This window comes from Beta vulgaris, chromosome 6 (genome assembly GCF_026745355.1).
Source record: "Beta vulgaris subsp. vulgaris cultivar EL10 chromosome 6, EL10.2, whole genome shotgun sequence".
NCBI classification, from domain to species: Eukaryota; Viridiplantae; Streptophyta; class Magnoliopsida; order Caryophyllales; family Amaranthaceae; genus Beta; species Beta vulgaris.
The window spans coordinates 70,340,248-70,412,236 of NC_079207.1; the positions used below are offsets into that span (position 1 = coordinate 70,340,248).

General features: G+C 35.2%; 3 protein-coding genes across 5 annotated transcripts; 1 reads left to right on the top strand and 2 right to left on the bottom strand.

Annotated features, from left to right (window-relative positions):
- Window positions 1–234: 234 nt before the first annotated feature.
- LOC104898075 (probable calcium-binding protein CML46) lies at window positions 235–561 on the bottom strand. The gene has a single exon (XM_010685083.1). The coding sequence runs from the start codon at window positions 559–561 to the stop codon at window positions 235–237; it is 327 nt and encodes a 108-aa protein (XP_010683385.1).
- A 7,537-nt stretch (window positions 562–8,098) lies between these two features.
- LOC104897894 (ABC transporter C family member 2) lies at window positions 8,099–43,027 on the top strand. Of its 3 annotated transcripts, none has more exons than XM_010684860.4 (28): window positions 8,103–8,235; window positions 8,571–8,938; window positions 9,598–9,776; window positions 10,220–10,259; window positions 16,163–16,319; window positions 17,838–17,952; window positions 18,308–18,388; window positions 19,281–19,305; window positions 20,351–20,407; window positions 22,087–22,152; window positions 22,822–22,896; window positions 22,986–23,093; window positions 24,491–24,625; window positions 25,647–25,753; window positions 25,832–25,925; window positions 27,093–27,260; window positions 27,741–27,881; window positions 28,386–28,589; window positions 28,788–28,886; window positions 29,020–29,172; window positions 30,620–31,005; window positions 32,894–33,074; window positions 33,221–33,544; window positions 34,359–35,115; window positions 37,340–37,461; window positions 37,977–38,222; window positions 41,265–41,688; window positions 42,826–43,027. In XM_010684860.4, the coding sequence occupies exons 2-28, from the start codon at window positions 8,606–8,608 to the stop codon at window positions 42,906–42,908; spliced, it is 4,860 nt and encodes a 1,619-aa protein (XP_010683162.1). In that variant the 5' UTR covers window positions 8,103–8,235; window positions 8,571–8,605; the 3' UTR covers window positions 42,909–43,027. The 3 variants fall into 3 exon arrangements, with proteins under 3 accessions (XP_048503599.1, XP_010683162.1, XP_048503598.1); XM_048647641.2 differs by having other exon boundaries at window positions 8,153–8,242; XM_048647642.2 differs by lacking the exons at window positions 41,265–41,688; window positions 42,826–43,027 and adding an exon at window positions 41,016–41,258 and having other exon boundaries at window positions 8,099–8,235.
- Window positions 43,028–48,711: 5,684 nt separating this feature from the next.
- LOC104897896 (cyclic dof factor 1) lies at window positions 48,712–51,313 on the bottom strand. The gene is made up of 2 exons (XM_010684861.4): window positions 50,808–51,313; window positions 48,712–50,164 (listed from the first exon to the last, which is right to left on the bottom strand). The coding sequence occupies exons 1-2, from the start codon at window positions 50,994–50,996 to the stop codon at window positions 49,037–49,039; spliced, it is 1,317 nt and encodes a 438-aa protein (XP_010683163.1). The 5' UTR covers window positions 50,997–51,313; the 3' UTR covers window positions 48,712–49,036.
- Between the last annotated feature and the right edge of the window lie 20,676 nt (window positions 51,314–71,989).

Sequence of the window (71,989 nt, forward strand, 5' to 3'; positions counted from 1 at the left end):
ATAGGTATTAGTATTACACTTTACATATAATTAACTAACAACTAATTAAACATGGATAACCATAAGACATAAGTACCTGATTTCATAATCTTGGAAATTAGAATTAGAAAAGGACAATATAAACCAAAAAATTCAAAAGAAAAAAGACAAAGGAAAGAGTATTCTATATGTAAGATTTTTCTGCAATAATGATTATTTGAGGAGTACTGTACCGTACAAGCCAGTACGTGTTACTTAACGTAGACTAATCTGCATAAACTCAAGAAAGTCTATAAAATCAAGTAATCCATCCTTATTTCTATCAAAACAATTGATCATCTTCTTACACCTTTCAACATCTAATCCTTCCTTGAGAAATCTTAAACTACAAAGAACTCTTCCTAGTTCCAAACCATCAATAAACCCATCTTTATTTTCATCAAACACATTAAAAGTCTCCCATATTTCCTCTAAACTTGGCTCTTCCTCCACAAACAAACTATGAAACTTATCCTCCTCAACAATTTTCTCCTCATTTTCCTCGAATCCTTTGTCGCGGAATCCTAGCCTTTTCATCACCATATTAACCTCATTAGCACTAATAATGATGGGTTTAAGTTCATCATAAACACAACATGATATTGATGGCTTAACATCGTCGCTAGTAGTGGCATTGTTATACCTTTTTGAGTGTAATAGCTTACTAAAGTAGGAAAAAAGTAATGTTAAGATTGATATGAGGTTTTTTATGTAGTAGCTGGATAAATGCATGGTTTTCTCACTAATTAGAATGAAAGATGTAAAGTTTTCCACCATTTGAAATGATCAATCTTAGATAATAATATACTTAGCAACTATGTGTTTGAATGTTTCTTTGGTATATAATGTTATGATTATGAGCATATATATGTGCATTTATATATATAGTTGCAGGTTGCTAACTTGATAGTATGAACTATGAAGTCATTCTGTTTACGTCAATTGAGTTAATGCCTTCGAAGATATGCAACAGTTTCCATGAAGTTACGAGGATGTTACGAGGAAAGTAATTAGATAGTCGACCAAAGGAAAGAAATAGGTCAAGACATAAGTCAAAAGCTTTATGATTCTTTTTTTTATTACCGCAATTTATTTTGTCTTTACTTCCGACTTGTTTTTCGTTTTGGCACTACTAACCGACTTCTTGCTTTCCACATTTATCATCTAATGGGTACTTCATCGGTTTCGTGATAGATACATATGCGATTTTTTTCAGTCTTAGGTTTATTATATTTTTTACGGGGCGTTTGGTATGAGGGATTGGGAGTTTGGGGATTAGAGGATGGGATTGGGATTGGGAATGGGAGTTAGAAGGTGGGAATTTATTAAATATATTCCAATCCCTTGTTTGGTATGTTAGTGGGATTAAGTAGGGAATATATTGCTAAATTACAAATTTACCCATTTTAATGAAGGATAGCAAAAGAAGAGCAAGCAATATTAGTGAAGTATATTTTAATGAAAGGTAAATTTGTCTCTTAACATAACCAAAAATAATCCCCCTCCCTAATACCTGCCCCTCCCCATGTCTTATTTTGGTGGGATAAGAGGGGTTTTAATCCCATTCCCCTTCACATGAGAATTTAGATATCCCCTCAAACAAACATGAGATATCTACCCATAGGGATATAATATCCCATTCCCACCCCCTAATCCCCCTAAACAAACACCCCGTTAAAGTAAGCTAGAGGAGGTTTACTTTAGGGGAGGTAAGGGAGATTCCTCAAATGAGTTTTATGAAATTTATCTTTAAATCATATGGATACGAGGTGAGAACTCTGAGAAGTGATGTCACTACTCTATCATCTCATAAATCTTATTTTTTTTAAGGTAGAAGCTAACGGACTCCCCGAAGGCGCTAGATAAGAAATATATTGTTCTATTTAATTACTCATATTTATATAAATAATATAATAATGTATAATTCCAATGCAATGCATTTGAATTAAATGTTTTCTCCTTTTCTTTTGAAAAACATTAAATGCTTTGCATTGGAATTATACATTATTCTATTATTTTGTATAAATATGAGTAATTAAGTACAACAATATATTTCTTATCTAGCACCCCGGGACGTCCGTTAGCAAGATCCTTTTTTTTTATATAGTTTTATTAGTTGACCCGTATTATTAGGCACATTTGTGCGTGGTAATTGTGGAGACACTAATTTGAAGCTTAATATCTATAATCATCAATAAGAAGATTACAAAAAGTTGATATTTTGAAAATATATATTGACATTAATCTAATAAATTTTCACATGACTACATTTTTCCTTAAGTACAAATTAGAAAAGGTAGTCAAAGTCATGTATGTGAATCGTGTCAAAATCAAATGAGTCATCTAATAAAATGATGGATGTATACATCCTTTACATTTTTCTTACTTGAATATTTGGACTTTCAAACTTGCTAATATATACTTTTGACTATTAATATCTCTAATGATATATTTGCAAAAATTATAAAAAGTTGAAAACATTGTCATGTCCCATTGACAGGCAAGAGACAACCTAGCGAATTTAAGCATCTTAGTAGCCAGAGGAAAAGAAAGTAAAACTGATTCCCGTAGTAGCGACGAGCGAAACGGGTAATTTCTTTTGCAACTATTGGAGCTTTCTTTGTCCTTTTTCCTTCCCCCATAGGAATTTATTGCAGATTATATCCGTATCTTTAAGATAGCAATAACGAGGAAGGTTGTTTGCATGAATTATGAGGATATATATTGTGGAGAGGCTGGAATTAACTAGACATAAGCGATCAACTATTAAGAGGAATTTGGTTTTCTAGTTAGCCAACTTTCCTACTTTTTCAACGACAAATTTGTATATCTTTTTTGTAAGGTCTTTTGTGAGACATAGGCATATGTCTAGATAGAGGCCTAGGTTTTTCAATCATTTGGAGATTTAGGGTGCCTTGGAACAGTTCTTGGAAATGAGTGGAAGTAGAGGTGATCATTTTGACCCGGCCCGGCTCGTTTTTGGGCAGAATTTTTCGTCCCGCGGGTCGGGTCTAGCTCGCCCGTATTTTTTTAGCTTTGAGCAAGCCAAAAACGACTTTTTAGTCTATTTTTTGGCACGGCCCGTTTTGGCTCGCAAATTGAAAGCCCGCTAATTTAGGCCCGAAATAGCGGGCTTTGGACACAAAAATTCGGCCCGACCATTGGGCAAATATTTTTGGCCTCGGCCCGCCCGACCCATGATCACCTCGCTCTAAATGGAAGTGTTGCTAGAAAAGGTTAGCCTACTTTTGTTTTTGTTTATTTTTAGGCCTGGAATTTCACAGAATTATTTTAAGGTTTCCTGGACCTTAAAAGCGGTGGACTTATCTACTCTCTCAAGTAGAATGAGATCATCCGCAAACATAAGGTGGGAGATAGCGAGATAGGCACTTTTTTCCTTCTTATCCAGGAAGTTGTCTCCGTCATTGCATCCTTTGTTAAAGAGATGGGTTAGGCTTTCCAAAGTAAATAATGAAGATGTAGGGGGACATAGAGTCTCCTTGTCTTAGGCTTCGAAAATATAAGAAAGGTTCGATCAAAATTGAAGAAGAGGCTCTAGAGATGCAATCCATGACGAGATTGACAGAGTGGAGGTCCACTCCCCTGAATTCTAGGCATTCTTTGATGAAACTACATTCCAATCTGTCATAGGCTTTATTTTTCAAAGTCAACTTTTAAGAAAAATCACTCGTCTTCTTTTTCCTTTTTCTTGTGCATTAAGTAGAGTACTTTCAGATGCAAGAACCAGCTTCACATCAGGGTCTCTTCACTTAGTGAAGTTGTTTTGGTTGGGAGACATCCAATCATTCATGAAGGGTTGCAAACAGTTGACAATAATCTTGGTTACAAGCTTGTAGGAGGTGTTACAAAAGCATAATTGGTCTGAGATGTTTAATTGTTTCAGGATTTTTCTATTTAGGATTAGGTAGATGAGCGCTTGACACCACAAAACGGGATGCATCCCTTAATGAAACATTTTTTTTTATTTGACCCTAAGATTTTTGGAAGAAAATAGGATGCAATCCATCTAGGCCAGGACCCTTAATAGGCTTCATGTTGAAAAAAAGCGACACTTATTTCCTCAGGGCTGGGCGGTGACCAAAGAAATGATTGGGGTTGCCCTTGGGGGGGGGGGGGAAGCCACATATATTCCGTGGTGTATAGATTTTGGAAGGACTGAATAGTATGATTAATGATTTCAATTGGCTCGGCAAGAATCTCCCCAACCCCATTTCTCAGACTAATGATCTATCTAATTTGCAGGTTTGCTAATGATGATCGACTTGTGAAAAAAGGATGTGTTACTCTTCCCTTGGGTAAGGTGTTTAATGCGACATTTGGTACGCCATTGAAATGTCATGTTTAGATATAGTTTATAGGTGCATTTAGGTTTTATTTTAGAACATTTTAGATTCATGTTTAGGTTATTCATATTACATTATTTTCTTAAGTTATGCTATTCTACTCGTATTTGATATGTTTTCGTATTTTTTATGCATTTCAGAAATTGTAATTAGCCAAGCTTGAGGATTAGGATAATTTTTAAGGAAGCTATAATGATAAGGATCATTGTAGATATCTTATAGTACGAGTTTGAGCGAAAACAAAGTGGAAAATCATTAGAAGAAAATGTGAAAACGAGTCACGTCTACTCTCTTGACCATAGAGTTTAATATATTTTTGATAATTGAATAATTCCAATATATTTAAAAATTAGACTTAAAGGGCTTTCAGACGATATGTGCCATTCTCCGAGTAGACTTCTAGTCAAGGAGTTATGTCTTCTGGAAGTTTGGACTGTTTCCATTGAAATCTATTATCATACGCGTGGATCACTAAATCTGCCTATCTAATTATCATTTCAACTTTCCTTACCTTGTAACCTACTTTCCTATTCATATTAGTACACTTAGAATGATTTATATTTATTAGGAATCACTTGTTAAAAAGACTAGAACAAACAATTGCTCTAACTTATAAGGAAAAGGCAATAAATTGATCAAAAATTGAAATTCAGATTGAACAGACATTCAAAATCAAATGAGTAGCGACAGAGATAGAGTAGCAGCGCCACCGGGTCGAGGTGAGATAAAGTAGCGAGAGAGAAGGTGTGTGAGAGTGGAGTTGCGGCTGGGACGCGAGAGAGTGGCACGCAGTGGTGCGCCGGTGGTTGTGGATTTACGGCGGCAGGCCTAGGTGAAGGGTGGTGCTTGCGGTAGTTCGAAGGGGGCAAGCCTGGTTTACGCGGTGGTGTTGGTGTTTTGGTATCGACATAAAGCAGAGGAGAGAGAGGGATAGTGGAACTTTGGGGCTTCCTTTGCCGGTGCAATCCGGCGAGATTTTGAGGGAGTGGCAGGGGAGGAAGGATGGAGGAGGGGGTGGCAGGGATGAAGGAGGGAGCTGCAATTGGGAGAAGGTAGTAAGGAGAGAGAAAGGGGAGGGAGAAGATAGTAAAACAGGTTAAAAAAAAAAGAAAAATTAAAGATCAACCGGTAAAATGGGTCACCAGTCAATTGGGACCATTTTTGTAAAACATACACAAAGTTGGGACTACTCAAAAATAATCTTTAGTTGGGACAGAGAATGGCGGAACGCCCATAGTTGGGATTGTTCCTGTCAATTTTTCTTTTAAAAAAATAAAAAATATACCAATATTCATATAGTTTTATTCTCTACAAATAGACCTTCATTTTGATATAATCACATCACATTTTTGTTTTTCCCTTCTCTAACTATTATTTAGATTTGTGGAAAAATCAACACAAACACTATTTGTTTATACAATCACTATATGTTGTGTACACAAAATATATTGTATATGCAAATAATATTTGTTATACGCACAAAAAACTATATGTTTATCATGAAATTCACATATTTTAATTCTCTACAGACTACAATAAACATTCATTTTGATATAATTTTATCATATTTTTATTTTACCTTTCTCTAACTATATATTATTTAGATATGTACAAAAAAATAATACAAACTCTCTCTGATTATACACAAAGACTATATTAAAAATTAATGAGAAAAAAATCCTATGGACTGCCCTCGCACAAGGCTCCCCACCCAAAGGTCCATTACAAGCCAGACACCCTCAACCCCCTCCCCCATTAAATCCCAAGCAAATGCTTGGGGTAGGAATTAAACCCTAAACCTTTTTAGGGAAGTTGGGAAAACTCACCACTTGAGCCAATTGCAATTCCTATATACACAAACACTCACAACATATGATGTTTGTGTATAAACAAATAGTATTTGTGTATATACAATAGTGGTTTTATTATTTTTTCTACATATCTAAATAATAGTTAGAGAAGGGTAAAATAAAAATGATGAAATTATATCAAAATAGATGTCTATTTGTGGAGAATAAAAATATATAAATATTGAAATATTATTTTGTTTTTATTTTAAAACATATTTTAGTTTCAAAATGGCAAAATTAATATGTTTTAGACAAACAATATCATGATTCATAACATGTGTGCTACTTAGGTACTTCCACATGATTGTTAGACATTAGCATATGTGTAACAGTTAGACGTTTATCACCCCTCCCTAATAACTAGGTACGGTGTTAGTAATATTAGTCAAGTGAAACCGGCCTCCTAGGCTCATATGACGATTACTTACTAAAAAAAAATCGATTTTTCACCAGGTACCCCTGTACTTTATCAAAATTTATGGGATACTCCTAATTTAAAAAAAAACGCACCAGGTACCCTTATTATTTCCATAAAATGCATGAAATGCCCTTAATGACTAACAGTGTCAAGTTTTCCATTAGTCATTAATCCTAATTTTTTATTTTAAACCTTAGTCCTAACACCCACCCTAACTTTAACCCTAAATTCTAACCCTAACCTTAGCCACCAGTGCACCACTCCTCCCCCACCATCCCACCACCCCACCACCCCACCACCCCCCATCAGCCCCAGCCCTTACCACCTGCAAGCCCCCTTCCCCTACCTTGTGCAACCCCCTTCCCCACCCTATCGATTTTGCGTCTAACTCCCTACCCCATCGATTTTCCGTCGAATTCTCGCCCCCCGTCAATTTCCATCAAAGTCCCCCCACCACCGTCGAATCCCATTGAATTCCCCCACCTTCGTCAAATCCCGTTGAATTCATCCCTACCCTCGTCGAATCCCGTTGAATTCCCCCCACCCTATTTTCTTCCAAAACAAACACACACACTCACATGAATGGGCTACTGTGTTGCTGCGACAACAGGCTACAGGTGGTGATGTGGTGGTTCACGAAGAGGAGATCAACTAAGGGTGAGGAGGAAGCAGAGAGATGTGCTGATGTGGTGGCTACGGGAGTTGGTGGGCTACAGGAGGTGCGGGGAGGGGCTGCGGCAGGTGCGGGAAGGGGGTGGCAACGGGGGTGGGGGGAGAGTGGGTTGCGGGGGTGGAGGAAGGGGTGGTTGGGTGATTAGGGTTAGGATTTAGGGGGGTTAGGGGATTAGGGTTTTGGGGTTAGGATTAGATGGGTTAATTCGGGTTCAAAAGGTTAATTAAGGTTAATGACTAACGGAAACATGATAACGTTAGTCATTAAGGGTATTTCGTGTATTTTGTGAAAATAGTAAGGATACTTGGTGCATTTTTTAAAATTCAGTAGTACCTCTTGAATTTTAAAAAACTACATGTATGTGAAAAAAACCAAAAAAAAAAAAAACTTTTACATGGATTGAAACTACGCATGATCCAAGCTGCTTAGAAACGTTTTCCTCACCAAAAGAAAAGCAATGCTCCTATCAACTATCAGTCTATCAAGTACTAGTAAAAAAACGTTTCCTCAGTACTCCAAGTCAAGTTGCATTGCAAACGTATAATCTTTCAGCTTTTAATATCTACATTGACGTTCCGAAACACATTTCAATGCACAGTTTAAAAACGCGAAACGTTTTCTGCAGTGATCAAATCCACGTTCCGGAATATCAGTGGACTTGACTATCTACACAGTTGCAATAGTGACTCGTAAGTGCATATTTTAATCTTCATCGTGGAAGGTAATGACACAGGAATCTCTCAATTGGTATTAAAGTAAAATTCTCTCTCATCCCTCTTTATACTTTTTTTCATCATCTTATTTCATCTAATAATATAATTACAAGTTCCTTTGGATTTTATTGTATTTAGTGATACCCATTAAACTTTTGTGTTCTTGAAGCTGGAAGCAGTTCATCTCTCAATCCTACTTGTAAGTTGTACGTCTTTCTTCTTTTCAATTTGCTATACGGTACGAACATTTTTTTTTAACTATTTGACCATATAAAAAATCCGAAACAAAAAAAATACTAGAGACGTCATAGTAATTTATATGAACTGTCTAATTATTTGCGGCATATATTGTTAGTTATCTTTTTTAATTTCTTCTTACTTTTACTTTATAGACAGAGTACACGTCCACCCACCCGTTTTAGTACTCTCTACTTTTTCGCTTTTCTAATAACTTGTGCAAATAATGTTTATAACTACGAGAAATTACCCATTAATATTATTCATTGAACATCCAAATGGTTGTATTTTATGCAGATAGAGTACTTGAATAGAAGTACTTATTATTAGTGATGGATTTGAAGCCATGGGAATGGTATTGTCAGCCGGTCGAAAACGGTGTGTGGGCTACGGCCGTGCAGAATGCACTGGGTAAATTTACACCTTGTGCAATGGACAGTGTTGTGATATGCATATCACATTTGGTAATTTTGGGGATATGTTTATATCGAATTTGGATAACTTACAAGAATATTAAAGTTGAAAAGTATTGTTTAAGATCAAAGTATTACAATTACTTTCTTGCGTTGTTGGCTGGTTATTCTGCTGCTGAGCCCTTGTTCAAGTTAATCATGGGCGTTTCTGTGTTCAATTTGGATGGCCAGGCTGGTCTTGCGCCATATGAGGTGTGCTCCTCATCTTCTCAATGTTTAATTACACTTAATTATTCTTTCAACTTAGAGTATATGCTTGGAATATTATTAATAATTGAAGTAATAATCTTGATTTCTGAGTTGTTTATGATGGATATGTGCTCTTATAGTCTTATATATAAACTGAGATTTTTGAATCAATTCTGTGGATATGTTTCTTGTAACTAATTTTGTAGTTTATATTTGCATTTGTTGATGTTAGATGCAAAATGTTCTTAATTTGGAAATTGAAGTGGATTAAGTGAATGATGTTTGATAATAGAATATCGAACATTAATGTATTGTCTTAAAAAGGTAAAAGTGATTGTTATTACATCGAAATTGACACAAAATTAAAATTTATAATTGCACAGTTAGGAATTAACAATTAAATGATTGACTTATATTTTGTCGCAATTTGTAATATGCTTGCATAGTTTTATTATTGTCGTACACAAAAATAATATTTAATATTTAACATGATTAGCATTCCACAATTATGTGTTAGATATGTAATCAAATTTCATCGACATTATTTCGTTTTGTAGCTATGGCGCTTGTAATAAGTTACTACTTTATAACGAAAGAGTACATTATATGAGTTCTACACTCCCATTTTGGAGAATTAGTTATGCAAAATGTTTGTGCTCCAGGTGATTTCGTTGATCATTGAGGCTATTGCTTGGTTTTCCGTGCTCATCATGATTGGCGTAGAAACAAAAATATATGTTCTTGAATTACGATGGTTTGTCAAATTCAGTGTCATTTATGCTTTGGTTGGAGATGTTGTCATGCTCAATCTTGTGCTCTCTGTGAAGGAGCACTATAACAGGTTTGTTCTCACTTCTTACACATATATACGTACGTAGTATATATATATATATATATATATATATATATATATATAATTATATATATCATGCCTCGTTTTATTGTTTACTTGCCATGTTTACATTTTGTGACATTTTTGTTCTGTAATCCTAATTTTTTTTGTATGATTTCTTATATGTGATATGCCATATGATTAGTAGATGGTACGATATGAGTTACCAATCAGTACTACTTATTATAAATGAGGCCCTTGACTCATTGTCTAGCAATCACATTTTATAGGGCATTATTGTCCTATATGAATAAAGTCTTTAATTAAATTTGAAAGATTAGTTGATCTAAGTAGAAAAGTGTGGTTTGCCTAAAAAAAGAGAAGAAAAGTATGGTGCATGCAATGGTTTCATCATGTCTGATTTAATATATCAATTTGGTTTATCGTTGCAGATCTATCTTATACCTCTACATAAGTGAGGTTCTTATTCAGGTCAGTATTATGTCGCTTTTATTTTGTTCTCCAAAGTCCATTACTATGCTTATCACCATATGTATCCGACCAACTGTTGCAACTAATACTATCTCTGTTTATTTTTAATCTACACATTTTCCTTGCTTTTTGGTGATTTTTTTTTTTTTTTTTTTTTTTTTTTTTGACAAAGGGTGAAAACGTGGAACAAAACACACACACGAGATTAGCTCTTTCTTGCCATGGTAGCAAGGTTGTGAGCTAATTTGACCTCCTCTCGGCTAACCTTAATACATGAAACAAAAAGGAAACTATTGGCCTTACTCCTAATATCCCGGATGATACTATCTATGATTTGATTAGTACTATGGTTAGATTTTAGAGCCATAACTACTTCTTGATTATCCGTCTTGATTATGAGACCCGCACTTCGCCATTCCATATCCGAAATAGCCTTCAGAACTGCGAACGCTTCCGTTTGCAATGCAGAGTTCGCAAAAATCTTGGTTACAGCTTGTTCTCGAGGATCATTGTTGATATTTATCCAAGCAATGGCTGCTTGCCAAGTGTTTGGTTTGACCTTACTCTTCCAAGCACCATCGACCACTAGAGTCTGAATAGAAAAAGCACCTCTTTTCCCCATAGACCATTCCATCTGAGAAGGAGCACCTGGACCCTTACTATCCTCCCCTATGTAGGAGCTCTCTATCTTGCGAATCCCCTCCTTGCTGGCTCGCATCGAATGGTCAGCTATGATTTTCATTATTCTTGCCGGGTTAGGAGACATGCCTTTGAAAACCACTTCATTCCTATGACACCAGATTCCCCATAGTGTGGCTACATAACCCTTCTCCAAACCTGACCCTTCCTCAACCTTCCTTTTCTTAAAAAGATTCAAAAAGTTCTTAATCCATTCTTTCAGAGGGAGGAAGGCACCATTCGTAGCAACAATTCCTAAAGAGGCACTCCAAATCCGCTGAGTAATATGACAATCTCGAAACAAATGTTCGAGGGATTCTTTTTCCTTGTTGCACAAGCAACAAATCTCGTTGATCCCCTTAATTTTCCGTTTGATGAGATTGTCAGATGTTGGCAAAGAATTGCTGAAAATTTTCCATAAAAAGTGTTTCCACTTTGGAAAAAGGCTTGATTTCCAGAACTGAATCCAGAAAGTCGAATTAGGGGTAGGAGGATTATTTTCCCTAATGAGGAACCAGTAACCAGACTTAACTGAAAATTCACCTGACTTCGTGTAGCTCCATCCAATCCCGTCCTCCAGCACTTGCTGAGGAATATGCGTACCCAAGATCTCTCTTGCATCTGAAGCTGAGAAAAGAGACCAAATTGTAGCAGGTTTCCACTTCCTGCTGCTATCCATCAGGTCCGAAACTTTCAAAATTTGCTCTCTCGTTGCATGCTCAGCCGAAAAGATGGGTTTAAGCTGACAAACTGGGTGCCACCTATCCACATCAATATTAATAGAATTCCCACTCCCCAGCCTCTTAAACAGCCCTTTTTTAAAAGCAGAGCTAGCCTTAAACAAGCTGCGGAAAGCAAAGGAGCCATTTCTCGGAGATTCATTATCCATGACCAACTGAATTGGGTCTTTTTTGTATCTAGCCACGTATAACTTATGGATAAGATAGTCGGTCCTCATATGAATTCTCCAAGCTTGATTGAAAAGCATAGCCTTGTTTGTGTGTTCAATATTCCTGAAACTCAGTCCCCCTTCCGACTTATGTGTTTCTAAAAGCTCTCTCTTTCGCCAGTAGATTGGAGCCTTATCCATTGAAGAAGCCCACCAATACTTAAGCAACAAGGAGGTGATCGATCTCGAAATTTTCTTGGGCAACAAGTAAATAGAAATTATGCTTGAAGCTAAGGAACACAGGATAGTGTTGATTAGAATGAGCTTACCTGGTTGCGAAAGTTTAGAGAATTTCCATGAAAGAATCTTATTTGCCGTCTTAGAGATTAAGCTTTTAAAAACTTCCGACGACCGACCGTCCACTTCCATAGGGCAACCAAGATAGACCCCTACCTTATCCTTATCCAACACCCCCAAAGGCTTCCTCATGATTTTCCTAAATTTTCGCGGAGTATTAGGGATGAAGACAACATGGGACTTGTCGAAGTTTATCATTTCTCCCGATTTCTCGCAAAACAAGGAGAGGACATTTTTGATTGTCCAGCAGTTTTTGTGATTGGCTTTGAAGAAGAACAGCGCATCATCCGCGAAGAAAAGATGAGAGATTTTAGGTGCCCCTCTTGCTATTTGCAACCCTTCCAACTCATTTAACTCTTGAAGCTTGGAAAGATTTCTCGAGAGAACCTCCATACACAGAATAAATACATAGGAGGAAAGAGGGTCCCCCTGACGAAGGCCTACAGTAGGGTAGAAGACATTGGAAGGCTCCCCGTTAACTAGCACTGAGTAGGAAACTGTAGAAATGCACTGCATTATCCAGTTCACCCACTTACCAGGGAAATTCATCTTCTTTAACATGGCTTCCACAAAATCCCATTTAATCCGATCATATGCTTTACTAAGTCTACCTTGAGGATTCCTGCAAAGCAATTCCCTTTCTTCCTCTTCCTAACCCAGTTTATAACCTCATGAGAAGCAAAACAATTATCAGACATTTGTCTACCTGGCACAAAGGCATTTTGAAACTCGTCCACAATGTCTCCTAGAACTAGCTTAATTCGGTTCGCAAGAACTTTTGCAATGATCTTGTATGAAGTGTTACACAAGCTAATTGGTCTAAAATCCTTCGTTTCTTGCGGTCTATCCTTTTTTGGGATAAGAGTGATGAAAGTCCTATTTTGCTCTTTAAGCATATAGCCTGAGGTGAGGAAGGAGTTGACACTTTTAATCACATCTGGACCTATTAAACTCCAATTTTGTTGAAAGAATGCCGGTGGAGTACCATCCGGCCCTGGCGACTTGAATGGCTTTGAACTAAAGCAGGCTTCTTTTATTTCCTTCCCTGAGAATGGTTTGCCGAGAATCTCCAGGTGCTGATGAGATAGAGTAGCAACTGGGTCAAAAAAGGGGTCCTCATGAGTAATACCAGCTCTTCCCACTTTGCCACTCTGATAAATTTCTTTGAAGCTCTCCAAAAAGATTTTTTTAATTTGTGGCTGGTCACTAATCCAAATCCCTACTTCATTCTTGATAGCTTTGATTTCGTTTCTAGAGGATCGTCCTTTAACACTTCGATAGAAAAAAGCCGACGTTTTATCTCCTAAGTCATCCCATCTTGACTTAGCCCTTTGTCTCCAATAGTCGGTCTTAATTTCAATATCGTTAAGGATTTTCTTTCGCATTTCCTGGTCCCCTTGCGCTTGAGAGGGAGAAAGAATAGCTTGTTGATGATCAGAGAGGCTACGATGAATATCACGCCAATCAATTTTCTTAGTGTTCTTAAAATTTAAGCACCACTCTCGAATCATTCTAAGACTCTTTTGCAGCTTCCTTTGTAGTACAAAAGCGGGAGAACCCTCCTGAACATCATCCCACTCTTTTTTAATCAAGTCTCGAACTTCTTGAAAATTCAAACACCAAGAATCCAACCGATAGGGTCTTTTTTTCTTCCCTAAGCTTGTCCCCCGAAGCTGAAGAACTATTGGACTATGATCGGAGAGCAGAATTGGGAGATTCCAGACTTCTGCTTCCGGAAATCTGTCTCTCCAATCCAAGTTACACAAAGCTTTATCAATTCTCTCGTAAATGGCTTCATCGTTTGATCTATTATTTGTCCAAGTATAATTGACTCCTTGATATGGCACATCCAGTAGAAAATTGTCCATTTTCCATTCTGTAAACTGGGAGGCTCCTTTTAAAGTTTGAGAACCCCCCAACTTTTGGTCATTAGACTCCACTTGGTTAAAATCCCCTATCAACATCCATTTGCCTTTGTTATTATCCATTATGATAGAGAGATTTTCCCATATTTCAGCTCGATCAGCAAGGTAAGGCGAGCCATAAACAAACGCTACATAGAATTCATTACTAGGGGAATCCGAAATACAACAACATACATAGTTTTTGGAGAGGGAAATTACTACAACAACAACATTTTTTGACCAACATAAAAACAAGCCCCCCTTTTTCCCCTCCGGATCATAGCCCGTACAATTTGTAAAGCCTAACTGACTGAAAATAGGCTCTACACAAGACACTAGACTTTTTGTTTCTGAAAGAAAAATAACATCTAACTTATGAGAATTAACAACACTGGAAATAAACCCTACATTCTGAGGACAAAGGTTTTTGAGTCCTCTACAGTTCCAACTTAGAAGACTCATATCTTCACTCCAGGCTGTTGGTCAGCCGCACCAAATGCTCTTTTCTTCCTCCTTGCTGATGGACCCGAGCTTTCAGCCTCCTGAGATTTACTTCCAGAACTAGACTCAACATCCCCATCACTTAAGCCAAACTTGAGAATTTCTTTGCCCTTAGTATGCTTCTGGTACTTCATCCTCTTCGGATTTGCTGACCCCCCAGCCAGACTCTCTTCCTTTGGAGGGAGGTTGAGATCAAAGATCTTCTCGACATTGGATTTTTGCGCTTTCTTCTCATAAAGCCTCAAGTATTGTGAAAGCAGACCTGCAGGCCTCCATTCCCTTTTCTTCCTTCTTTTTATATAAGAGACATCGGGGGAGAGATTAGCATTTTAATATAAACACTTTTGCATTTTCAATTTTTGATAACCTATATCCCGCATATTTTCTCCTCCTTTTCCACTCATGTGTTCCACTTATCCATCTTAACTTCAACCAAAACACGAGCATATTGTAGCTTCTCTCGATTTCTAGTGGCTTCATGCTCTTGATTGGATCACCAATCTGAGCTACAATCTTATGCAAATATTTCTCTCCCTAGTGTTTAAGATGTAGCCTCAATTGTACCCATATTGACACTGTTTTGAGATCATCTTTTTCGAAATCCATATCAGCGTGCCATGGTTTCAGAATCAAAGGTTTTCTATCAAAGAAATAATGTCCAGTTAAAACACATTATCCCTTGAATTCATGGCCTTTAACCTGACTAGAAACATGTCTTTCTTCACTAATTGTAATTCTTCCAAACTCGACGCAGATAACCTTCTATAACCTGAATCGAAGGGTTTGATCCAACTACATATAACATATCACAGACGAATTCCAGTAATCAATTTCAACCTGTATATCCTACGCATCAATGTGAATAGATTCAACAGTTCCATTATGTGCAATCAACATAGTATCATCAATTTCATTCACATTTTGATCTACAACATTTAATCCACCATCATTCTCACAACTCACATTCTACATCTATCACTTCTTCGAATTGTTGCAATATAGGAATAGGAGAATTAATTCTAACTGAAGCATTACCTCAAATACTTGATGTGTATGCACGATTATTTTCTGCACTGTTGTGAATGGATTGAAGCCATTCGTTCAATGTGTTTCTGATTGTAGCTTGATTCTTGGGATCTTCGATTGAGGTTTCAAGCGATAGATGTTGCCCAATTCCTAATCCAAAATCCAACGCCTCAACTCCTAAGATCTCCTTCATTGATTTTGTATGCAAAGCTTGAGTACCCGACATAGGACCTCTAGGTTTCTCCTTCACCTTACCATGATTGCTCCCTTGAGAATTTCCATTTGACTTTGCCATGGCGATGGTGCATGAAGAGATTCATGCACCGAGAGAAAAAGTTTCTCAAAAGAGTTCAATAAAATCCCACATGATTATATCTTTATAAGAGATAGCAAAGTTATGTATATATGTGCAATCATAAATAATATCAAAGCCAAAATGAGTCATCAAATAATAAACGAAGTATATTAGACTTCTCGACACGATACAATCTAGTTTTATCGATCTAAATGTTAATGTATTTGAGATGTTGGTCTTTTTCTTGGTTTAGGGCTTGTTCGGAGTACTTCTATTTGTCTATATTCCTAGTGTAGATCCTTATCCAGGTTACACCCCCGTACAACATGAACTTATTGAAGACATTGAGTATGAGGAACTTGTCGGTGGAGAGCAAGTCAGTCCGGAAAGACATGTTAACATATTTTCTAGTACGTATTTTTTATTTTCCCATTTCTCTATTTATTGTTTAAATAAATTCTAGTTCAATGTTTTAGATTCGCAAATTTCAATCAAGAAACTTTGGATTTAGATCCTTCATCTACTCCATCCGTCCCAATTTAGTTGCTACATTTTGACCGTAGGCACTATTCATGTCATAACTTGACTATCTTTTAATCCATATACATAAAAAAAAACATAGTCATTGTGAATCTTGTTTGATTCATCCCAATTTATATTTTCTAAATATATAATTTTTATAATTTTTTTCTAAATGTAACTCAAGATATTGGTGTTTAAAGTTGCATCTCGTAAACTGTGATAAAGCAAATGTAACAACTAAATTGAGACAGAAGGAGTATTCCATTGTATATATCTTAACTAGGCGTGGTGACACGTGTGGCCATGTTACACACGGATTAGATACTTACATTTATATAAAATACTTTTTTGAAAAAGTACCATAATTATTGATTTTATAATTAAAATAATTGTAAAACGCAACTGAATTATACAATAATCAATCGATCTTATTAATTATGAAAATATTGCATATGACTAAAAATATCAATTATTTTCTATCTGATTTGAATTTCTTTTTACTACAATTACATATAAAAATAATATATAAATGATGATATATATGGTTAGTCATATTACATATTCACCCTTATTATCTCCCTCTCTCCAAGGAGTCTGACCTGCAAACCTGACTGGTTATACATGTGCGAGGTGTCAGTTCAATAGAATCCTTCATCTTACCAACTAAAAAAATCACATATTCACCATAAAATGCACTATATTTTGTATCCTTAAAAATATAGATATATTTTGTATGTAAAAGAAGCGTCAAGTGTATTAATTATAACGGGTGACTATTCGATTTATATATGCATATACTGGACTTGTCACCCGTATCATACCTAGATCAAAATGTTGCATCCTTTGAAAAGAAAGATTAAGTGAAATATTTAAAATTTAGGATATATAAAAATTAAAGATATTCATCTATACAAATATATTAAAAGGCGTGTGAAAAAAAAAAATTGTGCTAAGTGGCGCTCTTTCTAGGGAATTTTAGTTCATGTAATTCATGTACAATAAAAAAAATTAAGAAATTGCATAGTATAGGGTTTGATCTCAAGACCTCAAGTACATATACTAAAGTTTTAACCACTAGACTAAGTTATATTTAGTGTTATTAGCATAAAATATTATGTTAATAAATTAATTTTTTTCTTACTCGGGGCATAGCCCGGGCCTAATAACTAGTTAAATAATACAATGGTTGATTCCACATACAAATTATGGAAGAATTATAAACATATAAATTTGATAATATCTATTATATAAGTGAAGGGGGAATGAAGATAGTGCCCCCTTACAAAAAATCTGATATACTCTTAATAAATTTAATACAATTGTCATCATTCATTACCATCAAGGAGACAATGCTAAAAGTGTTACTTATATAACTGATTGCTTTCTCATTTTACTTTTTATGATAGAACTTGTCTTTTCGTGGATGAACCCCCTAATGAACCTGGGTTATAAAAGGCCGTTAACAGAGAAAGATGTATGGAAGCTAGACACATGGGATCAAACTGAAACATTGATAAGCAAGTATGTCTATATTGTCTTGCAATTCTTCCTACATTTTTATTCAATAGTCCTGATTAAATATAAGAAGTAATATCTCTTTAGAAGTATAAAATTTAGTTGTTTGGTTAATTATGAATGGTAAAACTTAGCTTCTTATGAAAAGTTTCATGTACCTAGATGGAATATGTAAACAACTTGTTCCATTTTGTGAATAGTAAAACTTTTAGGAAGTGTATTATCCTCTTGTTTTTCTACCATGTAATTAAACAACTACAAATTATTTTTATAAGAACTTTTTTTTACTTATATTTTTTTATATCAATAAACAAGCACTTAATATTGCCAATTTCACTAAAATATGTGATTGATATTCCAGGTTTCAGAGTTGTTGGGTTGAAGAATCTCGTAGACCAAAACCATGGCTTTTAAGGGCATTAAATAATTGTCTTGGAGGAAGGTATATGTGTTTTGTTACATTTTACTGTTGAAGTGAAAAATTACACGATTCACTTTCGAAAATGAACATTGTATTGTTGAAGTAGAACATTATAAGAATTCAATTACAAAACGAACATTTTACTAGTGAAGTAGAACATTACAAGAATTTACTTACGAAAATGAACATTTTACTACTGAAATGGAAATTTTTTTACAAGGGAATAAATCTAGTACTATATGAACATAAACAAAGGTACAAGAAACAAGCGAAAAAACATTTTTATAATTTAACCTAAGAATTGATACTCTAAATATTAGTTCTTCAATTTAAACAAGTATGATCCATATATATATTTTTTCATTATATTCAATTTGCAGCTCAAAGATATAAATGTAACATATATAACTAAATTTGGACTAAAATTTTTTAAATAGAACATATTCTCATTGAGAACGTAACATATTTTCATTGAAAATTATGGTTAAAAACGAACGACGATTACTTGAACGTAACATTTGCTTATCGAAAATATAACAAAATTGATCATATTTTTAGCTGTAAAACAAGATTAAAATGAATATTTGTTGAAATAGAACATTTGCTTACGAAAATAGAACAATTTTCACATAAATGAAACTTATTTTTTTGTAATGCATCATATACACCGTGCTCCTGGAATCACAATAGAATTTTCACATACAACCTACTCCAATCTTTAACTACCTAAATAAGGTTTACCCTAATGAATAGTACAGTCTGATAAAAAAGAAGGTATAGTTACCAATTGGGTTTCCCTCAATATTGTACATTGTCAAGATTTGATCGACAATTAATAAGATTTGCTTTTGAAAGATGATTTGTACATGTATGTATCTTCACTGATAAACTAATTTATTTATTCTTTGTGTAGGTTTTGGTGTGGAGGATTTTGGAAGGTGCTAAAACATTCTTCCTCCTTGAATAGGATATATGCTATGCTAATTGTCTAGAAAATAAGCTTAAAAGATAGAAATTGATCAGAAAATAAGTAATTTTTTTTTAAAAAAAAAAGCTGACCAGGAAATAATTAAACGAAGTAGTAAAACTTATTTGTCAAACATTGATCATACTTCTTTTATCCCTACATCGTTCATGCAGTTAAAATCAAGAAAAATTTGATGGTATACACTTCAATTATATAGTCTTTCATGATTTTTATCATTACATGATTAACGATATTAATAATAAAAAATAGAACTTAAAGTAAATTAGGGAATATATGTTGGGTATATGGTATATATGAATTAAGCTCATGGGGTGTATGAGGGTGGAGAAAGGTTGCATAGAAGAAGAAATGCGTCAAACGGAGGAAAAGAGGGTTCGCCCGATCGGGCCCGCAACGGTGCAAAGCAGCTGGGCAGATTGTGGATTTTGTTGGTTCGCCCGATGGCTTCGGGCCATCTCTCCCGATCGGGCCGAACAACGATTGGGCGTTCGTTGCCCGATCGGGCTTGGGAGCGTTTTCCTTTGAGCATTACTCGCCATCGGGTGGGTCTCGCCCGACCTGATCGGGCGGGGATAATTTTGACGCGGGACGGTTCCAAAAACGCGGTTTTCCTAGTGGGGGTATAAATAGGTGCCCTAATTACGTCATTAATGTATTCTTCGTCATTAAACACATATTTTGAGAGAGAAAAAGCTTTAGAGAGAGTTCTTGAGCGCTTTTGTAATCTTTCTTGAATATTCATCGATTCCTAGTGCATATTCGTGGTTTTTCTCCCAATTCTTGGGTTTTCACGTAAAAGTTCTGGTGTGTTCTTTCCTGCTTTATTATTTGATATTCTGTTATTGTTTGCTATTATTCTACGATTAATAGTCAATAAGACTTACAATATAAATGACAATAACAAACACTTTTTGTCACTAGTGATAATAATGTTCTTGTGCGATTTGCTTTGTTATCAAGTCTATCATCCATCTAACTCCCAATTTTTATGACAGATTGGTAATGATCTTTCACAATTTGTTGGTCCACTTTTGCTCAACAACCTCCTAAAGGTCAGTTTCCGTCTCATCCTAACATCTACTAATAAGAAAACGAAGGAAAATGTACAATATACCTCTATCTTAAAAATATTGGAGAAACAAAATTGGGAATACAAAAAATTCTCATGGCCCATGCTGGTATTTGTGCTTGCAATTAGCAATGTTAGTTTGGTTGCATGTAGAAATCAATAGTATTTTATAGGTAGTAGTATTTTATTTGAAGTTATATTTTCTTGGTAAAAGTTATTTGGTTGATCGTAAAAAGAAAAACTTTACATGAAAAGAAATTTTTTACTTGCTTAGATTATCTTAAGTAAGTAACTTCCTCCATTTATGATAAGTAAAACTTTATACGAACTTGCATTTCCTATATTTTTTTGTCAACCAAACAAACTCATCTTATCCTACTTTCTAAAAAGTTCTACTTCGTTCTCATGAATTTTTGTGTTAACCAAACAACCTTGCCCTATATTTTCTCCTAAAAAAATCTTAAGTGTAAGTGCCATGAAATTTACTTTGTCAATTAGAAGTATTACTCAAACAAGATGTGACATTATGGAAAATGTGTCAAGTCAATTCATAATTGACATTCCCATTTCAAACACCATTACATTGGCGCTCCCTTCACGTGGACTCATTAGAACTTATTAAACATGATTAATGATTAGCCTTGAATTCACCTATGCACCTAATTGGACAGCCATTGCTACACCTATCCACCAGGTAAACAACCCACAACTACTCCCTCTGTCCTGTGATATAGTACCTGTTTCATTTTAGATGGGTCAAACTTTCAAATCTTTGACCAAGTATTCTCATTAATACATATCAGAAAACATACTCATGTGAGATCTTGTTAGATTCACTTCAATATATAGTTTTATAATATCAACTTTTTTTTATTTTTAATTAATAAGAAATTGAAAATATCGAAAACCAAAGGTCCGTCTAGAAGACCGTATAAAAAAAAAACAAGCACGGTATAATAAGACGCAAGGAGTAATAAAATATTAAAAAAATAATACTAATTACTTTAAGTTGGATTTCATCATCATAATTCATATTAACAAGTTTTCATTAGTAGTAGTTTTTTTTTCCTAATTGGACCTCATCAGTCATAAACTCAAAAACTTGCCCCACTTTCCAAGTCCAAACTCACCAGTCAGGCAGTCACCAACAACTAACAATGCCTTATTTGGTTAAACCCGTCTCGAACCACCCGCACCACCACACCACCACGCCACCACCACCGGCGGCGGCGCATGCAGAGAGACACAATTCCAAGAATCGGGCCCTTTCTGGGTCTGGTCGGGCTTGGCTAAGTCTGCACCTTTAGGCTTTAGCCATCTTTGGACACTACCCAGTACCCACCAAACCTTCAGACATGCATAGTAAGTGGTGGTAATATGAGATGATTGTTGTTTGGAATAAAGAAATGATAGCTGAAGTTTGGAAATATTGAATTTGATTTTATAACCCATATTAATCAATACATATGGAGTATCAAGTATATATTTCCCTAGTTTCCATTTCTCTAATTTGTGTGGATTTTGGAGCAATGGTGAATTAAAGAATATAATTTTAGTCATACATTTTTATGTTTTCTAATTTTCTTCAGTAAGCTTTATAATCATCAATGGCAGCTGAATACAGTTCTTTTTTTGGGTGTGTGAAAATTTTCAATTTTGCAGTCTATGCAACAAGGAGACCCAGCTTGGATAGGTTACATCTATGCTTTTTCAATCTTTGTTGGAGTGGTATGTAACATGTATTACTTGGTTACCTCTTTTACTATGGGGATTAATTATAATTTTCTTCAGAATATCAGTGGTTAATATATTTTTGTATATTGTGTTTATTCTGTAGTTGAGTGCCTAATTGGATTATGTATTCCTCCCTATGATTTTGCTATTTCATTTTTGTTAGTTCATGCTTGATTTTGCTATTTCATTTCTGTTAGTTGAACTCGACTCGCATCATTGACACCCTTAGTCAAGACAACTTTCATGTACCTTTCAGATTATAGCATTGAAATATATGTTAAGGGGCTGAGTTTGGTGTTGTTTTCTTTCTTGTACTTGCCTATTCTCTGATAGATAATTTATGATTGCCTTTAATATCTCGTTGGCCCAAGCGTAATTTTTATGTTAGTTTTGGTATGGGAACCTATGAGAGGTAAAGAGTGCACTATTGCTCAACTTTTATATCAAGATATTTGCCCTTTTTTTTGCTGACATAATCATCTTCATGTTTATAGACCTTCCTACTGAAAAGGTGCTAATTGTTTTTTCTTCCCTTGAATCTAAAGTTGCATGATATTTATTTCATTTCTACCCCTTATAATACTAAAATTACTATTAGCTGTATCTTATCATTACTTCAAGTGGCTCAGACATTTATTCTTGTACAATTACTGTGCAATGCAGGTGTTGGGGGTGTTATGTGAAGCACAATACTTTCAAAATGTCATGCGTGTTGGATTCCGACTTCGATCAACACTGGTAAATTTGTTTCAAGTTCCTTGTATATTCCATTGATTCTGTGACATATATTGAATCTTTATATAATCCTGTTTGTTCTTGTCCTGCAGGTTGCTGCACTTTTTCGCAAATCTTTAAGACTAACTTACGAGAGTCGTCAAAAGATGCCATCTGGAAAGATAACCAACATGATGACAACTGATGCCGAATCTCTCCAGGCATGTAATTTTGGACAATACTTTAAAATAGCTTAATGTCGTAAAAACCAGTAACACCCCCTCATCTTTCTGTTGACTGACTAAATGCTCGGATGGACTATCTCATTGGCTACCAATACTTCATTGGTTGTAGTCTGCTACAGAATGGATCCCTGCAAGAACTTTGACTTAGTTGAAATAGTTTACAAGTTTAGATGTGGACATATCTGTCGCTGATCTTAGTGATTTATCGGCTATCTACTCTCTTTGCTTCAAAGTGTTTATTCTAGTTGACTTTCATGATGTTTGAGGGTCAACTTCCACCGTTCACTGCTTGTGGAGTAGAAAAATCTTAATATGCAAAATAGAAAATGAAACCTGTAAGGTTCAAGGTGCCTTTTGTTTTCTTAGTAACAAGTTCTGAAAGATCCTAAAATGGTCTCTTTTAAAAAAAAAGTCCTCGCTTTTAAAATACTTGAAACGTTTTGACTTGTAAACTATTCATCCACTCCTGTTTGACCGTGTTTTGCGAATTCAACGCAAGAAAAAGTATAGTCACGTCGGGTCTTGTTAGATTCATTTCGACATATAGTTTCAAAATATCAGTTTTTAACTTTTTTTACTCATAACGACTTACAGAAATTAGTGATTAAAGTTATGCATTGGCAAGCGTGTCCGGAAAAACGTTTCAAGTAATATGGAATGGATGAAGTATATATTTATGGTTAAAGTTTCAAATTTTTGTTAAAAAGAAAGTCATGACAACAAATTTTGTGAAGTAGGAGTATGTATGTTATTAGCTCATGGAAGGTGATACCTTTGCTTTTAACAAGGTTACGTACTTCTGAAAAGCAATATTTCTTCATTATGAGGGTTTTCTTATATAGCATTTCTCACCAAATTTGAGTGGAGGACATGGATCATGGGTGACTATATGATTGTCTATATTGCAAAGGGGTGATCTTTAAAATAATAGGAGATGACCTTTGATGACAAAGTGATTGCTTTGACTATGTTGTTATGTACACAATATACCTCTCTTATCTTAAACGTATACAGTAAATTGACCATACCTATTGAGTGGAACTTTCACCATGCTTAGCTCACTAGGAAGAGAACGTGCCTTGATATTATGTGTTAAGACCTCGTCTTGAGGAATTAAATTATAGGCTTATGTCTTGTTTTTATTAGAAAGCATCCAGCATTCAGATAAGCTTATTGTAAATCAGTTTCTTGCTTGTTCCTTTCATCTAATTCTTCAGGCTTCCAATGTGTTTTTATTTACTTTGGATCTGGTATGTGAAATAGTTCTGTGAATGGAGTTTTGTAAAGCATATACGATTTTAATGTTTGTTTGCAGGCCCCTTGTTCAGGATATTCATATGTACTATATCTTATTTGTCTATTTGTTATTGCAGCAAACTTGCCAGTCACTTCATACATTGTGGTCGGCTCCATTTCGTATCATTGTTTCTATGATTCTCCTTTACAGGGAGCTCGGAGTGGCCTCAATTGCTGGTGCTTTGATGCTAGTTCTTTTGTTTCCTGTACAGGTAAGAAAGAGAGCAAGCTTTACGTAGTATATACATTGTAACTGTAATCTTTACCTCAAATAACAGAATACAATTGTTCAGGGTTTCTGTGTTTTTCTATGAGCTTGTCTTTCACTATAAGTAATGTTGTGGCCTGAACAATGATAGTAACTTGATCAGGAGGCAGTTTTATGAAATACTTATTAGTTTGAGGACATATGAATAATATCCAAATTGGCTTTTTAATAGATATGTAAGCTTTATCTCTATTTCATCTAAACACATCTGCCTATCCTCTTAAAACTTGATTTAGTGCATCCCATTACTATTCCCACTTCAGGATCTCGTCTAATTGGCTGGCAAAGCCAGTGAAAAACTAACTGGTGTGAAGTTCTTGGAATGCAAGGAAGCTTGCGACTTGTTGCAAATGGTGAAATTCCCAGTAATAATAATAATAATATAGTTGCTCTTGTCAAATTTATGTAATTGAACTAATCAACTAGTTTTGATGGGGATTTGAAAATTAACTAGTTGTATTTTGCTTGTGAACTTTTACCAATTTCATGCAAATGTCCTATCTATATTTAAGCTGTCTATGTTATGTACGCGTGTGATTAGTGTATGTCTACATTCAAGGATTTTGGCAAGGTTGGAAAAGGAACATCTATTTTATGGTTATTTGTTTTAGGAAATTTTATAATTTTGTAATGGAGTTGAACACTCAGCAATCATATATTTATCTTGCATAGGTAATTCATCGTCTTGTAGTAGTGTAATAATTTAAATAATTATGGCTTACTTTTTCTCTCTGGACCTTGAAGCTGTAGCTCATATGGGAAGATAATTCTATATTCTTTTTCTTGATTCAAAAGGGGGGGGGGGCGGTGAGTGGGAGGGGTTGCCACCATATTAGGGGGCATCAGATTTTTAGGGGTTTGGAGATACATGTTCATCCAGGTGAAGCTTGATTCACAATTTGGTTAGTTGATTGGTCTATTTTTTATTTAAACCTATAAGTGACTTCATTGCTTGTCTTTTTTAGGCGTATGTCATCAGCAAGATGCAGAAGTTGACAAAAGAGGGTTTACAACGCACTGACAAGAGAATTGGCCTCATGAATGAAATATTGGCAGCCATGGATACTATGAAGTATGTAAATTTTGTAAAATTGGCTTCAGCCCTGAGTTTTGGCAGGACAAATGTGAGCTAACTGTTAAATATGGCCAGATGCTATGCATGGGAGACTAGTGTCCAAGGAAAGGTCCAAAGCATACGAGGGGAAGAGCTGTCATGGTTTCGTAATGCACAGCTACTAGCAGCGGTATGAGAACCTGGTTTAAGCAAGTATGGGGAACTGTGTTTAATTGTTTTCTATAACAAAATATTTCCATTTACTCGCATACTGCTTCCCGTCACTATACATATCCTCCAAATATTAGTCAGTCCTTTAAATATTGTGTTAAGTGTTAACCAAGTTCTTATGGTGCACATTTCTTGGAAGGTAAAGATAATGGTAGGCATGTCAGAGACTGGATGGACCGAATGATTTGTTGGAGAAATTTGCCATAAGTGCACAGTTAGTATATTGGAAAATTTTAAATTCTTTCTTTTTTTTGCACATAAGACACTGTTTGACTAGTCCATGACTCCATTCAATAGGTTTACAACTTACAAGTTACTAGTTCTCCATCCCACATTAGCTTAAACAATTACCCTTTTCATCTTTCCCGTATTAGTTTAAACACTTTCCGATCCGATGCTTGTGTGAGATAAAGTGGAGGAAATTTAAGGAAAAAGAAAACTTTAAGATAATGCTGACCAGCTAGATGCACTACACTGAGAGCATAAGAGGTTTAGTAACGACTCTACTTGTCCTTTTGCCAAGCAGGATAGAACAGTTATATTGTATGGTATGTGAAGGATGAGTTAATAATTAGGGGAATAGTAGCGAGCACTACGTCTCTGTATTTGGGCTGCTTCCTTAATCCAACACTAAAGGAGAAGGTTTCTCTGCAAATCTGCTGAGTTGGCTCTGCAGCCTCCTACATGGTTTTGTGGAGTGTGGACCTTGCCACATCACTAATTTATTTATCAAAAATCATATCACTAGCGTAGATTATTTTTATCATATGCATCATGTCAGTTTTTTGTTGCATCTTGACTCCTGATAATTATCATGGAGATGAGTTTCTCTGTGCATGATGATATTGCTGAAATTATCATCTCTTGCTACTATGTATTGTCTTGCTCATCTGTATATGAAACTGGAGAACTTGATTCTGGGTCTCAAAAAATCCTATAATTGATGATTGGTGGCTGTTGAAGACCCATGGTAATTTGTGTGAAAATCAGATTATGTGTTTGTCCAATATAAATTTCGTGTTATGCCTTTGGTTTTATGTTATCTCCTTCCTATCTGTTGGATGTGTTCAGAAGCATGAGTTTGTCTAGTCTGTGGCCAGCTAACTCTCTTGTCTTGCATTTTCAGTGCAACAGTTTTATACTGAACAGTACACCTGTTGTGGTGACTGTGGTTTCTTTTGGGATGTTCTCACTTCTTGGAGGTGATTTGACACCAGCGAGGGCATTTACCTCACTTTCATTATTTGCAGTGATGCGGTTTCCTCTATTTATGCTTCCAAACATGATTACGCAGGTAGTTGACAATGCTTTTAGTTCTTTTTTTTGGTAGCTTTATGAAACAGTTAAGTCATGCAGCATCATAGGACTATATCTGGGTGGCTTTATATTTCTTTCCTTTATTGAGGTATTTTTATATAATTGTTTTGCAGGTTATGTACTTGTGTGCAATGATTGTGCGATTTTCCTGACTTTTTTGATATTTTGGCTGGTGTCCACTATTTTGCTGTCATTTTAACTATTTTCTCGCGCAAAGATGAAAGATTTTAAAGTTCTCTTTCATCCTTTTTCCTTGTAATTTCATTATATCTTGTTTGGATTTCTTTCATGGGTTGTACACCTGTGGACTGGTGTACTGCTTGCTTCTGTATCTTGTTTGTTAGTGTAGTTTTCACTGGTGGGAGAATAGATGGAAATTTTCTTAAATTTGCTTAGTTCAGTACCACAATCTTGAATTGGTTGATTATACCTGGTCTGTTTTTCTTTTTGGTTGAAGGTTGTAAATGCGAATGTATCCCTGAAGCGTTTGGAAGAACTATTGCTTGCTGAGGAGAGAGTCCTTCTGCCGAATCCGCCTCTTGAACCAGGATTGCCAGCTATCTCGATAAGAAATGGAAACTTCTCTTGGGATTCAAAGGTTTACTCACAGTTATCTTGCTAAAGCTTCTGTAAAATGTACTAAGACGTGAATGTTATATACTTGCTACACCAAAGAATAAGGCAATCTCACTATCTGTGTTTGTTTCAAAAAAATACAATAGCTCACTATCTGTAGATCAATAATCTTATAATTCCTGTTACTATTTCGTATTCTATACTGGTGCGTGTGGCCTCCAAAGTTTAGTGCAAAAGTACAATTGCTTTGGAATCACTGGTTGTGCGACAGTGAATGTTCCTTCATATTGTGTTTGATGATCTTTTCTCTATTTCAGTTTAAAATTTCCAGTATCTCATATATGATAGCATCCATTCTTATATCTTCAAATTGCATATTTTTTTAGTTTCTTATGATTTATAATCATTGTTCATAATCTATACATATTTCCATACTCTTGGATAAGATGATGTCTAGCCTTTGAGCATCTTTGAGCTTAGGGTACACACTCCTAACATTGTCAAATGGTTGGCTTTGTTTCTTCAGGTAGAGAAGCTGACACTAGCCAATATTAATTTAGATATACCTGTGGGAAGCTTAGTTGCAATAGTTGGCGGCACGGGAGAAGGAAAAACATCATTAATATCTGCGATGCTAGGGGAGCTCCCTCCAACGTCTTCTGATACCAGTGCTATCATTAGAGGAACAGTCGCTTATGTGCCACAAGTTTCTTGGATATTTAATGCTACTGTGAGCTATTTGCTTTTATTTATTATGTCTCATTATAATAACTATGCCTATGACAGCAGTGATACTGTTGAAAAGTCGGACTGGTTTTCCCTTATAACAAGGACTGGTCATCTCTAATTTCTCAGTTAAAAATATAATATGATCTATTTCTTACCTATTAGATGAGTTTCTGCCCCTCCTAAAGATACGTTCTTTTAGGTACGCGATAACATTATGTTTGGATCAGTATTTGAACCTGCAAGATATGAGAGGGCCATAGATGTTACTGCCTTGACCCATGACCTGGAGTTCCTTCCAGTAAGTTTAATATTCATCACTTGAGATATGCTTTTGGCTGCCTGCCTGCTTCATCTTTGAGGTATGCCAGTTTGTATTCATATTGATTATTGTGGATTTTAAAGTTTTGGCTCCAATGTTGCTTGTCAATCAGGGTGGTGATCTTACGGAGATTGGCGAAAGAGGAGTAAACATCAGTGGTGGTCAAAAGCAAAGAGTATCAATGGCTCGAGCTGTTTATTCCAAATCAGCTGTTTACATCTTTGACGACCCTTTGAGTGCTCTTGATGCTCATGTGGGTCAACAGGTAATTCTTGGCTGTCTATTCTGTGTGTTTTCTGTTCTTTGGTTCAATTTCTCTTAATTTTTTTGTATTGGCAGTGCATTCATTAATTTTAGAAGGATTTGCATATGGACTTTATTGATTTGGAGAATGTGTATGATAAGGTATCGATAAAAGTACTCTGGTGTGCCTTAACAAGGAATGGAATTTCAAAGAAATATATTGACATCTTTAAGGGCATGTATGACAGTATGAGGGAGTTATAGCGAGTGTAAGAACCACTGCTGTGAAGATCTAAGAGTTTCCTATTACGATTGGAGTACATCAAGGTTCTACACTTAGCCCGTTTCTTTTTCCTATATTCATGGATGAATTGGCGAAGACAATTTAAGATAAAATACCATGGTGCATGAGGTTTGACGATGATATTGTACTGATTGATGAGTCGAAAGAAGGCGTGGAAGATAAGTTGGAAGTACTTGGAACTAGACAAACTTTGTTTGAGTAGGAATGAAACAAAATACCTGGAGGGTAGGTTTAGTTAGGTTTGAAGTAGGTAGGCTGGGGCAATTACCTTAGAAGCAAAAATTGTCCAAGATTTTGACTTCTTTCACTATCTAGGAGCTATTATCCAAAATGATGGGGAATTACATGGGGATGTGACTCCTAGAATTAATGCAGGTTGGTTGAAGTGGAAGAGTGCCACGGGGTGTTTATGTGATTCCGGCATGCCCCATAGATTGAAAGGAAAATTCTACTGCACAACTATTAGACCTACATTGTTGTATGGTACATAATGTTGGGCCGTTAAACAAAGTCGTGTTCATAAGATAGATGTGGCAGAGGTGCATATATATGTTGGATGTGTGGACATACAAGAAATGATCAGTTGAAGAATGAGATGATTACGAAGAAAGTAGGAGTTACTTCGATTGAGAACAAGATGAGAGAGAACCGCTTGAGGTGGTTTAGACATGTTAAGGGATGCTCTAATTAGAAGGCTTGAAGAGTGACAAAGTCATGAGATGGTAAGGGGTAGGGGTAGGGGTAGACGGACCTAAGAAAACTTGGGAAAGGGTGATTGAGAGTGATATGAGTTTACTTGGGATTGAGGAAAATATGGCGTTGGATAGGGAGAAGTGGAGGAAGATAATTTATACCAATGATACGCCTTGATTTTGTTTTTCACCATGTTGATTTCTTTTACAATTTCTCCCCTTGTATTTCACGAACTTTTTCGCTCAATACCTTTTATTTATTTTTCTTTTAGGGTTTCCTCAAATCTTGCACTTTATATTCTCACATTTGTTTTTCTCTTTACCTCTTATATTCCTTATTTCGGGTTTTCTCTCAATACCTCATTCGGGTCTACACTCTACAATTTCTGCATGACCTCTTTCCCATTATTTTAGCTTATTGGCTCATCTGATGAGATGTTTTCTTATGGTTTGATTTGTTTGAATATGAATAGGTTTTCGAGAAATGTATCAAGGAGGAGCTGAGTGGAAAAACTAGGGTACTCGTTACAAACCAGTTGCATATTCTGTCGCAGGTTGACAAGATTATTCTAGTTCATGATGGTGCTATTAAAGAAGAGGGAACTTTCGAGGAGTTGTCTGAGAAAGGAATGATGTTCCAGAAATTGATGGAAAATGCTGGGAAAATGGAAGAATATATTGAAGAGAAGCATGATGTTGATAACAATGAGAAAGAGGTTCCAAAAACTATAGCAAATGGAAGTCTAAATGACAAATCAGGAGGTACAACTTATCCACAAAAATCGAAGGCAGCGAAATCTGTTCTGATCAAGCAGGAAGAACGAGAAACTGGTGTTGTGAGTTGGAATGTTTTAATGAGGTATTGAATGCTTTAGAAATAGAACTAATATCCTAATACTATTGCACACTCTTCATTTGAGCTTACAGCTATTTGAGGAAAATAAGTTAGCTGCTTTTGTCTAAATTCTGACTTCCAATTCGAGTCCCCCACAATCAGCCTATGCATCATAGCCAAAAAAGGCTTTTTTTTTTGGGGGGGGGGGGGTTGTTGGGTAATGTCTTGTTATAGATCCAATCTGCATAACCTTGAAACTCGTTTACTTGATGCTTTGTTCTCTTCACCTGAAATAAGGTGTTTTGGGTTCGAGTCGGGCCACTGTGGTTTGATTTCTTGGTCTGATTTGGAACTGGTCTCATCTGATTTGAGTAGCTTGTAAAAGAACAAGTAATAAATTTTGAAAGAAGAAGAGAACATAGCCTAAATCATGAATGTATCATTATGAGTGGAATGGTTGATGCTTCTATAACCAAAAGTTGTGGGGGCATGTCAGGTCATCAGACTCATTGAAAGATGTTGGCTCATTGAGATTAGCTAAATTGGCACCTAGGTGCACCAACACTTATGTTGTACTTCTAAACATTATGGCATGTTTTATAGGGGGCATAAAATGGTAATGGAACCCCATCCCCAAAAATGAGTTTTTCTAGATTAATTTTAATCAAGGAAATTATAAACAATAACCCTGTACTTTTATTTTTTTCAAAATTGACCCTCCTAAACTGGGCAGTCTCTATAACCCTAGACTTCGGAGAACACTCACGAACATTATCTATGGTAACTCTGGACAAATCTTCTTATTGTGAAATAGGGTTTTGAAAAAAAATCTAATATACAAGGTTACCGAAGATAATTTCCCACTTTTTTTAGTTACCAGTCAAACACCTCCTCTAAAGTGGCAAAGGAATTTTTTCAAGAAAAAACATATTTGGGTGGGCAAGCATTATCATGAACATTGATATGAGACTTTTCTTACGAATCTACTTATAAATTTATTACCCGTTGCAATGAACTCGCCTAATGGAGAGGGGATAGAGTAGGCATTGCATATTACTTCCTCCCGTCTTTATTAGTTTACCCCTTTCTTTTGCACAAAGTTTTAGGAGAAATAATGTTGTGGGTCATAGAAAGAAGGAGAAACTATTATTTTAAATTAAAGTTGAATGTATGTGTGAATCAGTGTGATGAAAAGTTAGTGGTCCCATTCCAAAAATAGAAACAAAAGAAAGGGGTAAACTAATAAGGGACATCCCAAAAAGGAATAGGGGTAAGATAATAAAGACCGGAGGGAGTAGTTGTCTAGTTGATTACTAGTATTAGCTTGAAGAGGAAGCAAATGAGTGAGTTAAGCAAAAAATAACATTTGTATCTGTTCTTCCTCTCCTCTATTTGGTGCTGGCTTTTAGTTTGAGGTTGGATTAGATTGAATAAAGAAAGGAGCTGAAAGCTAACAGAACTTAACCATTTCTTTTGATCTATTAGGTTATAGTGGGCTCCAGTTCCTGTTAGATTTGGTGTTGGACACTCTCTTCTTTAATAGAAGTATACTATAAACGCTCATTTTTAGAAGGTTTGCAAAAGTATTTAAATAGATAAACGAAAAACCTAGTAGATTCAACTTAGCTGGAAAGTTCTTGCCTTTGAAGTAGCAAGCAATTTCAATTAAGACTCTCTGGAGTGGTTGAGCCGAAGTTTTTATTGGAATGCTGAAGTAGAAACCTTGTCCTATTTCCTCCTTAGTTCATCGCCTATTGGATTTTGCTTCACTGTATGAGATCAAGTTTCCCCTCCGATAATTCGAGTAATATAAACTTCAACCTCTTTGGCTCTATTACTTCTTAATTGGTTGTCATCTAATGGATTTTGGGGTTTATCAAATTCAAATAATCTCCTCTTCTTGTGAATGCAGGTACAAGAACGCACTTGGAGGGACATGGGTAATCATGATACTTCTTATGTGCTACGTCTTAACAGAAGTCTTGCGTGTTTCAAGTAGCACATGGTTGAGTATTTGGACGGATCAAAGCAGCTCCAACAGATATGGACCTGGAACTTACTATCTAGTCTATGCTGTTCTATCATTTAGTCAGGTGATTGTTGTTAATTTTGGTTTTTGAAGTGAGTACAGAGTCCTGTGGGACTTCTGCACCAAGTGAAAATCATGAAAGGTGAAATCTGGGTGTCCACTTGTTCTGGGCTCTGACTGTTTTGTTTGCAATGTAATTTCTTGGTTCAGGTCCTGGTTACATTGGTAAATTCTTACTGGTTGATCACTTCAAGTCTCTATGCGGCTAAGAGACTCCATGATGCTATGCTTAACTCTATTCTAAGAGCTCCTATGATCTTTTTCCAAACCAATCCCCTTGGACGGATCATTAACAGATTTGCAAAGGACCTCGGTGACATAGATCGAAATGTTTCTATATTTGGAAGTATGTTTTTGAACCAAATGTCACAGCTTCTTTCAACTTTTGTATTGATTGGGATTGTCAGCACTCTGTCCTTGTGGGCCATAATGCCACTTCTGGTCCTGTTCTACGGTGCTTATCTATACTATCAGGTACACATCTTACTGTGGTTCCTTGTAATCTTTCAAAAAGCTATTGATCTTGTCCAGAGTTTTGACAAGATAACCTGTTAAACTATGTGTAATGGAGCTCTGTCCAATGCTGAAACTTTCATATCACTTCAACAAGTCAAACAGTTGGAAATATGGCTTTTGTGAACTCCAAGAATATGCCATTCAAAAATTGATTTTGTTTTTTTTTTGTTTTAAGAACTTATATCCCAATGTTTACTTGTTTCATCAAGTTATGAAGTATGAACCCTTGCTGGTTAGCACCTCCCTGTAAGACATATATTTGGTCCTAAGCGTGATTTTACTTCGAGAAAATCTCATTTTCTCATGACTATCTTGCTTGTATAAACTTTGTATTCAATGAAATGGTCAGAATTATCACATTACAACGAAATTAGTTAGCACTTCAGAATAGTTAGGCTTCTGTTGAGGATTTGTGGCTGTCCGAATTTTTTTGTATTCCTCTATCATAGTGGTGATTTTTTTTCCCTCAATTGAAGATAAAATTATATCATAAGCTGTCACTCCCTCATTTGTGATTCTTATGCCAAATTCTCTCTGTTCTTTAAATTTTGGAATACAATTCTTGATTTTTGATGTCATAGGACTAGTCTTTTTTCAAATTGTGTATGTCATTTGAGAGTTGATACAAGTTTTTCGATGCTGTAAAATTGCTCTACTTCCTTCAGGGGGTATCCCATTTGAGTGCATAAGCTTTAAGTGAGGACTTTTGCATTGAACACTCATGCCTTAGCAAAGTACACTCATGGATAAATGACATTCTTTTGTTTCGTAGAGTACTGCACGGGAGGTTAAGAGGTTGGATTCAATCACCAGATCACCTGTTTATGCACAGTTTGGAGAAGCATTGAATGGATTATCAACTATCCGAGCCTACAAAGCTTATGATCGGATGGCTACAATGAATGGGAAGTCCATGGACAACAATGTCAGATTCACCCTTGTGAACATGGGTGGAAATCGCTGGCTTGGTATCCGTTTGGAAACATTAGGTGGCCTCATGATATGGTTTACTGCAACTTTTGCTGTCATGCAGAATGGGAAGTCAGAAAACCAGGAGGCATATGCGTCTACCATGGGGTTGCTGCTTAGCTATGCCTTGAATATTACGGGGCTCTTGACTGCTGTGCTAAGACTTGCAAGTCTTGCAGAAAATAGTTTCAATGCAGTTGAACGGGCTGGAACATATATTGATTTGCCTTCTGAGGCACCTCCTATTATTGAAAGCAACCGTCCTCCTCCTGGTTGGCCTTCATCAGGTTCTATCAAGTTTAAGGACATGGTGTTGCGTTATCGACCTGAACTTCCTCCTGTCCTGCACGGCGTTTCCTTTATAGTACCCTCTAATGACAAGGTTGGAATTGTTGGACGAACTGGGGCAGGAAAATCGAGCATGCTCAATGCATTATTTCGTATCGTAGAACTTGAAAGAGGGGTAATTCTTATTGATGACTATGATATTGCCAAATTTGGACTCACTGATCTACGTAAAGTACTGGGAATCATACCTCAAGCACCTGTTTTATTCTCAGGTATGTTTCAAATAGTCTTGGTTCAAGTTAACTATATATCATCACAGTCCCTTAAATACATAACTTTCCTGTCTTTATTTCCCCCTTCTCCTCACAATTTTTTGAGAGGTGAAAGGAGGAACACCAGGATAGTGTTGAGAAGTGTTGAGAATTACTTCTTAGGCATGTGAAAACCATTCTTTCTAGTTAAATTCTGTTGTTTGCTGACAATCCATGCTGTTGTCTATATTAAATGCATCAAACAAAATATAATTATTCAAATGCGTAGATTTCCATCCGTCAATCTCAATGCATTTCATTGCGTTGCCCATTATCTAAGAGAGTTGTAATTTAGAATTCTCTTTTCTCTAATCAATATGTTAATTAGATTAAATGCAAATATGTAATAATGTGCATAATTAATTTCATGCATCTTGTATTTTACATTTATTATCAAGTGTATGTGGCTATGTGCATATAGTTTGTTTTAACTATTTGTTATGTTGCATCAAGTGTATGTGCATATAGTTTATTTTAACTATCTGTCACGCTTCATCAAGAATGCTCTAGAAGTTTACATAAATGTAATTTTCAGTATCTCTAGGAGTTATCTAAACTTTCACTATCTCTCCGACAATATCTACACTCTCTCGTATAATCAATTTTTATAAGTACTTTTCCCATTATCTACATGATACCCTGCACTACTCCACTAAAAGTCTTAATATAGATGTCCAAACCTAGCAGTAAATCTATACGTGGACACAATGAGTATTCATATGATTTTTGGGCACTGTTTATGCATCTCCTAGGTTTTGGCTATTTGGTGTTTCATATTTCACGTTTTGGCCTCCGTTTCCATTTTCATGCTACACATCCCCTTATTCCTCAAAAACTTACCAATGAAAGGAATTGATAGGGTACATCTAAGATGTACTTCCGTAAATTGAGATAGGAAATTCTAGTGAAAGTTAATCTTGGTCAGTTTGTGCCACAGTGAATTAAAATGCAAAAGCAATCTCCATAATTACTTCCCTACCGATAGAGATCCTGGAGACATTACACCGAAATTTTATCGTTGTCTCTTCCTCTTTCCTATGAACTATATTACGAACAATTAGATGTCTCCTCTACCCGTCAATGTCTGACCACAGAAATTCCATACAAGCCTCTTGTGTGGTTGCTAAATGGGTTCCTATATGGAGCTTAAATCCTTATATCCAAGATTGATCAAGAGTATGAGTACTTATTGGCTTTAGAGAAATTGTTGCGGATTGCTTTTAAAGGACAAAATTTCTACATGAAACCATGAACAAGATGGCTTTAACGAAATTGTTGGGAATGCTTCTGAAGGACAAAATTCCAACGTGAAACCATGGACATATCTTGTCCATAATTTTGCTTTGCATTCCTTGGATTTTAGGTTGGTGGCTTACTGGGAATTGGTGTTTTGAAAATAGTCTCAAGGTCCTTGATCGAACTTTATGCCCTCTCTGTCCTTGTGCTGCTATGTTTCCATTTTTATAGTGTTCTAACCTCAAATTTGGTAACAAGGATGATCCAATATTTCCATGGGATGTCCAATTTCTGAGTGCACGATATATAGACATAAGAGATGTCACAAATTCATTGTGAGTGTTGAAATGTTGCACCTTTTTCTGATAATTTTCAGAAGAAATGAGATGGTGGTGAGACTGCTTTGGTGTAACGTATTTTAATTCTAGAGATGAACCCTTCAAAGAGGTCAGAATGCAAAGCTCTTCATGTCTTAAATTTTCCTTCTAGACTTAACAGAACCAATGATAAGGAAGTCTGTAAGTAATCTTCCTGAGATCTTTTGGGTCACATGTTGTGGAGCCATCTAATCTTTAGCGGCATTGCGACATGGACAGGCTACTGGTACCATTTTTTTCTTGCTGGGAGTATTCCTATGTCACTTTGTATACTGCTCATTAATTGTTCCATTATGATACAAATTAAATTACTTCACATCTCCGAAACAGCCACTTTGTGTCTGTTGTGCTCATCTAATCATCTCTGAACCTCTCCACGGCATGGTCTTTACTAAGCAAGTATTGATGTATACTTTAAAAGTTCAGACTGTATGGTGTAGAGACATTATGTATGTCTTATGGTTTAATCATTGAATCTTGAATAATTGCCGCAGTTGCCATAATTTTGCACATTTTCAGAAGCTTTCACTTATTCAAGTGTTTAATGATCATTACATTTTTTCTATCACTAGGAACTGTAAGGTTTAATCTTGATCCTTTCAATGAACACAATGATGCTGACCTTTGGGAAGCTTTGGAGAGGGCCCATTTGAAGGAAGTCATCAGGAGGAATCCTTTAGGTCTAGATGCTGAGGTATGTTTCTCTAGATGCTGTTATTTGGTTGTGTTTCATCTAAATTGAACTATGCAATTTCTCAGGGTCCTCATTGCTACTGTTTATTCTTCTCATTGTACTTTAAACGTATCTTTAAACAACTTTAAAGGCTGGTTCAGGTGGTAACACCTTTATTTATCACCCTTGTGACAAGTGTTCAATGCCTACTGGGGAGTGGGGTCATTGAGGGTGTGTGTGCGAGGTGGTTCATAAGGAGGGCTATTCACCTAAAGAGAGGCGAGCACCCCATATAAATTACAAGTTCATCTTTATCTAACTAAAGGTTCATTTTTAAAACTCACAGTCAGTATTTTGTTTTTTTGAACTAGAGGTTCAACTTTAAGCGTTTTACTCACTTCAAGACATGTAGTCATTTTCAGACGAGTCTACATTGCCTTTCATTAGTTAAATGAATATTTTTGTTGGATGTTGTGTATGATGTACCTCGGATGCTCCACTCGGTTGTGATTAGTTTTATTATTGATTTTTTGAAGGTTTCTGAAGCTGGAGAGAACTTTAGTGTTGGGCAGCGACAACTGCTAAGTCTGGCACGGGCTCTGCTTCAGCGATCCAAGATTCTAGTACTTGATGAAGCAACTGCTGCTGTTGATGTGAGAACTGATGCTCTAATCCAGAAAACAATACGAGAAGAATTTAAATCCCGTACAATGCTTATTATTGCACATCGACTTAACACTATTATTGACTGCAACCGCATCCTTCTTCTTGAGGCTGGCAAGGTATTTTCGCAGGCATTTTGTTTATATACGTTGTTACATGTTAACTACCATCTTTGGAATGTTGGTCAATGCGGGTAGTACCAGAGATATGGGTGCAGTTCTACAATAGCACTTGAACATGTTGAATCAAAAGACCAAGTTGAGATCTAGAGCTGTGACCAAAAGGGAATTTGAAGTTTGTCTAAAATTCGGAAACAAGTTTTTAAGCAAAGAGGCGCAAAATAAAGAAAGTGCAGCGATATATATACTTTTTTCATGTATGAGTTATGAAACAGTCAATGAGATACGATCTGTATGATTAAGATAATATAAACTGCTATTAGTTACTTTATATCATAGGAAAAGTGTATTGTTAAACTGATTCTTAGGGACTTGCAAGATGTTGTTTCATCCACTTTGCGTAGTGTAGCATCTTCAGGATACTAAACAGTTTGGTGTCTTAGAAGTATACTATAGAGCCACTATTCTAGATGTCACATAATAAAAAGGGTTCGGAGCTTGATCAGGCTTGTAGATAGATGATGAGGTAGTTGTATCAGCAAATCTAGACAAACTTTGCAGTGTCTTTCTTCATGTGAGACAGTGAGAGTGAGGGAATTTATCCTATGGCTTTTTTTGCCCTGTAGTGCATGGTATTTTTGATGTGGTTGTGACTGGTGAGAGTAAATAAGAGAAATAGAAAGCCAAACAAAAAGAAGAGTTTTTGGTATATTATCTTTTAATAAAACATGGTATTTTGAGAAGAAATAAAGAAAGAATATTCTAAAAAAGAAGTTTAAGCCTCGAGGATTTTACTGCCTAAGCTCTGGGGTATGTTCTGGATGTGTCACAAAGTAGAAAATTTTGAATTTTTGATGCTTGAATGAATTCTTGAAAACGGAGTTTAAAAGTATTTTTTAGATTGTGGTTGCGGGAGTTTTGTGGAAGTTTTGAGATGATCAGATGTGAGGCCTTTTTGGTTGAAGTGTTGTCGTATGACGGGGTAAGTACAGCTGAAAATTGATAAAAAAAATCAAAGCAAAGATGTCGTATTCATATGGTGGTAGGCTACCATACATGAATCCTATTCAAAAACCCTAGTGTCTTAACAGATACAAGTTACAGAAGCCTGGAGAGACGTTGACTCGACGATGAAGAAACATTGGGTTTTAGTTTCTGATGCTTGCCTGGGTTTATTTGAGACACTGAATTTTTTGATAAATTTCTCTATTTGAGGTGAGTATCCCATTGTTGCAGAGCCCTTGAGGCTACCTTCGAATACATATGGTCCCTCGTAGTAAGTATATTAGGAGATATGATCCGATTTTTCTGAATTCCAGTAATTGGCTAGTATCGCCTTCATTTCTGTTCAGTTTTGGGATTACTGATGTGTGAATGATAGATTTTAGAAGCTTTGAAATGAAACCTTTAACAAAGGCATATCGCTATGCTTATGAGTTTCAACTCTGGGCTTGTTGTGGGCCTATCATTAAGCATTACGCTTGCCCTTTGGGTTTTTGAGTCCCATTTAGAGCTTAGTTTGCCATTCAAGATTTAGGGTGGGGATGGATCATAGGGAGTGTCATTGGACCATGAAATCATCTTTGGCTGAGGCATGCAAATTGAAACTAAGCCTGGAGTGGTAGACATTCATGTACATAATAGATAGAGTTGAATTAAACATAGAAAGGGGTTTGAGGCAACATGAATTGTTTGTGACACAAAAGAGTACTATATTATGTATTGCTTGGGGGAAGCGGTAACTTTGAGAAAGAGAGAGAATGTAATAAAAGGGGGATTTCACATAGAGAGAGAAAAGAGTGATATGCCATGAGAAATAAACTGACAGTGGGTGGGTTTTTCTTTTTTTTGAGAACACGACAGTGGAAGTTCTTAAATCAGTTGTGATTGCTGGTTTTGTGTTGATCTTTTCTGATTTGGTATGTAAAAACTCAAAGGTATTGTTACACATTTCCTTATTACCGTCTAATCATGATGGCTAACAGAGATAATATTTCTATATTTGGGTTGACAAAAAAAAAATATGCCAAATACATGTTAATGTGATCTGGGCCAAGAATTTCTCATCGATATGCAATGTCTACTCTGGCTTTCATGAATTGGATCTATTTCTGAGGTTTCTTCTTCTCCCAATTCTTGTTTGAGGCAAGAAATCTACATTATCGTGGTAAAAGAAACTTGAATATTTCATCAAATGGCAATTACTCCATTTTTGAATTGTGATTGTGGTCACATGACTTATCATGCAGTAAGCCGTTCTCTGATTTAGCAGATTGGTATCAAACCACTTTTTAGTAAACAGCTGAATTGGAGGATTATGGTGGTCAAATCCTTTAAATAGGCTGAATCTCGCTGACACCAAACGGGGCCTATATCCAGCTTACTTGTAGCTGAATTGGCAGAGTGGAACTAACCACAAGATCTGCAAAAGCAACTAGGCATAAAACTTGTCTGATACTTCTTCTGGAGAATTTGCATATATCCTATGCAACTAGGCATAAACGTTTTTGCGCGCGCAGTTTGAGGCTTAACTTTTGGACATTGCAATATGATGATAGGATATTAGGATCTACCAATGTCAAGCCCCTTGTCATAGGGTAGTCCTTTTTGGTGATAAGCTTGTGGGACAATGTTGTGATTGGCTCTTTTGGAGTATGTTTAGAACTCTTTTATTTCCCCTCACATTTGTTTCTTTCCTTCTTATAACTGTTCCCACATCTATTAATGAAAAATCCAATTCTGCTGATCGATTTATCCCAAAGATTAACAAATTTTATTTGGTATATTGTGAAGATAACTCTGAAATCAACATTCATATGAAGATAGTTGTTGAGATGTGCTCTGGCCCTTTGATGGACAATTTTACTTTGTACCATGCACTGGTGAAGAGTGGAGCTATGACTGTAATCAACTAATCACCACAAAAGCCCATCACAATGTCGACAATATGTTACTTTCCCCATCTTATTTGGAGTTTGTGGTGAATTTCTTGTCTGTATTTCTTGTCTGTTGGTTAACTTAAAAACTGTATTCCTCCTTCAGGTACTAGAATATGATACCCCAGAGAAGCTTCTCTTAAATGAAGAAAGTGCATTTTCTAGCATGGTTCAAAGTACTGGAGCTGCAAATGCTCAGTATTTGCGCAGCCTTGTACTTAGAGGTGAACCAGAAAATAGGTCAACTAAAGATGATAATAAGCTAGATTTGAAAAGAAAGTGGTTGGCGACTTCTCAGTGGGAAGCTGCAGCTCATTCTGCCCTTGCTGTCAGCTTAACCTCATCATATAATGACCTTCAACAGTTGGAGATCCAAGACAAGGATAATATTCTGCAGAAGACAAAGGATGCAGTCATAACACTACAGGGTGTTTTAGAAGGAAAGCATGATAAAGCTATTGAGGAGACTCTTGAGCGATACCAAGTTCCTAGAGATAAATGGTGGTCGTCTCTATATAGAGTGGTTGAAGGTAAGATTTCATCCAGTTCAATACTTTTAGTATGTTATGCCTTCATCGTCCATCTATTTGGCTCATTGATGACAGACTTTTTACCACTTAAAAACCCAATATGAACTTATCGGCTTTTATATTTGAACTTATCTTAGTCGTGAATTCTAGTTGGATTATCCATATAACACTTATTTGCGCGCTTATTTGGACTTATTCTCCTAGAGTCATCTTTTGTTATGTGAAAACAACAAAGCCTACATGCTAGTGGAATTTAGCTTTAACAGCCGTTTTCTTCTTGATATCCTTTTAACAAGGCCTGTTAACATTTGAGTGTTAACATTCTCGCACCATCGGCCTTTAACCAGATTCTTATGCTAGATTCCGCTGGTTCAAATTGAAGACCCTGTGCAACTTATTTCCTTGTGTTTTACCTAAAGTTTGTGTACAATGTCAACTTTGTTCCTCTAATTTAGGAAAAATAGGAACTGGAGCACCGAGAGGGTGCATCATCTCTTATGGAACACGCATCTTTGCATTATGGAACTTGTGTCTTTACTATCACACATTCTTACATATATTTTTTATTGGTAAGATGCATAAGATAACCTTTAGGCTGCCCTCGCACAGGGCTCAACCCACAGGCCAGGCACTTGGAAGGAGGGGAAAATTATAAGGGAATCCTCCTCCAAGATCCCCTCACTTGCTGGGATTCGAAGCTGAGGTCATGAGGTGAAATCCCCACCAAGTGAGCCAAGCCAAGCTTGGTATCACTCGTTCGTATATGCGAGCTGCAACACTAGTGTGATGCGGAGTATTGACAAACATTTAACGGTTACTTTGAATACTGATACTTTTATTTCAGACGCCAGAATTTTTTAATAGTGCATCAGTGAGGTTATCAATAAGTGCTCAAGGGGTTACTCATTATGTTGCACCATTATTTGAGTGTGTGACGCGTCATAGGAACCGGGTTGCTTCATTATTTCGATCTCAAGGATTAGCTGTAGCATGATGATCTGAAAACTCGCAAAAAAAAAAAAAAAAAGAGAGGATATTTCTGATATTTACGGATATAGTGAGCATTTTGTTATTATGAATTGAAACTATTTTCAAGATGGAACTCGATTAAATGGTGAATCATTCTTTGTTTCACAGGTCTTTCCATGATGAGTGGGCTTCGTCATCCTCAATACAATTTTGAAGACAAAGCTATTGATTGGGATCCTGTCAAAATTTGAGAGGATATGTGAGTTGGGTTGTGGTTTTTGCGGATGTAATTATTTGACCAATTTAGATGTCTTATCTTTTGTAAAGCATTAATTAAACTTAATGGACATCTATCTTCACAATGATACTATATCATGTTGCGCATTTGTTGTTCTTCAATTGGTTGCATCTTTTCATGAGCTTAAACAAAGTTGCAAATAGCTGATTATGGGCGACCCCTGGCAACTAATTCATGACTGATTTGCTAATTCAGGTTTGAGCTTAATTGACCAATGAATGAATTGTCTTAGTTACTGAAATCGGGGATTACTTTTTGTAATGATAAGGAGTTACTTTTACGGAAAGTATGGGTCACATTTTGTAATTATAAGGGTTACTTTTTAATTATAATGGGGTACTTCTACAGTAAATAGAGGTTACTTTTTGTAATTATAAGGGGTTACTTTTGTAATTATAAAGGGTTACTTCTATAGTGAATAGGGGTTACTTTTTATAATTATAAGAGGTTACTTTTACTGAAACTAGGGGTTGTTTTTTTGTCATTATAAGATGTTACTTTTACTGAATTGGAGGTTACTTTTCCCCCCCTCTCTCTCATCTTCCCCCCTCCTTCTTCCTTCTCTGTAATTTTTGAAGTCGAAGAGAGAGAAACCAACAAATAAACAAACCTTCGAAACCCTAGCTATGACGGAACAACTTTTTGCTTCTTCTCTCGCACATTCTCAACCATTCTCTCGCAGAATTCGATTCATTAATTTTGCGTCAATTTCTTCAATTAAACTTGGCAATGGCAGATGTTGCATTTTCGATGGTTTTCTTCTGAGTTAGGATTTCGACCTCTTTTTCGACGGTTTGCTGCATTTGCGTCGAACTCCATCTTCGTCTTTCCGCCATTGCAGCTTTAATGGCAGAAGAAACTGAGGAGAGAGACACGTGGATGACATGGTTGTTGACGCAGATGAAGTCGAAGGTTGAGTTTGCGATGTGACATGGTTGTTGACGCAGATGAAGTCGAAGGTTGAGTTTGCGATGATGAAAAGTCGAAGATCTGAGGAAGGAGGATCGAAGAGGAATTGGGGTGGTAGGAGAGAGAAAATAAAAAATGTGAGGGGGAGAGAAATTGGGCGGGGAAGGAGGAAGAGCTACAATAATGTGGCCACACGGTTTGGGTTTCGTGTGGCGTGTTGCATAAAAAACGCACTCTTCAACAAATAATTCGAACAACATAAAAACAAAAATGAAAGTCACAAAGCAATACGAAGAAAAGAAAGCAAAACCGGACAAAATTCAATTTTTGAAAGAGAAATGGAGGTTACGAATGCAGAAAAAAAAGAGAAAGAGAAAAAAAAAAAGGGATATGAGCTCCATTATTTGATTAGCACTTGGTCTCCATTATTTGACTAACACTTGGCCTCCGTTATACGCTTGGATTCCATTGTCTAATTAGGCACGCTTGGGCTTTTATGTTAGCTGGCCGGCCATACCATTTGTTTAAAGTGTGGCCAACCTTATATAAAAGTTTGTGTATATTATTAATTACTTTTCTAAGTCTCACTTCGTATCGAGAAGAGATGGAATCATGGAAACATTGTGTTCTTAACATAATATAAATTGGATAACAAATAATTAAATATTACTTGGGCTTTTACCTAAAAGGGAACTAGATGACTAAAGTTCATTTGTTCTTGTAAAAGCAAGAAAATAATAGTTGGAGTACCTTTTTTTAGACATTAATAAATCCTATTAATTACATTTAAAAAAGTACACCATGATGTAAGATAGAATACTTGTTAATGTATGTATTTTGGAGAAACATTATTAACCAAAAAATTAATTAAATCACATGCTACAAGCTTACAATAGCAAAGGTATATAGGATTAACAAAGACAACAATATAACAAAAATCGAACTTAAATCATAGATTAGATACCACAGTCCACACTCATAGAACGTACTTATTACCATCTTATCTAGCTAATAAAGCAACTCACTAGTTGATTATTGTATTCAAAGGTAAGAGAGCAGGGATTTGGAGCAGTTGGCAACAAAGGTAACATTATATGTAAAGGGTAAAATGGTCTTTTACTAGTCATAGGTCTGTATTGTAAACACTATATACATTGAATGTCATGATTAACCATATCAAGTTAATACAATTATTCTATATACTTGTACACATTATTTATGTGGTGCTCAAGTGTTCGTGAACAACAATCAGAAATATCTATGCTACTGCTACATTGCTAATTTGCTATATGACTAGTTGCTATTGCTTGGACCTGCTTGCGGATGGGGATCCATGACACATTTATTGCCAAAATATATGATAAAAGGGCCTCCCTACCCCAATACTATTTCTTTAAGGCATATTGCTAATGCTAGTGGCGGAAATTCACACACCTATCACCTTTCAACTAACACTTTTTCGTCCACCTATACTAACTTTAATTTGCTTCATTACCATATTAACTTCTTTTTTTTCGAAATTAACTTCTTAAAGTAGTACTCTCTCCGTCTTTTTTAGTTGTTACATTTGTCAAATACTTTTATTTTTAGTATGTGGTTTCTACATATTATCTACCTTTATACCCCTATTTTTATCTTTATCATACAAAAAGACAAGTATTTTATGCTTTATTGCTCTACTTTTAATGATCACCTCGTATTCTCTCGATCTATATGTTAAAGTACATGTAGCAAATAAAAAAAGACGGGGAGAGTAATTAGGTTTGTTGCTTTTACCAATTGTACAATTCAACTCCAATTTCAATTTATAATCAAATTCTAATCAATTCAACAACATGATACACTCTAATAATCAAGATATTATATTGAAAAATAAAGAGTAATAACTTTTTCTATATATATTAGTGTAATTAGTGTAATTTTGCTGGCTAAATTGATTAACTTAGACCTACAGAAAACAATTAGAGCAAATTGTTAGACATATAGATTCAACATGATACCCGAAAAATAAAGTTAATTTTATGAATATTTATTCTTCTCTTCCGAACCATATGTGAATGTGTGGGAAAAATCATCTATACAAATATATTAAAAGACGTTTTCCTGCAAGTATACACGCCACGTAGCACTCTCCCTTAGTTGTTTCGTTCCATGTCATCAACATACGTTAAAAAATTAGAAACATGTTTCGTACAAGATTCAACCACGTGACCTCAAGTTACTATATATAGTAAAACTCTAACCAATGAACTATGCAACATTAGATGTTATTTTTTTATATGTTTTAATATGGGGCATTATCCGGACGTAATAACTAGTTAGAAGTTAAAGAGAGGATATATACATGAAAATAAATGCAAAATAAAAGTCAAGAAAAAGCCAATTAAATAAACTTTTGGAACTTTCTGATTCAAAGGAAAGAAAAATTCGAAACAATGTGCTCATTTATTTTAAAAAATGGAAGTATTAAAATGAGAATGGATCTTTTTTGTGCTTGAAAAAGAAAGATGCTCTCGGCTTTTTATGGCCCCAATTCGAGCTTATCTAGTTGATACATAAGGGCCTACATGGACTTTTCAGTCACCTTTTACATTAATCTGTGGGGCTTTGCTATGTTGGCATCATAAAATCCAGCAGCAACCCACCTGAACACGGATGAGTCCAGCTATTCTAAGAATCGCTGAAATGACTATTTTACCCTTTTTACTTTTTTCATTGATTAGGGAAATCTTTAATGCACAAAACAATTACTCCCTCTAGTTTTTATTAAACAGCTTTACTCTTAAGGGCAATTCAGAAAAGAAAATTTGAGTTATTAAGGGAAAGATTCTAAGTGTAAAGATCAAAAGGGAACATCCTTTACGGAAAGCGTAAAGAACTCAAAGGAACGGAGGGAGTATATAAATATATTAAAAGACGTGCATAAACAAGAAAACTGTGCCATGTGGCGCTCTTCCTAGGGAGTTTTAGTTCATGTAATCCATGTACAATAAAGAAATTAAAAAATGAGTAGTATAGGGGTTTGATCCCGAGATCTCAAGTACATACTAAAGTCTTAACCACTAGACTAAGTTGTATTTAGTGTTATTATCATAAAATACTCCCTCCGTTTCCTAAAGATCTTCCCACTTACTGTTCCTACAGATACCAAGGAAAATCAAGTTGTGTGGGGCATGGTGTGAGTAAAGTAAGAGAGATAAAGGGGTTAAGATAAATAAACAAATAAAAAGGGGTTAAAGTAGGAGAGAGAAATTGAGTAAAATTGAATTAATAATGTAATGGTGGACCATATGATAGTGACATGAGAGGGTAAATAGGGAAATTTGTTTTGCCAAATAAAGAATAAAGCAAAAGTGGGAAGATCTTTTGGAAATACCCTTGAACGGAAAGAGGGAAGATCTTTAGGAAACGGAGGGAGTATTATATATTAATAAATAAATTTTTTTTTCTTACCCGGGGCATTGCCCGGGCCTAATAACTAGTTGATATTATAAAAACATGCATTCAGACAAATCAAATAAAATCTCACTTGATTATATTTTTATTTATAGATTAGTGAGAGAATACGAAATAAAATTGGTAGATGAATACTGGTTATACAAATATTGCAACTAATAATAAATAGAGGGAGTATTAATGTATAATGGGTGTATGTAAAAGTAAGTTTGGATGAACACAAACAAAAGTGTAGATGTACATAAATGACTTATGAAAATAGGTAAACATGGATGTACATAAAAGAAATATTGGATGTACAAAATAATAAGAAATTTTTAGATGAGCATAAAGAACAAAGTGGATGTACATAAATTAGAGTTCTAAGGTGTAAAATGAACTCAATAATAATTGTACTTGTACTAATGATGTCATCTTGAAAACTCACATTAGAAAACATAAACTAGTTCAATTTGATCTTTATTGTTTTGCATAAACTTAATCTTATTCAAACTGAGTTATTAAACTTGAAAGATGCTGATTTGACCTCATGTATATACTTGATTAGACATGATTAGCTCTAAAATTTACTTTCTTTGTTTTTTATCTCTTTTACTTGGAATTTTGACACTATTTATATTTAGAGAGAAACTTCTCAAAAAAAATTCAATTTATACGAAATAACATAATTTTGCGGGCTCTTATTTGATTCATCTCAATTAGTACTTTATTAATATCTAATTGTTATAATTTTTACTAATATAAAATAAAAATTGAAAAATATATAAGTTTAAAGATGTGAATTGAAAGACGTATATAAGAAATGTTAAAATGATAAAAAACAGAGGGCGTATTTTCTAAAGATGAGGAGTACAAACCTAAAAGATAAAAGGGCAGGCGTAATGGTGCTTCAAGGATACAATTAGTGGTGTCTATGAAGCTTTCTTTGTCATATTTGTTGTTTAAAGAAGTAACAATAATCAAATTTTATTACTTCATATGAGAAAAACACTTCTCAAATGTTTTATGGCAATGGGACACTTTTTTCATTGATCCACCATTAGGATAATAAGTTTATTGGGAGACTTTAAGATTATACTTTAGACTCTGCTACATCAGCTTTTCACTAACTCGGACTCATTTCAGACTCATTTCAGACTCTCTTTATTTTTATACTTTATCCCTAGACTATTATCAAGACTCATTTTATTTATTAATCAGAAATTTTTTATTTGGGCTAATATTTTTTTTAAAAAATCCAATAGAATTAAGACATGTAGCAAGGAGAGTCTTGAGTTGAGTTTATTACATAAGATCCACAAAAGTCTCAAGTCAAGACTCCTTTCACGACTTGCAATAAACTTACCCTTAGTAGTTGAAAAATTTGTAAAAAAGGGAGACACATAGCAGTATATAGTATCAGATGAAATTATTTATTCAAAAAATTGTACATATATATACAAACTCAGATGTATGAGGTTGGGGAACATGACTACATGAGGAAGGGAGGGGGATAGGATTATCAAAGCTAATAAGAAGCCATTATTATGGCAAGATTTCTAGCTTAGTTCCTTCCTTTCTTCACTCATTCGTGCAGCTACTTTGGCATATACATATACATATACATGTATCCTCAATCTCAGTAAAATTTCTCTAAGTTACAGATATACTGATCAAATCTCACTCTGCCTCTAATACTTTTACATGAAAATTTACTACTACTCACTCAGTAGTTTCTCATTGTGCAACTTCATGATATGACAGGGATCTTGAGAATGCAGCAGGATTTGTTTGCAAAACCAAAGAGGATGTATCAATACCCTGGTTAACACCCTTAGCTTGTTGTAGCTCTCCAAAAAACGAAACTCTCCCGTTGAAAGAACCAACGTGATGATCGTTCTTGATCCCGAGAGTAGTCCATATCGAGCTCTTAGCTGCCTCGGAAGGATCATCGATCCTCAATGTCTTTGGTATTACAACTCTTGAATTATGTAACTGTTTTTCTTCTGACTGATCTCTTCTGTCAGAGGTAGACAGCTTCAAAGTAGTCTCATTCTCATCCCTAGAATGTTTGCCTAGGGAAGTAGAATTTGATGAAGATTGATCAGAATTCATTGATGGGGTTGATAACCATTGCAGATTGCAAGACGGCGTTGAGTAAAATGACACAGGAAATCCTGACTGCCAAGGAATTGGATTCCAACCATAAGGAATGCAGGGAATTGCCTGAGAACTTTCAATCTTTCCATTACTGTTATTCTCAATAATGCTGCAATTCGAACTTTTCTTCTCACTATTCTCTGAAATGAAGAACCCATTTGAGGCATTTGATTGATTAGGAACAGATGAATCCATCCCAAATGCAAGTATAGTTCCATCAGGTCTCATAACATGATGGATTAACCCATCAGAACCTTCAGGAAACACTAGATGACGGTGTTGAGAAGCCGCGGAATTCTTGCTCTTCCGCCTACCAGCACCCACAGGAACATTCCTCATGGAACCACCAGCAGTCCAGTACCTTTGACAGTTTTTACAGAAGTGACGCGGCTGGTTAACATTGTAGTTATTGAAGTAACAGAATTTTGTGTCCATGCTATTACATCTAGCACAAGGGACAATTTTCTCAGGTTTTTTCAAATTGTTTTGTTCTGATGACATAGAATTACTGCTTCCTTGATCACTTTGATCTCGGTTTTTCTTAACAAGGTCTTCTGATGAAGTTACTTGCTGTTTGGTAACAGTTTCCGGGTTCCCGGTATCAGTTGAACAAGGGCTAGTTGGTGTTTTTGACACTTCTAAAACTGAGGTTAATGATGGTTCTCGGTTTTCCTTGGTTTCCATTGATTCTTCTGTTGTAGTTTCCTGAATTACATAAAAAGAAACAATTAACATTTGAATCATATAGATACAATTATATTTGTATACACACGGAAAAACTTTGTCTATCCACTGGGTAATCTACCCACTAGAGATAGACATTAATATTAAGTGGACTTCAACTCAGTAAAAATATGTATTTTTTAATTGTCGATTTCTAATAGGTAATCTACCCAGTGGGGTAGATGTAGCAATCTCCGTATACACACCACATTAAATTAGACTTTGGTTGGGAATTTCATAAATGATGCAGAGGAAAGTATTTGATAAAGTGTTTTTAGATCTAATTAAAGTCCCTTTATAGTTTTTTTTGAGGTTTACTAAAAGTTTCTTAGAAACAGGAGTTTAATGATGAACAACATATTGTAATTTGGAGACACAATTCACCTAATAATTATCCAAATCTAGAACAAAACAATTATCTCAAAACATTGTTAACTTCTGAAGCTAAAATCAAGTTCCTAGTTATCCTCAACTGTTTTTACTATTGTAAAGTTGTAACTCACAAAATTAATCATACAAAGGAAAAAAAAATAACAACCCACATCCACATCTTAAGCCATCTCAAATGGGTTAATCTCAGAATTGCTAATAAAAATCATTAAAAAAAATCTCAAAGAAAACACACCTCATGATATCCCCTGTTTTCATTCTGTTCTGAGCAGAGAATCTTCTGATCAAAACCAGTACTTCCACAATCATCATCTGAAAAGACCACCTCATGCTCAATTCTCGAGACGAATCTAACAACATCCTCCTCTAAATTTGAACCCAATTGAATCATCTTCCCAAAAAGCATAATATTTGTTCCTGACATATTTTTTTTACTAGAACAAAGAGAAAATTTTTATAAAAAAAAAAGCTGTCTTTTTTTTTTTTTTTCTCTTTTGTTGTTGTGTGTGTTTCTTTGTGTTGTTTGTTGTTTCCCTGACTTTTAGGATGATCAGCTGTTGTAAGGTGAGAGTAGAGAATATATAGGAATTGGGAGATTGTGGGGGTGTAAATGAAGGTGAAATGCCAAGTCATCAAAATAGAAAGAAAGATTTAGAGCCACAAATTAATTGTGGGGGTGTTAGGAGATCTTAAAATGCTTTAAGAGAAGAGTTTTTGATTCCACACAAGATAAAGAAAGTAAGAGAAAGTGCTACTTGTCTTACCTTTTTTTTGCCCATGTCAGCAAAAAATTTCTTCCTTTCTAACACTCTACTACTATACTCTTTATCTTATTTAGAATTTGTTGTCTTCACTATTTTAAGTAGTGGACCAATCCTCCTGGCATGCAGAAATTAATCTATAACACCATCTTATGAGATTTTGGTTTAAAGTAATGTAAAGTATTAATTGTGTGTACAAGATAATATGTGGTCAGAAATTTGCTTCAATTAATCAGAATCTAGCTTTCAAATCTTCTTAGGATAATCATCAAAAGGTATGTAAATGATGTTATTATCGCCTAGATTTGTAATTAGTTTTTCATTGTATAATACTTTTATGTCATCTATCTATACAAATATATTAAAAGGCGTGCGTGACAATTTAAACACGCCACATAGGGACGGCAATATCCAGTGGATATCCAGTAACCCGCTCCATCCTGTTTAAATAAAAGGGTGAAAAACTGTAATAAACGGATGAAGACCGGGTGACGGATCCGGGTAGGATGCGGGTGGCCATTTCACACCCGTCACCCGATCCACCACCCGGTTAAGCACCCGACCCATTATCCATCCGTTTAATTTTTTTATAATAAATATTAAATTAAAATACTAAATATAAAAACTAAAAACTCTAAACCTAACCTTTGATTCTCTTACAGACTCTAGCCTCCCAAAACACTTTTTGTTGAAGTATTATGAATGATTGAACGTTTAATTTTTATTGTTCAAACTCGTATTGTTGAAACTCGTATTGTTGAAGTATTGTTGTCGAGACTTTATTATCGTGAAGACGACTTCCTAAAACTTGTATGGTGCGACGTCACCTTTTCTTTATGCTAAAAACATCGGCGTATTTATTTATGATTTCAGAAAATGTAGGTGGAAGTTGGGTACATTATTTTTTTAATAGTTATAATCTAAATTACATATTTAGATTTTTCACCCGTTAATCACCCGACCCACCCGAATCACCCGGTTGTGATGGATAGATGGATTTCAGGTGATGATAAAGCGGGTGATGGATAGATGGATGAGAGGCAATCTAACCGGGTGATGGATGCGGGTGATGGCTCACCCGACCCAAATCCCACCCGTTGTCATCCATAACGCCACGTGGCACCTCTGGTACTCCATTAGAATTGTCTAATGTGTACATAAGCCATGTCAATTAACAAAAGTAAAATTAGCTTGTAACAAGATTTGAACTCGTAACCTCCAGATATTATAGATAAAAAAAATTACTATCTCAACCAATTTTTAATCATGCTTTAAGCGTCTACATTATTATATTTGTAATTTTTAAATGTTAGTTTTCCTTAATATATTTTAATAGGAATGTAAAAAAATGCATATCAAGTTTGGAAAACGATACCAATCCGGAGCAACGTCCAGGCCTAAATACTAGTTATTACTAATTATGGGGGATTTTTTTATAAACAATATGATTGTATTATGGGAATATAATCTCACTATTGCTATACTCCTTTCGTTTCAGAATATAAGACATTTACATTTTCCGAAAATTTATTTTGACCAAAAATATCTCTCATAATATGGTAAACAAAAATTATACAGTTGGATTTTGTATTGAAAATACTGTAATAACATTATTTTTTAAATTTTTTATCAATATAAATTGAGAGTAATTAACAATCAAAGTCCGACCTCGAACATCGTGCGTGTCTCATGTTTTGAAACTGAGAGAGTAATTTGTAATTGTCTTATAACACCACAATCATGTTAAATTTTATATTTTGTTATAGTTTATTCATGTTTAAAAGTACATCCACTTCTTAAAGTTATTATATCTGGCTCGTAGGGGAGTGTTGATCCAAATCTTTTTTTTTTATTTTTTTTTTTTTTTTGAAGAGCTTCAAATCTTTCTTAATGCAAATATCAAATAATTATTTTTCATTTGTTTCCTTTTTGTACTTAAAATGATTCTTGTTTCTGTTTTTATTGATTTATGTTCTTTTTTCTTTTATGTAAATAGATCTACTTTTTCTAGTAATTGAAATCTAACAATTGTGGAAACTTAATTTTATTCTGTGTGACTCGTAGGGGAGTGTTGATCGTCTTTGCTTCTTCTTATATATTTTTCTAAAAGTAAAATTGTCATGAGAATTTTCATATTTTAGCTTCCTCGTTTTCGTTACAATTAGAGTTTTAGGTCAAAAAGAGAGTCTTGGACCACTTTTAAAGTTTTTGACTAGTCAAAAACTTTATGGGGGTGTTTAGTAAAGAGAGTTTCGAGAGAGTTTTGGGGTGAAACTCTCAAAATAAAAAACCACCTCCAGCCGCACCTCCACCGCTTTCAAAAAAATTTTGGGGACTTGGGACGAACGTCTGACCTGGACGTTCGGACCATGGGTGGAACGTACAAGGCCGAACGTACGCCCCATGTCCCCAATTAAAATCATTTTTTATACGAGGTGGGTGGTGGCAAGTTGTGGCAGGGGAAGGTAGGTGGTGGTGACTAGCGAGTGGTTGCAGGGGGGTGGCAGGTGAAAAAAAAGGGGGTGAAAAAGTAAATTTAAAAGAGTCCCAGAATCATTTTAATAAAATTTGAGGGATAGTATTTTATAATCTCTTTTTTTCGTTCCCTTTAGAATTTCTCCTTGGGAGTACTTGTATTTTCCTACCTGCTTCCATCGCTATGTTTCTTCAGTTTTTCTAAGGTCCTTCCTTCATTATATACCCTTCTTCCTCTTTTTCTTCCATCTCTTTTCTTCTTGGCCGCAACTGTGAATCTTTGTAGGGACTTTACCGGTGGTAAGTAAGTCCTAAAAAAGCTCCTTTAAAGTATTAATGAAGGAGGAAGATCTAACCATCTCTATTTTATGTAAGAATTTAGAATACCACGGAAGTATTTTAACCCAAACAACTATGCATTAGCAGAAGTTAAGAGGAATACGTGTGAAATCATATATTGTATTGCTTCAAATAAAGTTATTCATTAAGGCTATTTTTGATAGAATCTGCTATTTATTTAATTCTAAGGTATTATGTATTTGTATTGGAATATTTGATTTTTCAGAAATTCATTAGTGTCGTTGACTATTCCTTATAAATTAAAAAAACTATTTCCGTAAAAATAAAAGTATCAGAATTTTTAAAGTGAAAGGTAAGAGAAATTCCTACCTCAAGCAACTACAGTCTAGCTTAAACAATCCTTGTCAAAGCTTTTAATATGAAGACTAATATAGTAGTTTTACTTTCTGTTATGTGTGTAATAATAAGTTGTTACTATTGTAACAAACTTTTTAACTGTTCTCAGCTACTATAAGTAGCCTCTTGTTTGTTTCTTTCTCTCTGTAGAAAACTATTCTCTCATTTATGTTAATAACAAATTTTCCCTCTCTTTCTTTCTTTTCTTCTCTCTCTAAATACTCATTCATGGAGATATACCTATGTTAATTCACATGGTATCAGAGCAGAAATCGATCATTTCTGCGCATAAGTCTTGTAATCTTTGAAGTTCTTTCTTCTGCTGAAATTCTATTGAAGTTTCTATTCTTCTTGCTTCATTAAAAATGGTGGAAATTGAGGTTAATGCTGAAAATGGAGGCGATTCAGCTTCTTCTAATCAGAATAATACGAATTCTGGAAATGTAAGTCTTGCTTATAATGATCCTTTCTATATTACAAGTTCAGATCAAACTGCAAGTAAACTTGTTTCGATTAATCTCAATGGTAGCAATTTTATTAGCTGGAAACGTAATGTGAGAAGAGCGTTAATTGCGAAGAATCAAATAGGTTTTATTGAGGGAACAATTGTTAAACCTGATGAATCACATAAAGACTATAATCGCTGGATGAGATGTGATTATCTTGTGATTTGCTGGATAATGAATTCAATGAATGAAGAAATTGGAGAGAATTTTACATTTGTGGAAAGTTCTGCACAATTATGGCATGAAATTGGTGAGTGCTATGGTCAATCTAATGGACCTCAGATTTATCAATTGAAACGAGAATTAGACAATCTTAAGCAAGAAAATCAGTCTATTATGATATACTATGTGAAATTGAAGCGTTTTTGGGATGAATTACAAAACCTCAGAAGCTTGCCAACTTGTACTTGTGGTGTCTTATTGAAGTGTAGTTACAATTTCTTGAAGAGGCTATCTGAGTTTGACTCTGAAGAAAAGCTAATGCAGTTTTTATTAGGCCTTAATAGTGGGTTTGATAACCACTAGGGGAAAAAACATAAAGGGCTGCGCAGGAAGGGCTGCGCTTTTTTAAAAAAGCGCAGCCCTACTAAGAAGAAGGGTTGCGCTTTTTAAAAAAGGCGCAGCCCTTCACTAGTAGGGCTGCGCTTTTTCAAAAAAGCGCAGCCCTTCTGTAGGTAAGAAGGGCTGCGCCTTTTTGAAAAGCGCAGCCCTACTAAGTGAAGGGCTGCGCTTTTTTAAAAAGCGCAGCCCTTCTGCTTAGTAGGGCTGCGCTTTTTTAAAAAAGCGCAGCCCTTCCTGAAAAATTTTGAAATTTCGGAATCGCGCGCTTTGAAATATTGAGCGGGGATTCGTCAAATATATTATCCCTCATTCTCTCTCCTCTCTCACGTCCCTCATTATTCCTTTCCTCCTTATCTCTCACCCTCTCTTCTCTCTCATCTTCTCTTCTCTCTCAAAAACTCCCATAAACATTTGTCTCAAAAACCCATTTTAAGTTTTTCCGATTTGCACTAAACATGACTACGGAGTCCGATTGCCTATTGTGATACCTTTTCGGAAGCGGAACGAGCCAACAAGTCAAACTCACTGCTTTGCGATGATGTTTAGGCTTTTTAAGCCATCCGAGTTCGTTTAAGCCTCCAAATAGCCATTTTAAGTTTTTCCGAAATTTTTTTTTCCTTTAAATTATGTATTTGGGTTTTGTTTTATGTATTTAAACATTATTAGGTTGTAGTTCTTGTATTTTTTTCAGATCTATAATGTTCTTGTATACTTCTCTTTGTTTATATATTTTGATTAATGTTCTTGTATACTTCTCTTTGTTTTGAATGTTATTCTTGTATACTTCTCTTTGTTTATTTTGATTAATGTTATTCTTGTATACTTCTCTTTGTTTATTTTGATTAATGTTCTTGTATACTTCTTGTATACTTATTGTATACTTCTCTTTGTATATTAGTTTTTGTTCCTTTTTTTCATTTTCGTTTCATTCTTTTTATTGTTTTGGGTTTAGTTTTTCGTTTCGTTTCTCTTCTCTTCTGTTTAATTTCAGAAAATGTGAGATTATGAGTAAAAAAATGACAAAAAAAAAAAAAAAATTTTTTTTTTTTTGGTAGGAAGGGCTGCGCTAGTTAGGAAAAAGCGCAGCCCTTCTGGGCCAGAAGGGCTGCGCTTTTTCCTAACTAGCGCAGCCCTTCTGGGCTAGAAGGGCTGCGCTTTTTCCTAACTAGCGCAGCCCTTCTAGCTTAAGGGCTGCGCTTTTCTAGCGCAACCCTACTTAAAAAGTGAAGGGCTGCTACTGAAAGGGCTGCTGTCAAAAAGCGCAGCCCTACATGCCTTTTTTAGCGCAGCCCTTCTTCATTTTTCCACTAGTGAACGCAATTAGCAGTATCCTTGCTATGGATCCTCTCCCATCTATTAGTAGAGCATTTTATTTGGCTCAACAGAAAGAAGTCAGTAGTATGAATGCTGGTCCAGGAAGTCATGAGGTGAGTGCATTTGCTGTTCAGCAGAGACAACAGTCTTATGCTAAGAATTCTTACAAGAAAGATTGGAGAAAGGAGAAACTGGAGAGAATGTGTGATTTTTGTAAGAAGCAAGGACATACTAGAGATGTATGTTTCAAACTGAAAGGCTTTCCAGAATGGTTTACAAAGAAGTATGGTGTTCCTACCAAACTTGCTGCACATGTGTCTGTTCCAGACAATCTTGGTTATGAAGGCGATGATCCTCTTGAATATAGTGTTGCTGGACCTCCTGCTGCTTCTTCTTATCATAATCACAATGCTGAGGTTCCGGATTCTGTCATGATACAGTCTATAATGCATGAAGTCATGAAAGCTATGAAAGGCAAGCAAGTTGTTGGGGAATCTTCCAACAATTCTATTTCATATGCCAATTGTGCAGGTATATCTTTGTCTACTTCTGCTTCTGATATTTGGATTGTGGATTATGGTGCTACAGATCATATGGTTTTTGATGATAAATTATTTATACATAAAAGAACTTTACTAAAGCATGTTGAGATTGGGTTGCCTGATGGAACTTGTTCTTATGTTTCTGAAATTGGAAACATTGCTGTATTTCCTAACCTGGTTCTCAAAGATGTTTTGTATGTGCCTAGTTTTAAGAATAATTTGATTTCAGTTGGGAAATTGATAGATGATGCTGATATTGAAGTAGTTTTCAGACCAAATGAGTGTGTTTTTCTCCTTCCTAATACCACACATAATCTTGGTACATCACCTAAAATAGGTGGTCTGTATTTGCTTAATTCTTCACAAAAATCTGTTCCTATTAACCTACACAGAAAATTTCCTACAGTCACTAATGTGGTTGTTGTTGATTCTAATTCTCACTCTTCAGCTTCAGTGTCTCAATCTGTTACTCCAAAATCTTCCCAATCTTCTGAATCTTCTCTTAATCTGTTACATGCTAGACTTGGCCATAATTCTTTGTCAAAAATGAAACACTTAGGAATATGTAATTGTAATCATTTGAATAACTACTTTTGTGAAATCTGTGTGTATGCAAAACATCACAAACTTCCATTTCTTAGAAGTATTAATAGGGCTGCAAAATGTTTTGATCTCATTCACATTGACCTTTGGGGTCCTTATAAACACAAATCCATTTTAGGAGCTTCTTACTTTCTCACCATCCTAGATGACCATAGTAGGTGTTCTTGGACATATCTTCTTCATAATAAACTGCAAGTTTATAGAACAATCTCCACTTTTATTCTTCAAATAGAAAATCAGTTTCACACTACCATAAAAGTTATTAGGTCTGACAATGGCACTGAAATCATTCAAGATCAATGTTTATCATTGTTCATGAATAAAGGTATTATAAATCAGAATAGCATTGTTGGTAGACCACAACAAAATGGTCGTGTGGAACGCAAAAATAGACATCTTCTTGAAGTTGCTAGAGCTCTCAAATTTCATGCCAAGTTACCTTCTAAATTCTGGGGTGATTGTTTGTTAACAGCCACTTACTTGATTAATATCATGCCCTCTTCTATTATTAATTGGAAAACTCCCTCTGAAATCTTATTTGGTAAACCTCCTGATTACTCAATGCTGAGAATCTTTGGTTGCTTGTGTTTTGCATACAACATGGATAGAACTAAGGACAAATTTAGTCCTAAAGCTAAGAAATGTATTTTTTTAGGCTACCCTTTTGGACAAAAGGGGTTCAAAGTCTATGATTTAGAGTCTCACAAATGCTTTGTAAGCAGAGATGTCATATTTCAAGAACATTCATTTCCCTTTCATCATTCTCCAGATTCTCTTCCTTCCTATTCTGTTCCAAATATTAATTCCACTGTCTCTTTTGATGATCCAAATGAGTCTCCTGTTGATAACATTTCTCATACTATTACTAATCATATGCCTACAACTCCTTCTACTTCTGTTTCACATCTTTCATCTTCTACACATAATTCTCCTATAATATCTAATACACATCCTTTTATTGATTCACTTCCTAATTCTTCTTCATCATCTACAGCTTCTCTATCTCTTTCACCTGACACACATCCTACTGTAAATGTTCCTATTATTAGACAATCTAGTAGAGTTCCTAAGCCTCCAGCCAAGTTTAAAGACTTTATTTGTCCTACACTTCCTGTTTCTTCCACTTCTCATTCTTTCTCTGTTCACACTGATATCACTCATATTCCTGAGCCTACTACATATCAGCAAGCTATTAAATTTCCTGAATGGAAACAAGCTATGCAACAAAAACTTAATGCACTTGAAACTAATGAGACTTGGTTACTAACTTCTTTACCACAAGGCAAAAAGGCTATTGGCTCAAAGTGGGTATTTAAAATCAAGCACAAAGCAGATGGCAGTGTAGAAAGATTTAAAGCAAGGCTTGTTGCTACTGGTTACCAACAAGTAGAGGGTGAGGATTTCACTCATACATTTTCACCTGTTGCCAAACTTGTAACAGTTAGAGTCATTGTTTCTCTTGCTACTGCAAAACAGTGGCCTTTATGTCAACTTGATATAAACAATGCCTTTCTCCATGGCTATCTTGAAGAGGAAGTGTATATGAGACCCCCTCTTGGTTATGATAAAGCTAAGGCTGTTGAAGTGTGTCTTCTTAAGAGATCTTTGTATGGCTTAAAACAAGCTTCTCACCAATGGAATAAGGAACTTAGTAAATTTCTGATTAATCTTGGCTTCATACAATCTAAACAAGACTATTCCTTGTTTACTCGTGAGTTACATGGTGAATTTGTTGTCATTCTAGTATATGTAGATGACATGGTTCTCACTGGGACATCTCAATCTCAGATAGATGTTGTCAAACAACAGTTGCATGAAGCTTTCACAATTAAAGATCTGGGAGACCTTAAATACTTTCTGGGGGATTGAAGTAATCAGAAATGAATCAGGGACTTTGTTAAGTCAAAGAAAATATATTTTAGACATCATCAAGGATTTAAATCTTGGCAACTCCAAGCCTGTGTCTTCTCCTCTTCCCAAGGGATTAGGTCTCTCTACTGAATTTGGAGACATTTTAGAAGAACCAGAACAATATAGGAAGCTTGTGGGAAGGTTGTTGTATCTCAATATCACTCGGCCAGATCTTTCATATGCAACACAACACCTAAGTAAGTTTTTAAGTTGTCCAAGGAAACCTCATTTACAAGCTGCTATGTATGTGGTTAGGTACTTAAAGACTACATTGAATTTGGGTTTGTTTTATTCAGCACAATCTGATTTGATTCTCAAAGCCTACAATGATGCTGATTGGAGTACTTGTACCTTCAGTAGTAGATCTTTAAGTGCATATTGCATTTTCTTGGGTTCATATTTAGTCTCTTGGAAGACTAAAAAGCAGAAAACAGTTAGTAAATCTTCTGCTGAAGCAGAATATAGAAGCATGTCCAGCACAGCATCTGAAGTAGTTTGGTTAGAAGGATTACTTCAAGATTTGCAAATACATGTTACTCTTCCTATTTATTTATATTGTGATAACACTGCTGCACAACATATTGCGCAGAATCCAGTATTCCACGAAAGAACTAAGCACTTGAAGCGAGATTGCCATTATGTGAGAGAGCAGGTTGAAGCTGGTTTTCTCAAAACTTCTCACATCTCTAGTCAACTGCAGCTGGCAGATTTACTCACAAAACCTCTTCCTGGTCCTCAGCATCAGTTACTTGCTTCCAAGCTTGGACTTGTGGACTCCTCACATGTCCAGCTTGAAGGGGGGATATGAAGACTAATATAGTAGTTTTACTTTCTGTTATGTGTGTAATAATAAGTTGTTACTATTGTAACAAACTTTTTAACTGTTCTCAGCTACTATAAGTAGCCTCTTGTTTGTTTCTTTCTCTCTGTAGAAAACTATTTCTCATTTCTGTTAATAACAAATTTTCCCTCTCTTTCTTTCTTTTCTTCTCTCTCTAAATACTCATTCATGGAGATAAACCTATGTTAATTCACATTTAACAATATGTTTTGTTTGCTGAACTCTCCAATCAATCGAAACATTGGCTTCTTCAGCCAATTAAAAAGGTTACTTAAAGTTCATTTTTTCTCAAAGGCTTGGGACCCAAAGTTGTCTAATCTTATCTATATTATCAGACGATGGATTTTACACACATCTTTGTGAACAACCGATGCAAATTCAAATATCGCACATCAGTCCCCGAGCAATGATATTCCCATATTCGATATCGCTCAAGACCATGACATTTACGTAATTTTATGATAAAAATAATATTAAAAAATTATAAATAAAAAATTCATATTTTTTTTTTGGGACTTGTTAGTTGAATGGTATAAAAAATTCATATATCATATCTTAACACTATCTTATCATATGAGTTGGCTATTAAATCATATTTGGGCTACATCTAATCATATCAAGTAAATGGTATGGAAAAGTTCTCCCATACCGAATATGAAAGTATACTTTCTCTAAGTCCCTTGTTAATAGTGCTATACATCGAGTGAAGTACTAAAGTCAACCGGCACACAGTGAAAGGCACATGATTTAGCCGCTTAGGGCTCGCTAGAGTCGGATCCTAAATTTTAATTTTACCCTTACCAAAAAAAGATTATGACTTGGTTAAATAAGCCGTAAGCCAAGTAAACTAGCCGATAAGGCGACACTAGAATTGAACAATTAATTCACACTACTTTATCTTCATTATACAGTTTATATCATTTTTTTTATAAGGAAAACAAACTTAGGAAAAACCCTTAATTAGTTCGGGGGCCGATCTAAAACATTCTTGCGGATGATAAGGGAAAAATCAAACTGGTAAGGGGGGAACCAATACAGGAGAGAGGGATAACTATGGCCCTTGTTAGCCATAAAATCCGCCGCTTGATTGGCTTCCCGAAAGCAATGATTTATACCGTTTATATCATAAATTTCTGAAATCCTAAAATGAGAAACTAGCTAGACAATGATTTTTAGACATGCCCTATATACTATTTCAGACATGCCCTATGTCTATAGTAGGGCTGGGAATGAGCCAAGCCTGCCCGTGAACAGTTCGAGCTCGGCTCGGTGAAAGCTCGGCTAGGGCTCGGCTCGCCAAGGCTCGGCTCGAGTTCGGGATCGGCTCGTCACCTAACGATACAAGCCACGAGCTAAGCAAAGCTCGGCTCGAAAAGCTCGCGAACGGCTCGAGTAATTTTTTTATTAGAAAAAATATAAAAAAATAGTATTATTATTAATTAATAAAAAAAAGGCAAAACAATAAAATATACTATATATTTGAATAGAAAAAAAAAATACAACCAAAGCAAATAGTCTCACATTCTCTAAAAAAAAAAGAAAAAAAAATACTTCTAAGTTCTAATGGGCAGTGGTTCTAAAGTTCAAACGAGCCTCGAGCTTCAAACGAGCCTCGAGCCTCAAACGAGCCTTAAACGAGCACGAGCCAAGCCTCAAACGAGCTCGAGCCGAGCTCGCATTCCATGACACGAGCCCGAGCTCGAGCTTCATTTTTTAGGCTCGACGAGCCTCGAGCTCGAGCCGAGCCTCGTTTATGAAACTCGAGCTCGAGCCTGAGCCTGGCACTATTTGGGCTCGGCTCGGTTCATTCCCACCCCTAGTCTATAGACTATATACAATTTGCTCAAACTCGTCTCTTTTTTTAAAGTATGTAATCTCTTACAAGATCAGCTAAATTAAGAGGACCACATCTTAAAGAAACACAAATTAGAAAAATATGACCATTTTCACTAACAAAACCAATTACGTATTACAACAAACCCATAGCATGACTAAACAGTCATGATAATTGCCCTATATCACCACATATTTTTTTAAATGTTAGGCAGAGGGATGAGTTTAGGCAGAGATATCATCATCATTCAGATTTTTTTGAACTTTTTTAGACGTTTTTCAAATTTTTTGTTGTCTTTTTCAAAGTTATCCTACTTGAAGAGAAAAACCTTTATCTAATTAAGCCAATTAAGTTATTAGTTAGAAAACAGACAAGTAATCTTTACCTAGCAAAAGGTCAAAACCAAAGTTAGGCCTTAATTAAACTTGCATAACCTAATTAAACAAGTGCACATGTATGTTTAATTGTGACAACTTTTAGGTTTCAGTAATTGACATACACATAACATGGTACATTTCTGGAAAGAAATTAAAGATCATAGAAAAGAAAAGGCTATTTGAGCAGCAGAGTTTAGCCAATTTTTGGAATTATAGAGTGTGTTTATGCCAAACTAGTCTGTTAATTATCTTTTGGAGTTTTCAAGGAATGACATAAGATTTGAAGAACGTCATCATATGATATCTACCTTGTGATGTCAATGAGCTGAAATCCACAAATTAGGTTGTACTGACATTATAATTTCACTCTATTCTTGAGCTCATCATGTGTATCAGTGTGTCTGTGTATGATTATGGCATTGAGCTTTAGTCTATTGTGCCCCCCAATTTCAAAGCACTCCCTTGTGACAATATTGTGTGTTTCTTTCATGATATGATAGTTGAGCATAGCTACATTAGAGGTGATCATTTTGGCCCGGCTCGGGTTTTGGGTAGATTTTTTTGGCCCGTATTTTTTTTTTGGCTTTGGGCAAGCCAAAAACGACTTTTTAGTCTATTTATTGGCCCGGCCCGGCAAAAATTTTTTGGCCCCGGCCCGGCCCATGATCACCTCTATGCTACATAAACAAAAAACAAATAGAAGATTACTTATTTATAATTATAGATATTAAGGTTTAAATTAGTGCCTCGACATGTGTATAAAGTAATGGATCAACTAATAAAAAATAGTGGAAATATGAACTAGAGATTTTAGGTTACATTTTGCTATAATACAAAGTCAAATTCTTTGTCAATTTTAGCCACTTGGAGTAATATTTATGTTTCAATATCGCAAACTAGAGTTCTTACAAATTGAGGATTTTTTTGGGAATTAAGCTTCCAATTCAAATTTGCTTATTGGGTGTATGTGGAACATAATTGTTTTCGTTTTATAATATAGTGGAGGAGGTCAATATGCACTATGGAAAAGAAAACTAAATCAAAGCTTTAATTTAACCCTAACTATATAATCTTGCGATTAGGTACAATTCATTTCTAATTATAAGCCTTGATTTCGCAAAAGCCCCCAAAAATTTGGTGAGAATCCTAATCTACGAAATTGAAATAACAATCTTACTTGTTTTTGGTTGAAATTCGTTTATTATCTTCTCCTAAAATGCAACAAAGTTTTTTCAAAAACTCATAATTCAGGTTTTTAGAGATTTGTTTTAGAGAAGTGTAAGAAATAATTAATGCTTGAAGAAGGAAGAATAGAGTTGAAAAAACGACAATAGAGGGAGAGTTTAAACTTTAAAGGAAAGGGAGAAACACTTAGATGTGGGACCCACTTGACGGTTAGTTGGATGAAATACGTTACAAGGTAGCAAAACCAATAATTTTGGAACAAAAAAAAAAAGAAAGGTATCCCCTTTGCTTCAGCGGGAAGTTCGCTCTTGCAACTTATCTCACTTCTCTTTTAAGTTTATTTCACACACTGTTGATTTTTCTATCTTTGGTAACATGTCCCATCTACTTTCTCATCTTTTTCCACTCATAACCCACTTTTATTTTATCTCTCTTACTTTCTAGTTTATCTCCATCTTTTTTAGTTTCTTACTCATACTTTTGGACTTTTTCCTTGATTCTCCCTCAAAGCGAAGTCTGTAAACTAAAAAGAACGGAGGAAATAGTTATTTCAACAAAAGTGATATAAGAAAGATAGTTAAAACTATAAAAATATTTTATTCACAAGGAATATTTGCCAAAGAAGACCTTTTCGAAAGTTCAATTTTGCAAAAAAAAAGAAAAAGACTTATAAAACATTCTTTGCAAAAAAAAAAAAACACACAAACTTAATTTTTCATGCAACATTAAACCTATTCATATTTTCTAGTACGATTAATCTTGGAAGTGCCTACTCATAAAAATCCAGGGTAAGGGCACAATTTTCTACTACCTCCATTTCAATTTAATCTACACACTTACACTTTTTATGCATGCCAATGCAAAACTTTGAGGACATAATCTTTAGTTTTGTATTTGTAAAAATTATAAAAAGTACATATTAATAAAATACATACTAATACGAATCTAACAAGATCCCACATGACTATGTTTTTATTCACGTATAAATCACAAACGAGGGTCAAAGTGCAATTTGTGAATAGTGTAAAATGTCAAAGTGTGTAGATTAATATGAAACGGAGGTAGTATCTTGGAAGTGACTACTCTTAAAAATCCAAGGTATTTACACAATTTTTGAAATTTACATCTTAAGGGAAGTATATGTAATATGCTGCCTTTTTGTTTACCTCTTAACGCATTGGCCATTCTAAGATTGAGATTATGTCATTTGCTCAACTATTATGCATTTGTGCCATGACAATCTTTTTAAAGACATAGGTGATAGGCTACCTATTTACCGAGTAAAGCCCAACTCTTTGGGCTCATAAATCAATTAGGCCCAAAAGGAATTTATAAGGGTTGACTAAAAATGGAAATCAACCCTTTTCAATTTCTGTGAGGTTTCACAACCGATGGTTAACATGTGTACTTTTTTCGAGGAGTAAATGACAATGTTACCCCCAGAAGGTATGTCATGTTAACCAGTTACGTGTGCAATGCCATGTCAGCGTTAAAATGTAGGTGATATGCCAAGTGTTAGCTAGGTGTTTGATGGGTTTTTAAGGATATAGCCATCTCATAACAAGAAGAAAAAAAGCAAGCATAATCTCTATATATATATGTATTTAAAATCTAAGCAAACAAATGTCACGTTATCACGTGTATACTCTCCTTCCCCACACAATTAAATGAGACATTAGTAAGCATTAAAAATGTGTGTTTCAAGATTCGAAACACGTGACCTCTTATTTGATATACTAATGCACCAACCAATTTGTGATCTTATGAGTCTAGAAATGAGGTAAACATAAGGGGATCAAACATAAGCTAAGATTGTCTGCAGAGAACTCTTTATAAACTTCTAGGAGTTTAACATGTTTTAAGAAAAACAAAACTTTTCTTATATCTTTTAAGGTTAACTTGAGACCTAACCTCGACAATCTAGAGAAATAGACATAATGTAAGTGTCACAAGCCAAGCTGAGCAACCTTAATCTCGATTTTTGTTTGACTCATTATCACCCGTAGTTGTGTCCTCTATCTACTAGATTGAATTGGTGCAGATTATGATTAGTTATTCTTACTAAGATTCCAAACTAGTTTTCCAAGTAGACAAATTCAAACATCCAATGAAAACCCACTTTTCAACTTTGCAATTTCTATAAATTTCTCTACTCATTTATAGCATGTAAGAATTTTTATTTGACTCCATTTATCAACAAGTATTGATGCCCAGATAATGTGAAAAGAGAGCCGCGCAATGTTAAGCATCTGGGATGCATGAATTCATAATAGAGGGAATATAAAGTCAACATGATATCATTAAAAGTGACAAAAAGATATGAGTTTCAAGAAGAACAACTCAACAACAGGTAATGTTGGTAACATGTGAATATGTGATCATGCATCTAATGACTGAGAGTTTGAAACAAACTTGTGTTTTGACAGCTTAACATTATTTACCATGACTTTTCATTTTCAACTCATATATTACCATTGGTCTTCTATTTTTTAAAATAGCCGAGTCAGATAATTGAACTCATATACGAGTGTAACACGGGTGCCCAAATTTGAGTGACATAATGCTGAAAGCCCAACTTTCTGATGCTGGCCGACCACAACGATTACATCGATTCCAAAAGGTTGATGCATCATTGTCAATTTTTATAGATAATAAAGAGTAAAGACTATCATACTATTTTTAAGTCAAACAGTCAATAGTTTCATCTACACGAACTATAAAATTTCTGAAAGTAACGAATCAGGTGCCTTGACTTGCGTTGAGAAAGCCTTGGTAACCAACTGTTTGAGTCCAAAAAAGACTCAAACACTCAAAAAGTTACACAACGGTACCATTATAACCTGGTATTGGTATCGCATTGTGTGAAATTTCCAAGGCTTAAAATGACCAAATTACCCCCGTTTGAGTCCCCTAAAAGACTCAAACGGTTGGTTGCCAAGACAAGCTCGACTTGGGTTATTGAATCTGTCATAATGAAGTTCACTAAAAACTACTAATGCTTATATCAGCATACCATCATCATATTCTAGTTTCTCGAGGGAATTAAATGCAGATAACAGCATAGACTTGCTAAAAAGTTCACAAACCTTTCAATCCTACTCAGATAGGATGTTGAAAATACAAAGTATTATTGTAGCATAAAATGCCAAATTTAGATCTAATTGCAACGCGACACATGGCAAGAACTTCCTATTGGTTGCCGACATGGCAGTTGTTGTCAAGGGTAAAAACATCACTGTTGTCCCAAGAAGGGGGAGACTTGTCACCTGCAGGCCGTCGCCACATCACCAATCTAGAAAAGAAATATACTCTCTCAAGTCTTATTAGTTTACACCTTTCTTTTGCACAAATATTTAGGATAAACAATATTGTAGGACATAAAAAAAAAATTATTATTTTATGTTAAAGTTGAATGTGGGTGAGATGAAAAATTAGTCATTCCATTCCATAAATAAAAACAAAAAAAATGAGTAAATTAATAAAAATAGGGGATCTTTTAATAGAAATATAAGACTTTCAAAGGGAATGTCATGGGCTTGATAAAGACCTTTATAGGATACCATTCTCCAGGATAGCCCAAAAGATATGGGCTTTGATGATTCCCACCAAACTAGTAAGCTTGCTACTGAGTAAATTCATTGGCTAGTTATCACTGTGACACTGTCCAACTAAGGATAGGAGCTAGCTCAAGTGGGTAGAGCGCTCCCCCTTGGCCCTTGAGGTCAGGGGTTCGATCCTTACCCCCAGCATTATGCTGGGGTATTTTCTTAGCATGCTATGCATGCCTTACCAGCCAATGTGTTGGTAGTTCCTACAGGCTAGTAGCCTGGTAGGGGTTAGCTCTTGAGCTAACTTAATTTCCTAATCAAAAAAAAAAAAACTGTGACACTGTCCAACTATTATGTTCCAACTGTTATACTTCTACGGCATTTTAGTGAGGGATATAAAATACGTGGATAAGAGGATGGAACAAGGATAGAGAGTTGGCATGGTGAGATAACTATTACCTCTGTTTTAAAATAGATGATATAGTTTGACTTTTGCATATTCACAGATTCTCCTTTTACCATGTTTTGTAATTTATACATAAGGAAAAATATAATCATGTAGGATCTTGTTAAATTTGTCTTGATATATACTTTGACAATATCAAATTTTTATAATTTTTTACATTTAGGAAAGGAGATATATATTAATAGTTAAAGTTATGCGTTGACAAGCATGCACAAAAAAGTGTGTCAAGTATTTTGAAATAAAGGAAGTATAAAATAAGAGTTTTTACTTGTTTAGTATGGATTAGAGAATGTTTATCATACACCCGGGTATACCATGAGTATGGTACACCCAAAACTCATTATTCTTTTGAAACCTTCAAATGAGCATAATCATATAATATGTAGAACTTCAAATGAGCAAAAAAAGCTTTGGTATAGCATACACATGGTACACCAAATGTATAATTAATGCACTCTAAATTAGGAATAAGATCGAGATATATCCCTATTATATAAGCCAAGGTGAGAGTTATGATGTCCCCTTATGAAAATATTTATATACCCTTAATCTCACAAAAAATAATAAAGAAAATATTTTCTTAATTATTTCCTCATTTACACATATGGATAATAAAGAAAGTTTTACATTACCAAAAAGAATACATAAAATGTGTAAAAGAAAAATCACAATTGAAAATATAAATTGAGGACTAAATCAATTTTCAAACAATTATAAAAAAAAAATTCATTGAGATTCTTATTATCTAAACTTTTAGTTGCAATAACGATTTCAAATAACATGCATTAACAACCCAATAAAAGAATTAAGAAACTTAATTAGAGGATATTTATTTTTTTAACTTTTTGGGGATTATAATTAGTTGGGGTAAAAAGTAATTAAAGATATAAACATATATCATCAGATAATACCCATTTATAACTCACTATTTTTATTGAAGCACTGCTCACCATGATATGCCTAAAAACCTCTATTGCCCAGTGAAATTAAATTGCACTACTACTCATAAAATACGCCTATAAAATATATATATTTTGAAATAGATAAATAATATAATCTAGATCATTGTTTTAAAGGATAGTTGTTGAAGATTCTACCAAATACAAGATAATGTATCATACATCGACTTAGTCCTTTTTGGAAAACATTACTTTTTACACTAGAAATACAAATAAAAAATCATAATGCTCATCAATATTCACCGTAAATATTACACTATTAAGTTAGTTTTTCAACACTTTTTGATATTACTGTTTATATTAATATACTGTCGCTCGCAAAGTATGCATATATTACTAGTGACAAATCAACGAGATTACCTCTATTAACTCTTCCTTTTATCAATAAAAAGAAAAACTGTTTTTCCCTCCCCATCTCTTATCCATCCCCTCGTAGGCTTATCAGCTTATACACCGCTTCCTAGGTTCTATATTGCACTAAGCTCTGAGATATAGTAGTATTTCCAAACCTAAACACCAGTTTTTACACCCACAACAACAGTGATCTTGATACAATCCTAAAATGTTTATGCTCTAATGATACAAAATCCTGCAACTGATATGCTTAAATGATGTATATATATATATTCTCTGCTCATTCAATTGGTTAATCAGTTTGCATATTTACCCTTTCAACATTGAAATTGATGTTATTAATTGACACTACTTTGTTCATGTCGTTGCCAATAGTTTTTAGAAAAAGCTAAAGAGTGAGCCTTTGGTATTCTTCAACTAGATAAGAATATTGTTGATACTTGGTACACAGAATATCATCATCATACTTTTGTGAAAACAAGTAAGATCTTTTACTATCTGCCAATTCAATTCTACAATTTTATCTAGTATCTCCACGGATACAAAGCTATGTCATTCGGATTCAGGCATTCATGTCTAACACAGGTACACGTTCAGGTGTTTGACTCGGCTATTTTGTGAAACTTCTTCGTGATTTTGTATCAAAAATGAAGTGTCGAAGAGTCCCACTCATGTGCTAGTGTCAAGGATCCGACACAGGTACTTGAGATAAACTGAAGAGTCCAGGTAACATTGACACAAATTAAAATAGGATTTCAAATCATAATACCTATATGAGGGCCTGTTCTTTTCGGCATAAAACAACTGAATTGAACTGAACTGAACTGAAATGAATAGTGATATGTGAGAGTAAAAATATTGTCAAGAGTTGAGCTGAACTGAACTGAACTGAATTGAACTGAACTGAACTGAAAATAAGTTGGGGAGAACAGACTCTGATCATTGGTCAGCATATGTTCATAATAAGTAATAACCAATTAGTAAACTTGATTATAAAGCTTGACATACAGAGCACCTGCGTGCAGCAGAGGACTACTGACTCAAGTAATTCTGAAACCACATAGTTCACTTGACCTTCAAATTTTCACATGCTTGTTTTGTCAAACACCAAATAAACTTACATGGCTGATAATTTCAATACATATTGCTAGGAAACTACTGATTTTCTTCCACTTCTGTGGTGGGTTCTGCTTTCCTTATCAGAGTGTTGAGTGTTGACATATTATAAAAACTAACTTATGTCTTCCACTACATTAATTACACACACGTCTGATGCACAGAAATCACAGAAAAAATATCACAAGTGACTTTCAGCATCCCATTATAGATAAATATGTCCAAATGCATACGATCCTCTTATTGTAGGCAAGGACACAAAGTGCGCAATAAATACATAACATTCAGGTAATCCTCCAAAGAGCACCATATTGCTGACTTTTTTTCTCTTCATTATTGACTTTAAGTAATATAATAAACAAGGTGTGCACTATCTAATCATATCTTAAGCTTCCACACTTATAGCTTGCACTATAAATATGTCAATGGTACAACTTATAGTACCACAGTCGTTACCTCAAGTGTAATATCTCAAGTTCACCAATTAGAAATGGCGTCTCACGTAGTTCCTATGTTCGTGCTCGTGCTAGCCTGTTCGTACCTTATAATCTCATCTAATGCTATCCCAGCATCAAGTAAGGAAATCAACATAAACTATGTTAAGATTAACTAAGGATTGATATTTTTTTTTATATCTTTGTTTAATTGTTTGTGTTTCGACTTTCGATTGCAGGGCTTAGCAATCTCCCGACTATAGGAAGAGCAGTAGTAGTAACAAAAAGCATGGACGAGGTATATATATGTGTACATCTACTATGTATGCATCTCATGCACCTAGTATGAACATTCCTTTAAGTAACACTGCTATGTTCTGTTTTTTTTAGCAGGGTCAGATGATATCTGAGGCTAAGATGGAGGATGAATTTATTGAAGGTAGGATGGATTTTGAGAAAAATGATTATGGACCAACTACATCTAATCCAGTTCACACCCCAAGGCCACCGCGATAATAATTGATGCCAATCTATGAAGCACGAAAACCTCTAGCACACGCACACGCACACGCACACTCACGTACACATGAGGTTTCCCCGTTTCCTTTCTCGAAATCCTTTAATTTCCATGCTACTATGCTGCTTTCTCTACCATTTAAGGGGAGAGTTGTATTAGCCAACAACCCATGAAAAGCTTAGCTTGGTTATTACTCATGCATTATGTAATATATTCTAGGAATCAAGATAGCCAACCCTATCTAAGTAGGTTAACTTATTGTAAAGGGTTGGTTAGTTGGTAGGCTAATTAGTAGTATTTGTTACATAATATGTTATTATATATGTAATTGCTGTCATCTATTACTTGCTAATGTGAACAAGTATGCAGAGTATCATGTGATAATGGCAGATGACTCCAACAAACTTAATGAGTGTT

Excerpts from the sequence above, each read along its gene's own strand:
- LOC104897896 (XM_010684861.4), bottom strand. The coding sequence starts at position 50,996 with ATGTCAGGAACAAATATTATGCTTTTTGGGAAGATGATTCAATTGGGT. Across the intron at positions 50,165-50,807 it reads AAAACAGGGGATATCATGAG|GAAACTACAACAGAAGAATC; the intron begins GTGTGTTTTCTT and ends TATGTAATTCAG.
- LOC104897894 (XM_010684860.4), top strand. The coding sequence starts at position 8,606 with ATGGATTTGAAGCCATGGGAATGGTATTGTCAGCCGGTCGAAAACGGT. Across the intron at positions 9,777-10,219 it reads GTGAAGGAGCACTATAACAG|ATCTATCTTATACCTCTACA; the intron begins GTTTGTTCTCAC and ends TTATCGTTGCAG. Across the intron at positions 16,320-17,837 it reads ACATGTTAACATATTTTCTA|AACTTGTCTTTTCGTGGATG; the intron begins GTACGTATTTTT and ends TTTTTATGATAG.
- LOC104898075 (XM_010685083.1), bottom strand. The coding sequence starts at position 561 with ATGGTGATGAAAAGGCTAGGATTCCGCGACAAAGGATTCGAGGAAAAT.